A 70302-nucleotide genomic window follows, 5' to 3' on the forward strand; every position below is an offset into this window, starting at 1 on the left:
TGCAGCTTCCAGGCTCAGAGCTTTGGTCTGGAACCAGAACATCTGACTGGCCTCTCTTCTGGCAGACCTGATACTCTATAGTAAATAGTGGGGTGGGCGACTTTCCCCTTCCCTCCATCTCCCTCTCCTCCCTTTTGTGGCACTTGCCTGTCATCTTAGCACCTTGAGAACGTGAATGCTCCTCAGCCCTGGAAGGAAGGGCAGTGTTTTGAGTCACGGGAGTCTGCCCCGAGTCACGCAGCAGAGCTCGATGGTAGAGCAGGAGGGTTGAAACAGCCTCCCACATCCCAGCTTCGTGTGTCGAGCTTCCTGTTTCACTTGTGCCTCAGTATGTCCTTGGAGGCACCTTCCTATCCCTCCCAGCCAGAAGCTTTGCAAGGAACTGAAATTTGCTGACAGCCTCGTTAGCTGCCACGCGGGCCGCAGGCTCGGGCTGCCCTGGTTCCTGCTGTGCCGCCTCGGGAGGCGAGGACGGGAAGGAAAGGGCAGTAAAACTACATTTCTTGTCACCAAGACGTCGGTGTTGTGCAAGGAACTGAACCGCTTGGCGTGGCGTGTTCCATGTCGCTTGGCTGCTCTGTGGCGGGGATCCCGCTTGGAAGCTGTGGGAGCTGTGGAGCCCTCACTGGGTTGGCCCTGAGCGTCCCTGCTTCTCAATCCGTCCTGCTTCCCTTTGAGAGGGATGTGCTATTGGCCTGTTGTCTTCCCTCCTGGTGGGAGATGACCCTGAGGGATGCCCTGGGCCCGGGGGTTTCCTCTGGATCAGCTGCTGCTCCGGCTCCTCAAACAAAAGCTGCCTGTGCTTCCATTTCCAGGTTCTCACCAGGACGAGGTGGTTTCTGCCTGGGGGGCTGGAGGAGTCGCCAAGGCGACCAACTCGTGGCCAGGGGCCTGGAGGGCTGRGAACCAAGAGAGCCAGGGAAACTGGGGCGGCAGCTGAGCTGCTGTAGGGGAGAAAGGTGTGATTGCAGGAGGTGATGTATATATGGGACCACCTGGGATGAATCTGCCACATCGGTTTCTCTCTGGGCCGGAGCCACAGGAACCTCTCTCCTTCTTGCTGCTACAGAAACAAGCTTGGGGCTGATCCTGTTACCCCTCTTTGAAATACCAAGGTATTCCCAGATACTGTGTAAAGCTTGGGCTAGGTTCTTTCCTTCTTGCAGCAGCAGGAGAGGAAGGAGCACGGGGACAGAGACAAAATCTTCGGCAAAGCCGGAGGGAGCGAGGAAGAACAGATTGGACAGACGCAGRTCTCCAGCCTTGCTTGTCTGCTTTGCTTTGCAGTGGTGCGATGGAAGAGCTAGAGCCCAAGGGGTCAGCACTGGTGGTTGGTGTTGAGGAACAGGGGCTGTGTTGAAGGCATCGAGGTGATGGGTCTGTGGTCCCRGCAGCAGGAGGAACCTCCTGGGCTGTTTGCAAGTGCCCACTCCTCAGGCCAGTGCTGATGCCATTGGGGGAGGCTCTGTGTTGTGTTTAACAGAGCAGGGTAATTGGGCATGAGCGTCTTAGAGGTGGAAAGGTCAAATCCATTTTTTTTTTGTGGAAACATCTGGGGCATCTCTCTGTTCAGTGCGAGACAGTCCTCAAAGATAATGCCGAGCAATTCCAGAGAAGCTKCCTTTCTCACAGCCTGCTTTAATTCATCCCTTCCCGTGCTACAGTGTCCTCCTCGCTCTTTCCTTCGCTCTTGGAGGCTGTTCACTTGCTGCCAGCCAAGGGCATCTCCTGAACCAGCACAACAAGCAGGCGCTCGCGTTGCGTTGAGCTGTAACGATGCTGCTCCTTCTGTTTCCAAGCTGGTTCTCCCTGCCCACCACCACTGTCCTCTGCTAAATATCGTTACCCAGCTGCTCTCTCCTGGCATGAAAGGTGACTCTGGAGAAAGATTTACTGCTTTGCCCGGGGAAATCCGATTTTGTGCAGCACTTGCAGCCAAGCAGCCCACGTAGGCCAGACAGTCTTGGCGATCACTACGACTTAGCTAGGTTATCCTGAACCTATTTATAGGTCCCTTCCTGTTCCCAGCTCCACCCACCGTGGAATTTCACAACACAGCATAWGCAGGATTCCTGGACGCCGTTGCTCCTGGGGTGTATGTGCATGGAGCGGGCTGCTCAGCCTCCTTGGGGCGGACCTGGTGGAGGAGGAAGGGCCGATACCCTGGCCACACGTTGGAGGCCAACAGTATCTCAGGCCAGTCTCTCGACTGTCGTCATGACCTAAAGCTGGTGCTTCTTCCCTCAGAGGAGGAAGCCAAGTGCTCCGCTTCTCCAGCTTYGGGAGCAGCCTCAAACCAGCCTGTGGGGTGGTGGTATTCGGTGGCAAAGGCCTACAGGGCAAGGGGGCAGGTCGGGGAAGGGTTGTTCACTTAGCTGAACTTGTTGCCTTCCCTAACTCTGCCCACAGTGAAGCATACGTGGCTTCTCCCTGTCTCACCTCTTGTTTTCTTCTAGAAGATTCCACATCTTGAGATGAGAGTCGAAGGTTGTTCTCTTGACAGGCCTCCTGGCTCCATCCGTTGTGGCTACGGGTTTGGGGAAGCTACGTGGGGAAGTCGAAGCGGAAAGTCTTAAGAGGAGTGAGACAGCTGATATCTCCAGTTAGACTTACGCTGATAATCCTTGCAAATACCCTTCCCCTCACATTCCCTTTTTTTCTTTTAGCTAGGAAAATCAAAATTGTTACCAGCTAACCGATGGCAAATGAGAGGGGGAAATGCCAGGGACCCAGTTGGGCTGGAGTTTGATGGTGGATGGGAAGCAAAGTGTGAACATGTCTCGTCCCTGGTGTGGCTGGTGCACAGCAGCCAGGCAGGCCAATTACAAGGAGAAAATTTAGATGGGAAAATACATTCTTGGGCTTTTTTATATCCTGACTTAGCAGGTTATAGAGAAGAGACCAGGAAGGAGTTGWTAATGTTCTCCACTAAAATGATCTAATGCTTACGTGTTCAGGTATTAAGCTCCTAGCAGAGCTTCACCTTCTCCCTGAGCTCCAGGGTCTGGTTTCTCCTCCAGCTTTTCTTGATCCCTTAGAACAATCCTTGGATTGCAAAACTGCAATTTTAATAGTCTTTTTTGTTCAGTCTTCTTACGGTACCAAGTAGCTTCTTCATAAAGGTCTTTCTACAGTTCATTTCTCTCTCTAAATCCTGGTGGATAACTGAATAATCTCAGCTGTGCTTTTTTTTTTTTTTTTTTNTTTTTTTTTTTTTTTTTTTTTTTTTTGGTCTTCCTCATTTCTTCTTTTTTTCTCTGATAAACGTTCCGTTGATGCATTCCTCCTGACGCTCGTCCTGATTGCCATCCTTTTTTGCCTTAAGGAGCTGTATATTTAAACTATATTATATTTAAACACAGAGATGTTTCTGTGGTTGAATTTTGAGATTGCTCAAAGAGGGAGGGGAAAAAAAGTGAAAGATGGTAAAGACGGGGAGAAAAGGAAGAATGAATGCGGCCCCGACTCTGCTAAGGGGCCRGGACCCTGAGAAGCTGCCAAAACTTGGTGAAAGGAAGTATTTCCTTGCACTGTGCAACACAGCCACAGAAAACATACATGTACAAACGCCCAGCCTCTGTTTTCAGCTTTTGTCTGGTGTTAAGAGGGAACAGGAAAAGGTATTTTATGTTGCATACACAACCCCCAAGCTTCCTCACCTCAGCCAGACCGCCAGGCTGGGGGATTGCAAAGCTGGTGTGCCAGCTCAAGCCTGCAGCTTTCTGAAYCATCTTCTGTGCTTGTGATGCCCAAGGGCTGCTGGTTTGGGTTCTGGGTGAGGTGTTTTGTCCGCTTCTCTGCAACTGTACGTGGGGTCCAGGGCTCTCTGTCGAGTGCTGGTGCACTTTCCTGTGCTAGTCATGCACCTTCTGTCCCTCCTGAGCCCAGGACTCGTGGTGCTTAACTGGCGAGAGCCTTTCCCCCCCCATATCACTGTCTTTAATCGGTAAAGCTTAAGTAAAACAGAGTTTTGCCATTCCAGTAAGTGCTGTGATGGGAATCCTGGTCAGAGCATGCATTAGTAGGCTTCTAAAACCAGAGGATTGTTGCTTAAATTATACCTTATATTTCTCTTTTTCTTTTTTTTTTTTTTCTTTCTCTTTATTTTTCGACTTCTGATCAGAAGCGGCCTTCCTTTCTCCTGTGCGTTGGGATCTTTACAGCAGCCCATGCTGCAGCGCCTCGCCCGTTCCACCCGAACTGCCTGCACCGCTGGCGTGGACCTAACCTAGGATAAACCTCCGCGTGGCCTGGGTAGGGGGGAGCCATGGGGAGCTCAGCCTCGTCGCTGGCTGCGGAGACCGAGTCGGACCATGGCTTCACTAGCCCACCCTACCCAGGGCACCCCACTGTGGGCTGGTATAGGAGTAGTCACAGTGGCCCSGTTTGGGAAAGTGCCCTTATAACACGGCAGCATCAGCATTTACACCACCGGGTGCGCAGGTAAGGAGGAGGGGAAGGAGCCTGCTTGCCTCCCGAGCTTGAATCCAGGGCAGTGTGTTTGGGAGACGAACTGCTTTGCATCCCGTTGGTGCTGTGTCCTTTCCTGCAGAGGCTGACGACTAATTCCTGGGAAATCCAGAGCTGAATTTCGCCTGGCTGGAGCGAGACCGCGTCCTTATCATAGGGCTGCTGATGTCTCCTGCAAAGCAGACTTACCAGCTCCTCCTCACTCACCCAAATTGTGAAGCTGGCTCCTTGGCAATGGGATCCTGKTTCCTTTAAAGTGTTTGCTGTGCTTTTAATGCTTGTGGCTCCTCTTCTTTTTGACTTCACTSCTGATGGCTATGGAAACATCAAATATGCAGAACTATCTCTCCAGGTTGGGTAGGGATAAGGAGCAAGCTCAGATGAGCTCAGAAGAGCAAGAGAGATTGTTTTCATGCAAAAGCAGTGCAATTCGTTGAATGAAGATGCAGAGGAGCACAACACAGCGGGACAGAATTGCTCTGCCCACYCTCAGGGTCTGTCCCTCTGCAGTGAAAGCAGCACCTAAGGCCGTGGCTCTCAGCGTTGGGCTCTGCCCTTTCCCTACCAGCCACCAGCATCTCTCATCTTGTTAGGGGGCTGCTGCCCTGCCTTCAATCTTGGACAGGCTGAGAGATGTCCCGAAAGCACCTAATGGTCCTTTGCCTGGAGGCTTGGCTGCAGAGGCTGCCGTGTTTCACGCTGGTAATACTTGAGGCTTTGTCTAAGTGCCTGCTTTGTGTAGGTTCCCACCTGGCTGGATTTTTGTACCTGCTTGAGTCTGCTTGTAGCCCCTAGCTTTGTAGGAGTCACTGCTTGCTTTTGAGTGTCYCTGAGCTGTCGTGGCTTTCCTCTGAAGGTGTCGGCTGTGATGCTCGTGCTCTATCTGTTGTGTAGTTCTTGTTTTCTTGCCTTGCTGTTGCTCCGAGTCCCACTCTGTTTTGTGGCATCTGGCTTAAGATTCAAGGAGACTACAAGGAAAACATCGTGCTTTTCTCCTTTACAATCCTGTCTTAGTTTCCTTGCTGAASTGGTGATGCTGTGAAACCAATTAGCTGTTGTTTTTGTCCTCAGTCATGGGATGAGTTTCTAGCAATGCCTAACTGAGCTTTCGAAGACTATTTGGTGTTGATCTCAAATGCTGTTTCTCTGTATCCCAGCCCCCGTGGCTGGCCTGGCATTCCTGTCTGTGGGTCTGTGTTGTTAAGGTTTGTCTGGTCAAATTCAGAGGGATCCTGACACAGAGCTGGATCCTTCCTGCAGGATGATTCCTTCTGGCCTGCTGCTTTTCCTCTGTTGCTTTGGAGATCTGGGGGAAGGTGTGTGAAAACTCGCAGCTGAAGCTCCTAAGCACAAGACGGCGTGCGAGGTTAGAGTGCAAAACTCACAGCTGACCAAGCAGGCTGTACCTCTGTAGCCTGGTGCTTGTGAGCTGGATGTGCTGTTCTGGTGGCACATGACTTGAAGTCTGTAGCCTGGAGAAGCTTGAGAAACTCTGAGATCTTGACCCGTGGTTATAAAATTCCTAAATGAGTGGTCTCCGTGGTGCAGCAGGATGTTAGGGCAAGAACAGGAACTGCTGGTCTCTGTGCAGATAAAGCCAGTGTCCTCTTAGAAGAGGTGTGTGTTTTGATAAGTATGCCTTTCCCTGATAACAGGAGAAGAGAGCTCCTCTTAAGTGCCTCGTGGTTCCCTGAGACAGGAAAAGAGCTGGCTGTGTTTCACCAAGGAGGAGTCATGTGGGAAGAAGGCATTTTAGGCAGCAATTATGGAACTGAGTTCAAAAGACCTGGTGAAACAGGCAGCCTGTTGAGTGTCAAAGTATCCACAGTGTGAAGAAGCAACAGCCGATTGGTGTCCAGAGAGGAAGAGAAAACCTTTAAAAATAAGTAAATAAATGGAGCAAGTCAGAGTAGATGGCTCTGCCTCTGAACATCGTCATCCCAGGAGTCCTCTAGGGCAGGAAGGAAGTGGAGTACTGGGGAGTCAATTGAAGGCTGGTCAGGAGATCTGGGATAGGCTTAGCTTTTCCTGCTGATTTCCTGTCCCTGCCCATAATCATCTTTGAGCTGATAATGCTTTGGCTGCTGCAGACAAATGCAGGGGCAAACTTGCTCTGCTCTGCCTAATGCCTCGCGGATGAACACAGACCTTCTTTGACAGGAAGATAAGGACGCAAGAGCTTCACGAATGACTTAGGTCAGTATGGGATAGGTGAATGGCAGGAGATTTCCTTCATGGTAGGATGGGAAGAAGGGAAGAAATCAGTGCTGTCGGGGTTTCTGGATTTTAGAGGCTGGGAGGAAACAGGTTCAGTGCCTTAAGAGAAGGATCCTGTTGCCTGGGTGAGGCTGGCAATCTGGTATAGCGCTTTTGATGGAGATAACAGATGGGGACAGGAGGAAGAAGAGGAAAGGCCTCAGTTGTAGTAACTTGAGACTTTTGATACCCAGGTTTGGGTCCCTGTTCTTCCCTGGGCCAGACTGCACAGTCTCCTTCTTTGCATCACAGTCCCATCTCTTTGCCACAAGCATGAATCTGCCTTTCACTGTGTGCTGGGAGAACGTAGCTAAATGAAGGCTAAAGTCACTGCATCAATGCATGTTACTGAAGGGAAGCTTATTGCTTAAGTCCTTGCTTAGGGCAAAGATTTTACTTTAAAATATGGCTTTGGTAAGTATGTGYGCATTCCAGACAAATTCTGGCTTAGTTGGAAGTCCCCATGGACTGTTCTGGCTTGAGACCATGTACCTCAACATGTAGAGGTGTTGAACGTGGGYTATCTTTGGGTAAGAGCATTCAGTGGAGCCAGTAGATGCAGAACTGCAGAGCTTACTGACTAGTCGCTTCATACCAAAACTTTCATGAAGACAAGAGCACCAAGGCATTGTGCAACGAGGTCTAGTGCTGGTGGGAGAACATACCCCTGTCCCTGCTACTGCAGCCAAGCCACTTGGGAGCCAGGTGTTGGTGACAGCTTCTCTGGCTGATGCTGGAGGTGGAGATGGCAGCTCTCAGGTGTGTATCCTTCTATACCTGTCAAGGTGTTGAGAGGGAGTGGGGGCACCTCTTAGCACCAGGCTGGTAGGCTGGAAGTGTTTGTGGGTTGCACAATACTTTAGTCACCATGTGGAAAGGCTCCTAGCAGTGAGAATTGTTTGCATTTGCTCCSTTCAGTAGACACACTTGGGGAAAAGTGTTATGGGATGTGCATGGGTGAATATGATTGTATCTGACCACTGTTCGGTTTGGAGGGAAGTTCTCTGAGTACCTTCCTCTCAGGGAGTCTGCATTTCTTGGGATACTAGAAACCCTCAGCTTTGTGCAAAGGCCTTGATTTTTTTCCATAAAAAAAACTCTTCAAAATGGATTATCCCTTGTGGTAGGGAAGGAGCAGCCAGGGTTTGTGTTTTGCTATGTTTGCTTTTATGCTAAAAATATGTGAATTTCTCTGCTTAGAGAGGGAAGCGAGAGGGCTTTCTTTTCTTGTTGGCCGTTGGTGGGACAGCCCTTGCTGCACTTGTCCCGGGAGCTGGGGCTCCGCTGCCTTCCAGAAGCACTGCCGAGTTCTGGAGAGAAAGCTGAAATGTGGCACGCAGGGGACTGTGAACCTCATAGCTTAAATAGCTGTAGAGAAATAAGTCCAGCTGCTGGGTTACCGTCATGCAGTCAACTGTCTTGGCCCTTTTGAGCTTTCTTGAGGCTTGTGGGGATGTCGACAAGGGGCTGCTGAAATGCTGATGAAGGACAAGAAGCCGTATGGAGAAGGCCGCAGTTGTCTGCTGGTCCTTCCCGCTCTTCTGAGAGAGGTATAGGCAGAAATGGCACCTCAAGGATGCGKCAACTGTTGGGCAAACCGAGGCCCAGAGAAGTGAGATGTCTGGGGCAGGAGGAAGAAGCTAGAGTAGAGCATGAGATTGCTCTGCAGAGTTGCCCCCGCTTCGTTTTTCTGTGATTAGATCACAGGTAAAAGCCTCGGCCTCAGGGGATCGATTGCTTCYGTGGTCTCTGGAAGACACTTGCGTTGGCAGAGCTGGGTTTGGCTTGTGGGTTGGGGCAGGTATTTCCTAGGATTTAATTAGCCACCTGGCTGGTTTGGGGCCTGCTCTAAGACTTGATCTTGCACCTTGCAGGGCTTAAACCTGCCTTGCAGGGCTTAAACACCTTACCTGTGTTCACCTTCCCAAGACAGTAGTATTTCAATTCATCAGTTATTTCAGTTTTTATTCCCTTTCTCCTATTTATCCCTTGAACTCCTCTCTTCTCTTTCTCAGATTCTTAGGAACAGCTCAAAACATAGTAATACTTTGAGAAGGCAGGTAGGGGCTTTCAGGGTCTATTCTCAAAAGCTGTGGAATTGCTCCCGTGCAGAGCTATCCAGATCCCCCTCTTTGTGCACAAGTATGCTGCATATCCTTGCGGTGACTTGTGGGAAGGCTAGAAATAACCAAAATTTGTTCTGGCTTTCTGGCTGTGGAGGAGGATTAAGGGAAAAAAAAGACTAGTCCGTGAAGTGACAGGGAAGGTGGCATCTGCTGTGAGGTTCAGGATGTGCTGGAGCAAAGCCCATGTTCTCCAGGTGCTGCAGGGAGATGAATGTGTCCTCATGCAGGTTGTACACCCCATGGAGGAACTTGCTGTCCAAGCCCAGATGGGRTTTGGTAGAGCGATGATAGTCCCGGATACCTGCTCGGTAAGAGCGCTGGATTTGTGCCAGCTCGCTGGCCAGCTCTCGYGGAAGCCCGTGGCCGTTGGGGTGAYGTTGTGCCCAGGGCAGGCGCAGTGCAGCGTGGCACACACCGCTCACTCAGCAGCCCAAGGGTCCCAGTCCTGCCTATCCATTCTCCATACTAACGACTTCCTCAGTCCGCTCGCTCACAGAGCTTCTTAGATGTTTAAAATGAGGCYATTTATGGCTGTGGAGCAGTGAAGGGTTTGGAGGATGCCACCAAGCAGTGCAGACAACTTCTCAGTATCTGCCTGAATGGAAAGTGTCCCCTGCAGTACCAGGGCAAATTACCCTTTCTCCTTCTGCTCTTCAGGCTCCTGTCCCTGCCTTGCTCTGGGCTGTCAGCACTTCTGCTAACCCTCCGAATCTCAACTTCTCTGATGCTTTGGCCAGGCTGTTACTTAAGATCCTGGGCTAAACCATCTCTTGATTTTCCCTGACTCTGAGCAGCCTTGTGAAGGCAGCGGATGTGCAGTACTTGGCCTCCAGGGACAAAGGGTCCTTCCCAATCTTCATTTCCCCACGGTAAGTGCAGAATGACAAGGCTCTCCTGCCTGCTTAACCCCACCAAAGGGGAGCAGAAGCCAGGGCAGGGAGTCATAGCTTGTGTGCTGAGGTCTTACCCAGCAGAGCTGGCTGCAGTTTGAACAGAAACATCTGAAGTCCCTGCCTGCAGCGTTGTCTTCACACTGCTGGAGAGCACAGCAGGCTTGTCCCTTGTCCAGTGCCACTATTGCAGCAGGAGAGCAGTGCCTTTCAGGAGGGCCCTGACCCTAGCTATTCTAGAGCAGCTGAGCATRCCCCTTGAAGGGATGTAGATCATAGAATCATAGAATGCTTAAGGTTGAAAGGGACCTCAGAGGTCATCTAGTCCAACCCCCAAATATACAGATACAAATCCTTCCCCAAGGGCAGGCACAAGGTCATTCTGCTTTGACCTGGTGCTCTCGGAATGGTRCATCTGGCCTTGGCTATGCCTGGTTCCATGGTCATGTCCTCTTCATCTCCCCTCCTCTTTTTTAAGAGTGACAGAACAGGCTGCCCGGAGAGTCCCCTTCTTTGAGGGATGGGAATAGATGATCTCTAGAGGTCCCTTCCAACCTCAACCATTCTGTGATTTGGGGAAAGGACTCTGGAGATGCAATCTGGCTGCAAACGGAGCAGACTCTTGCACTCTGTTCTGTAGCAAGATGTGGTAGGAGGGACTGGTAGAGCACTTTGGTTTTGCATTTGGAGCAGCATGTGTTTTACTCCCRTAGTTGTGTTAAAGAGCTTGAGTGGAACCCACAGACCTGTCCACCCAGCTCTGTGCAGGGTCTGTYCTGGAGGGAGATGGACTGCATCAACCTCATGCTTGTGTAACTGTGGGTTAGTGAGAGGGGGTAAGGAGAACAACCTTAAGGTTCCTGGCAGCGAGTCAAGGAGGAAGCTTCTCCCTCCTCTGAGGAGCTCTGCCTCAGTGCCCAGCCATTTTGGGGGTTAGTTCTAGAGCTCCTTGCTCTCTTCCAAATGTGTCAGGAGCTGATTGCTGAAAAAGGCAACATGCCAGATTTCCCGGACCAGTAATTCAATCCCGTTTGTTCCTGGTAGTTCTGACTAACATGACTTGGAATTGGAGAGAAGCACACAGAGAGTTATGGTCTCCCTTCTCTTTTCCTAACCCCCTCAAGTTGCAGGTTCTTGTCCTGAGCTTGCCATGGACCTGAAAGGTTGCGTTGATGCCATCTCCGCTGGAAGCTGCTTCTCATGAGCAGAGGAGTTGGAGGGAGGGATTTCCCGGTCGTTGTTGCCTCTGATGGAACAATCCTCTGGGTGCAGGGCTGCTGTGAAGAAGGACTGTCATTCTAGGGACATGAGAAGAAATCCTAGCGCAAAGATGCCTTGTAGTTTAATGCAGTTTAAATCTGACAGGCTTTTGTGCGCCTTAAGAAATTCCACACCTCTTTGTTCTTGACCTAGCCAGGTAGCTGTGCCTCATCCAGCCCCTGCCACGTTGTGTGCAGATTCTCAACAAGCTGCCCCGGGCTTTTGTTCGGCTTGGGTGATGTTCCATGCATCTAGCCTGCCTTCCCACTCGGACTCGTACTGCAGAGCATGGATAACAGCTGGCCAGCTGTGCCAGCCAGCCCATCCAATGGAGCATCCCCGATAGCAAAGATCACTGGATCCCAGCGAGGGGCTARTGCTGAAGGTGCCCGTGAGCAAGTGCAAAGAGCCTGTCTGAAGAGAAGGACACTGCTCCTAGGCTACAGATGGTTTGGGAAGCTACAGCAGGCCATTAAAACCACGGGGAAACTTGAAGCGACCTGTGAATGCAGCCTGCGGACCGCCGGGATGGCCCCAGGGCAGTCAGCTGGAGAGTCAGGGGAGCACGTGATGCAGGGACAACGGTTTCGGCTGCAGGCACTTAAAGGCTGCCAAACCCTCAGCCTGATGGGAGCTACAGGGACATCATTTGCCCTTGCCAAGAGCAGCGCGGAGCTCTGCGCTGTCTTCTGGTGCGTGGGTTCAAGCCCTGCTGCTCCTGGCATGCAGCCCTCAGAGTAATAATGTCTGCTGGGGCTTGTAGTTTAAGTAAGGCAGTTTAAGCCATTGAAACATTCGAAATGACATTTGCAACCTGGCAGATTCCCTAAAGCGAAAGGTGGTGTGGGGAGCCTGGCTCTTGGCACCTTTAGGCATGGAAAGGATAAGTGTGTGYGTCCCACACACGTAAATATATTTTAAATGTTCCTCTGGTTCCTTGTAGCAGGAGAAGGTACGTTTCRTTCTGAACCCTTGGCTTGTGTGTGTCCCGTGCAACACGGGGCCTGCCTCTCAGACCTGTGCTGCCAGCTCCAGTTGGTAGTAAGTCCTGTTTAACCTCCCCTGCAGAAAGACTGAGCTTTCTGCCCCATCTGACAGCTTCTGTGCCCGCCCGTGGAGCGGGTTGGGTTTGGAAACACTAACAYCTCCGAAATATGAAAAAGATTTTGCAGGAGCTGCAAGATTGCAGCCCATGTTGCAGAACTGACTGGTCATTAACCTGCTGTTCTCTTGTCTAGCAGCCTCTGTGGCCCAGAGAGCCTGCAGCAACGCATACGTTGGGCTCCTCATTGCATCGTGTGCGCCCTCCTGAACCTCCTGTAAAGCTTGGCACGACAACCTGTTTTCCAAGGGTTGTGTTTTCCTAAAACATTTCCCGGTTTTGGGGTGAGCTGGTGTGGGAACTGCAGCCCCTGGCTTGCTCCGTGCCTGTGTGAGTGGCTCTTACTGAGATTGCTGCCTGTGGTGCATTGGTTGCAGAACCAACCCATCATGGGCAGCACTGAGGCTCCTGCAGACAGAGCAGGCACCCTCACTCTTCCTCTCCCTCACTTTCCTCCTCCTCCATCCACAACTATAGGTTGATGATGCTGTCATTCAGGTTGACCTTGGGACTTGACCTTGGGTTGACTGAAGAGGGAGAGAACTGGTTGTGAGAGGACACCTGATGTTTCTTGAAGAGCCTTAGCTTTAAAGGAGGATGGGAGCTATGGTCTGTGGCAGTRAGTGCTGCCTTCTCCTGGAAGCGAAGGGAGGCAGAGCTGCATGTTGGTGAAACCCCAACATGGACTTTACCCCAGTGTGGACTTTGCTGGATTATTTTCATAGCAAGATGCTTCTCTGACAGGTGGAAATGTGAAGATTAATTGCACATGCCTAAACCAGAAGCATCCTCTAGATACTAGCTATCAAAACACTAACCAGAGTGCCTCATTTTTATGAGGCAGCAAGCAGTGCTCTGCTCTGAATGATCAACTCCAAAGGCCTCTGGGGTACAGTATGACTTGTAGGGGTTCCCCTCCCAATTACAGTGTCACTAATGACTGGAGAAACTCCTGCCATCAGTGTAAGGAAGTGAAGATACAGAGCAGGCGGTGCAAGCGAGAGCATTTGCAGGAGTAAGCTCAGCCTGCTTTATCCCACTGGGCTTCTGGAGAATTGTGGTCACTGTTCCTGTCCAAGGTTCAGGAACRTAAGAAGGAGAAATAAATGACACTCCCAGATCAGCTACGCATGCAGACCAGTTCTTTTCAGGTTTAAGGGTGGATGTGAGCCTGTGTCTGTGATCACGTCTTCTCCCATGTCACGTGCACGTGGAGCTGGACTGTTGCTGGCTGGAATGCCACAAGAAGGTATTGCAGTAGCAGGACTTGAAAGTTCACTAATGCCGTACAGTCAGCATTGAATTGACCTTTTTGGCCTCTCGTTACGCGACTCTGTGATGATTACTGTAATAAGGTGTGAGATTGAGGTCCTGGAGCTTGGCTTAGGGGTGCTTGGATAATGAAAGGTTGAAGTCTGTTTGGATGTAATGCTGAGTTTCTTCCGTAGGTCCAGCGATCTGTTAGAGAGCAGCTATCCCAGAGCAGAGTGTGTGTCTGTGACGTGGAAAGGAAGCTCTTGTTGAGGTTCACTAGGATATTTTGATTTTGAAGGGTGTGTGTGAAGCAACCAGTCTTGCAGAGCAGAAGCAGGATGTCTTGGGAACTGCAGGGCACCCTACCCTTTCTTTGCTTCCTTCTCAGAGAGGTTGAGTTGGTGGGCATCTCGGCTTGCACGTGCAAGGGAGTTGAGCCCGGCTTGCTGTAGCCCTTGAGCAAATGCAGAGGCACGTTGGTTTGTTTGGCTCTCTCCGTTTCTGATGAAAAGTGAGACTGCTAGTCCCAGTGTCTCTTTGAAAAGTTATTCAAGTCCTTTTTTTTCTGTAGATGCACTCTGCAAAGCTAGCAGTCTGCTGCAGGTAGAGGAGGTGATTTATCTCACCTCTGACTTCAGCAGACAGGGATGGAAGTTGTGTTTAACGAACACCTGTACTGAAAAGAAGTCAGGAGTGTTGTCGGTTGCTGTTGGGGTGTCTCTCATCTTCCAGAGCCTTGGCATCTGCAGCATGGAAGCCCTAGGAGCACTCACTACCCCAGCATGTGCATATCAGGCATAGTACTGTGTGCCACATCTATTGATCTGGCTCCTCAGTCCATCCCGTGAGGACGGACACATCTCTATTAGAGGTATTCTTTGTGCACTTCCCCTATGAAGTGAACGTAGGTGTTGCCATCACAAGAACTGAAGGCTGGAGCCTAGCAGCTGGAAATGCAGTAAGATTTAATSAATGCAGATGTGAGTGAAGGGACCAGACAGCTTTGGAGCTATGTTGTTGCTCCTCACCCATTTCCCTCCTCCCTTTCTTTCCTTTTCTTCTACTTCCTCTGATATTTATTTTAATGGTGCTACAAATTGCAGCCTAAATTTCAGCCTGGCAGCAATTCAGGTGGGCAGCCACCAGTAAATCTCTTCTCCCAGCCTCCACAACCAGGAGGGAAGTTGCACTGGAAGTCAGGGCTGCAGGTGAGTCCTGAGTGTGCATTTCTTCTGCCCGCTTCCAGTCCTGCGCGCTTTTCCTGACCCTTTCCAGGTTTCCATAGCTTCATGAACCTGACTAAATAACCTGGCTCCACATCTGTCTACAGGAACAGGAAGCTTTTTCCSCTCTCTAGCTTCCAGCCCCATGACCTGCCACTCTGGAAAGTGGGAAACCAAATGCCATTGAAGTTTGTGACATCTAACGTTGTTCCCCATTCTTAAAGATAAGTCATCTTTATCTAGGCAAATGGATGTGTTCCTGCCAAGATACCCTACGCACACTGGTGCTTTTGTTTCTGAATACAGACAGTATATATCCTCTGCAGGCTGGGAGGAAGGGCAGTAAATAACCCTCTGCCAGCCAGGTGAAGGGCAAGATGATTGCCACTTGGTTCATCCTAGGGATCTACRTAGACTCGCATCAGGAGCAGTTAGTCCTGGCAAACTCTTTTCCCAGCTGCTAATATTGTCCCCTTGCGTGTGCCTTCCATTTTGGGCCCTTGTTTATAGCCCCCTCCCCACCTTGCTCCAGCTTGAGCCTGCATTAAGGCCAGGCTTTATGAGAACAGAGTAAAAGTATCAACACTGCCTTCATCTTGGCCTTCTCTTTGCTGTTCTTGAGGTGTCAGTGGTGTTTGCCACGCTGAGTTCTTAGCACAGGACTAACACTGAAGAACACAGGGATGGGCCTCTCTACAGTCAGCAAGCTCTTGATGTTTTCTTAGTGAGACAACCTGGGTGCAGAGGAGAGAGCAGTTTAGATGAGTTCATCTCAGCTTCTTGCTCCTCTGCTTACCTTTTTCACCTCCACATTCACCTTTTCACCTTGACACTTCACCTTTATCTGGTGTCACCTTGACACCAGATAAATCTTTCTTGTAAAGGGTTAACCGTGGGAGTGAGCCCCATCTTTGCTTTCTCTCCTTCACAATTGTATGGATTCTTAGCACTGGAGGGTTCCTTCTTTCTCCGGTTCCCTCCTTGGATTTTCTTTCAAAGAGCAGCCTGCACTGTTTCTCCAGGACCTGCTCCTACCTAAGGAGAGGCAACCAAGACTTGTTATCTGAAGGACTGCCTGGCTCCTTCAGTGGTGTTGCCACTACCTTTGCTGCAGCTGGAACAGTGTCCCCACTTGGGGTCCTCTCTCTCCAAAGGGAAGTACTGCCCAGCCAGATTGTCACATTGCAGGGTATCTTCTCCCCTCTGGGCTAACCCGGCTCATGCACAGAGGCTGCTCTGTGTCTCGCATGGAATGAAATTCTCTTCTGATTGAAGAGGGAGCTCGCACAACTTGTTTCAGCATAAATTGCACCAAGAGCCACTTGCAGCCACTTCAGCTCATGGTTGATTCCTGTTTAACTCGATCCCTGGCTCTGAGCGTGTCCTGGAGATGGGGCCTTCATTTTGTTCGGAGGGTAGCTCTTGTTTTCGAAAGGAAGCAGGAGCCCTCGTGATCCTCAGCTGTTGATATGAATCTTGCTAGTGCTGAAAGATGAAGTGTGACACACAGTCGAAGAGCTAGAAACTCACTCACAGCCCCTTGGCCTGATGCCTTCAGACAAATGCTCTTTCCCACTTCCCTGTGGCCAGGTGCTAAAGGGTGCTTAGAGGTCATGCTAGCTCAGTGTAGCCCAGGCTCAGATGTGTGTTTAATTGTCTTAAGATTTTCCTCACGTACACGGACAAACCATTTAATTGCTGTAATAAAGCATATKTCCCTGCTGTTTATATGAAATGAAGTGAGTTGGAAAGGCCTCACGGGAGCATCGAGAACTTCAGCATCTGTGGAAAGTTTATGTAGAAGAGTCCTTAAAAAAAGCATGAGTGAAACAAGAGGAGTGTCTGGATGTCTCTCATCCGGCTCTTGGCAGTGTTCAGATGTGTCTCCAGATGCTCTCTGTTCTTGGATGCAGCAGGGACACTCAGAATCACCTGAGGAGAACGTGTGAGGGCCACAGTGCCAAAAGTGGCCTGCCCGGTGCTCCTAGGTGTGGATATGGCACGGGCAACTTTGGCCGCAGGTCCTCGTGCCCTTCACCTCTGGGCTCGAAGGAGTTTGCACTCCCTGTAGCAGCTCTCTGAGATGCATCATTCTGGTTTGTGTGAGTGATTTCAAGTCACAAACTTTCTCCAGCTCAGTTGTTCGTGAATTTTGATGGACAATTTTATTTTATGTGGAAATTTCTGTGATACCGGTTCGACCAAACATATAATATATATACGTACACACACACACATGTATATATAAAGGTAGATGAAACAAATTTTACCAGGTTTCCTAAAGAAGAGATCTCATTCTCTAAGTGCATTCTTGTTTCAAGTGTTGAAGAAGCTGAAGCTACAAGAATAGACATTTGTTTTTCTGCAATTCAAACTTTTATGGTGCTGAATACCTGTCTGTTCTGTTGGCTTTGGCATTTGTAAGGTCACTGAGATGTATTGCAAAGGTTGAATCAAGGTCTTGTAAATTGGTTTAGTGGTCATTTTTATTTTTCTTCTTTACAAGCTTTTTTTCCCTTTTTTTTTAACAGAAAAAGTAGAATTCCAAAATTCTTGCGTATGTTGTCTTTCTAAGCATACTTTCTAAAGCCACCTTCCAAATGTTTTAGCAGAGCCAGAGAAACTGTAGAGATATTTTTGTCCTTTCTACACCCCAATTACACAGATTTAATTAAGCTGAGATAAATTTCTGTAAAATTAATGAACCTCTCTTGTGTATTAGCTCTTGAATGGATTCAGATATCCACGTACATGATTTTTTGGCTTAACTCAGTGAGGGAATTTACTTGTGTAAAGCAAAATATGGACAGAGACCATTCGTTTCATCACCACCTCAAGCAGAATCAGTACATTAAGACCTTATCAAACCTATTAAACACATGCCTGGTAAGGCTTTGGTCTAACTTAATGATGCACAAATTTTCCTCAAAATGTAATACTTRGGTGCAGACAGAGCTTAATATTGTTGATTCTTAATCTGCCTGGACTTGCAGAAATGAAATAGAAATTAGATACAGAAAACCTGCAGTTGTGGAGCATGGGAATGATGTCAGTACTATAGGTATGTTAAGTTGCCTTCTTTGAAAGCAAGTGCAACTGGAGAAAATTCCCAGGCATACATGCCAGGAGGGAAAAAGGATTATTAATGATAACACTCGGGAATTGATCTTAAATAGAGAGAACCTTGTAGCTGGAGAAGACCTGAGGCTTCTGATCCTGCTGGCAGTTATTCCCAGGATTAGGACTAAGGCTCTTGACGATGACTTCCGAGGTGCTTTCCTTCACTTGTATTCTTGGCTTATTGCAACAAGTGTTCCATGGTAGTTTGGTTAGTGCCAGTGTGCTGTACTTCCTACATCTTGCATCCTCCATCCCTCTGGAGTCATCTCATTTCTTGCTGCTTTTCAGTGATTTCTGTACTTGTTCCACGGAGCGAGGAACCGAGCCTGCAATGATGTTCAGCAATTCACTTGCGCTAGCAAGTGTTCAGAAAGGGGAAACGCAGCTGGGACTGCCAAGTTTTGAACAGGTCGTGCGGCCATCTCATCTGAACCTTGGGCCGTGATACTCCTGGGTAGATGTGGGAGATATGATACTTCGGGGTGAGATGGTTAATCCCTCATCAAAGGATTGGGAGCCCAGAGCTTGCAGAAGCTTGCAAGGATGAAGGATAGTACTCAGGCTTTGCCAGGCTCCTTGAAGTGATCTGCCTGTCTCTCTTCCTTTCCTATCCCCGAGGGATTCTTCTGGTTTCCCTGTCAGAAATTTGGGTAAGCTCTTCATGTGTAAGAGCCTTTGAAAATGGTTCTGCCTCAGCATGTCCATAGCTGCACAGCTCAGTGCTAGTCAGACTGGTTTCCTTTGGAAAGGTAGTGTCTAGGGATACTGAAGCAATTAAGGTGTGCTAAAGGCTGATGGTCATGTCTGGTTTTCCTTACAAGTCAACCCCTAAAGATTCAGAATTCTATTTTGATAATTTCTCATGAAGAATGATGGAAGTCTTTTGTCTGCAGYGGATTAGTTGAGGATGAGGTTGCGCGTGGATGTCTGCAGCCTTAGAGGGAAGCTGGTGTGAGGCACGTGCCTTTCAGATGTGCCTGGCTGTGTGTTCTGCATCAGGCCGGGAGCCATGGGGACAGTGTTTCAGGTTCTCCAGGCCAAATTCATCCAGGAATATCAGCTGTAAAGAACACTTTCCAAGTGATGGAAAGTGTCTCTTTCCTTCATTCATCAAAGTCRGGCTTTGCTGTGTATTAGAGGAACTTGGAGGCTGCTCCTGTCCCTCCTGTGCTCCTGTCCTCCCTGTTTCCCACTCCGCTCTTGACAGCTTCCTTGGGGCATGTCCCACATCCCAGGGGCACCAAAGGGTGAAGGAATGTCTTTTCTTTTCCACTTACATCCTTTTTAACCAGTATTACTTGCAGTGAATTTGCTGGAGAGCCTTTTCTCACCTCTCCTGCGGCAAAGTGTTCCCTCTGACCCTAAGCCTCTCTTAAAAAAAAAAATTAAAAAGAGTAAGTGCAAAACAGCCAAGCCTTGCCTTCTGCAASGTGAGAAGCAAGGTAAATCATGGCAGAAAGAGCTGCAGTTCGAGATCAAATTCTGTGATTTTGCTGCCAGAATATCCTGCTGAATAAACTCTCTATATTTGGTGTCTGTGGTTTTTGTTTGTTTGTTTTGTTTTCCATCAAACTTCTCCTTAGCAAACTACAGGTTTTTCCCCTGGCTCTTCTCAATCTAGCCTGTGGCCTCTTCTGCCTCTGGCCAGCAGAGYGCATCTCAGCGGGCTGGGTACTTTGTGAGCTACTTCCAGTGGGGAAAGAGCAGAAGGGAAATAGAAACTGTGCAGGAACCTTCATCAAATTTGGTGCAAAGAGACCAAGAAATTCCTAGGAATTGGAGTATGCCATCAGCTTGGAAAACTGTTAACGTTTACGAACCTCATCCTACCCCCTGGGAAGAGTTGTGTGGTGTTGATGGATGTTTAATGTCCCCGTTCACCCTCAAGTGCACGGCCCTGCCTCTTCTCCTGCTGCAGAATAACAAATACAGTCCTATTTCAACTCATCACTAACCAGTGGAAAATAGTTTTTTTCTTTTTTTTTTTTTTTTTTTTTAGACATAAAGGTAGTTGTCCTCATCTGTTTCTTTCTCTGCTTTTGGAGCTGGACTCCTGGGAGTTAACTAGCAATTTGTCCTRGACTGCCTCTAAGTAGTGAGTGTGGGTATAAGTATATAATAAAGCTGTGGAACACTGCAAAAATAATATTTGGGCACCAAAAAGCCTTTGTTTCATCAACTACATCAACAAAGGGAGTAATTTTTGTAATTGTAACTTTTTGTGTTTCCTTCCACCAGGAAGAGAACCGTAGCAGCCCATACCGAGGCCCCATCTCTGGTTCCCCTTGAAAAATCCACCTGAGATGAGATTGAGGTTACATGAAAATATAGTGTGGTTTGGGGAGCTTTCAGTCTGCTTGCTCGGTTGGTTAGTTGGCTTGTTTTTCCTCATGTGGCTTTGGTATGATGGTTAAGTTCCAGTTTCACAGTGAGGCCTATGGTCCTGGCCTATAAACCGAGTCAGAGGGGAGATACTTTTGCCCTGGCAACTGCTTGCAGTGGGAATGATTGGAAGCACATGAAATGAGGAAGTTGGATAGTTTTTTCCCCTAAAAGTTTCAAAAGTCAAATCTGTGTGGTTACCAAAAGGCTGAACTGCTATTTTTTTTCTAAATCTGGCAAGTTTCTGCTGGGATGAAGAGATGTTTTGCAGCAACTTTTCAACTCAGGATCCTTTATTTAGCACTGTTTCAGGCTTAAATGCAGGGGGGAGTTAAGTTTCCACTCCCAGCTCCCTGAGGGAGCTCAGGTCCATGTAGCACAAGAAACGTCCCATGTGTTGTGCAAGGGGAGCAGAAATGAAAACTGGCAGGGTGTGGGCTTGAGACTCTAACTTGAACTCCTAAAGGTGTGTCCGTTCTGGAGCTTCGACGAAAAGTTCAGTTGACCAAGAGAAGCTTGGGGAGCCGGGCTTGTTCARWMTGGAGAAGAGAAAGCTTTGGGGGAAAGTATCAGCGGTCTTACCAAGATACAGCCAAGCTCTTCACAGCTGTACAGGGTGGCAGGACAAAAAACTGAAAAAAAGAAATGGTCATAAGATGAAACAGGAGCATCTACCTGGATATAAGGAGAAATATTTTTGTCAAGAGGTCAGTAATGTAGTAGGGTAGGTTGCCCAGAGAGCTTGTGGAGGCTTTGTCCTCAGACGTTTTCAACACCAGACCATATGAAGCCTGGACAACCTGGTCTGATCTCTAGCTTTCTCAGCTCAAAGCAGGAGGTTGGACTAAAGGTCTCCTGAAGTCCCTTCTAACCTGAATTATCCTCTGATCTTACACTCTCCTCCCTCCTGATAAGACTCTGACAAAGAGAAGCTTTTGGTTTAGAAGCCTTTCTTGGGATTCTCTGCTCTTGACCTTGCTGGAGTGGGGTGCTTCTTGTGCTTCTTTTTCTCGCAGTTAGAGAYGAAGTTAAATAAGCACAGGGTTTGGTGTGTGTGACTGGGGCTGTGTTGCAGAGTAGCTCCAGTATAAGGCTTAAAGAAAGTGTGGATGACTTTACGGAATGTTTTCCATGCTGGCTCGTTCCCCTTCTCCAATAGAAGAGCTAGTGATAGAATCATGCAGATGGTCAAGAGGAGCCTCCTTGTGTTTTATTTTTGCCCCTCCAAGTTGGAGTGRTTGTCACTTGTATTTAAGCTACTTGCTTTATTTTCTTGGCTCACTTTGGAAGAGCGAGAGAAAGATTTTGAATAAATATTTCCATCTGCCACATCTGTAAGTCCCCAGCATAGATCTGGTTCACTCCTCAAGACCCTGAGGTTAACTCTGCTTTGGAGTGGGAAGTGGGTCCTATTTTTCTCTCCTAATGCTCCTGTAGAAATTCATAAAAAATTGGAAAGASCCTGAGCATAGTGTTTCTGTGTTGCTCTCCCAATACATCCGCTGGGAAAACTTGYCCATTCCAGCCTGCTGGACCTTGCTTGGCTTGGCCAGAGTGAGCCAGCTCCACGTGCACCATCTTCTTGCCCGTGCTTTGTGGCGTGCGAGGCTGGAGCTCCATTATCCCAGTACCACCTGCTCTTCCCACAGTGGAGCTGCCAGAGCGATGCCACGTGGTTCCTCACCTCCCATACCCCTCTCTTGGGTAGGCACAGGCATCTTCTGGTCTGGCTGCATGAGGATGTGTGCTTGGTTCACTTGTGAGACCCCTCAGCAGGCCTCCTGCAGCCCACAGCACTCCGTGCTGTGCAGAGGAGCAGTTATACTGAAAATGGCAGAGTGGGGAGGAGGGGGAGTTGGATTTTTTTTTTAATTGTTGGGATTTTTGTCTAGTTTTATTTTCCTTTTATAAGATTCTAGTGTTTTTTTGTCGAGGAGAATTTCGCTACAGTGCTACAAGGAATTCAGGGTTTGTGTCTTGCTGACCAAAACAATTGATTTTTATTTATTTACTTAATTATTGCTGGAGAGAACTGAAGCAGTATATTTTGATTGTTGTAACTCTAGCTATTCTGGAGCAGTTTTGCAGACCCACCCTGGTGCTGTTGCTCTGTTTGACTGGTGTGACCTGAGCTCCAATAATCCTGCATGCCGGTGCGGTCTGCCCAGTAGAGCTCTTGCACATCTCACCCTGGGTCCCAGATCACCACAGGCTATTTGCTGTGGCAATCCAAGGTGCCAAGGCCAGTCCTTGCCCTAGAGTTGAACTAGCTGGACTAGTAAAGCGGGAGTTGGCACAAGAACCAGATTTCTGCGTGCAGGAATGCATGCACCGTAGGCTTTGGGCACTTCACAGGCTCACCCCTGCCCAACTCCTTCCTGGTTTTGTGCCATGCTTTSGTGAGGCATCCAAATAGGCTTTGGGTACCAGGTCACACCCAAAGAGGATGTAGCCCCCAGCTTGTTTGATGTTTAATAGCTGTGGGAGAGCCAGGGTCCTGTTACAGTATGACAGGCAAGCTCAGCAGGGATTCCTAAATACAGTAGAGCCCCAAGAGGGGGGACATCACTCTCCTGAGGTGCATTTGGAAGATGACTAGTTGATGCATTCTTATTCCCTTCAATGGCTTTCCTTTTCCCCTATGTTTTTTTCCTAACAAATCCATGCTATTTTAGAGAACTTTCTGCCCATCAGTGGGAAGGAAGCATGAGTAATCTTTCTGTGGTCGGTTCTCCCTACCCTCTGCCCCTGGCCTTCCAGTGACRCCCATGCGCTCAGAAATGGTTTCCATAGGGGAACAGCCCCCCACACCCATCAGTCAGCTCCAGGAGGACTCTGGAGGCTGTCTYGCAGTCTTGTCCCACCACGCTGTCCCAACTTTCCGGCCAGCATCCTAAACAAGGTGGGCTCTGTAGAGCCTGCTTTGACAGGCGGCTGATCTTTGGTCCTCTATTAAATCTGTATGGAAATAGTCCCTCATGAGATGTGGTCAGCATACTGAAAGCTATGTGCTTATCTCAGGCCCACCTGAACCTTAGATATTCTTTTTTAACAATTGAAATTATGCTGTAGTGGCSGCTAAGGTATATGAAGGCCTGCAAATGTGTGGTGGTGACTCTTGTCTGTTGATATACACCCAGCCTTGGATGTGTAGAGACATTCCATTGGAAAGCCCTTCCATGTGAAGCCAGGATTGCCTGCCTTGTGAGAGATGGACACTTCTACAGCTGCTGCCTTTTCCTTGTTGGGTGCATCAACTGGAGCCTCTAGCAGGTCCCTGCTCCCAGTTAGCCTGGTTGTGCAGCTTCACAGGGCAGCAAGGGACTTAGGACAGGATTCCCCTTTGCTGCATCATAACACTCCCTGAAACGTGCCTCTCTCTCAAGAAAAATCCCTTTTGTGGGTACGCGACTGCCAAGTCAGCGTGGAGTGGCCRTTTTTGAGAGGAATTCCTCTCATGCGTAAGTAGGTCGGGGAAATGGCAGGCAATGTTTATCTCAGTTTTCTTGAGCTAGAGGGTGTGCGTGTTATCATACGCCAGATGGTCCTGGTGAATAGATGGTGGAGACAACGGTGTTTTCTCTGAAGTGCTCCTTGTCTGCTAGGAAAGCAGGCAAACAGACTTCCTGGGGGAARTAACAGATCCTGGGGAGGCTGCGGATGGATTTCTCCTTCAGCCGGTGCCTGTGACTGTAGTGGGAAGGAGGGTGCCACTAAGGCCTGTTRTGTGCATTTACATGTCGGACTGTGGAAGGAAAGGCCAAGGGCCAGTGTTCGTGGCTACCCTTATAGCTTCATGCGCCCTCAGTGGTCTTCAGATGTTCTAAAAGTCTGATGATCCAGCCAGGGACTTGAATTCTCATCCGCTGGTCCTGGGGTCAGTAGAAGCATCTGTCACCTGAGCCATGCATTGGTCCAGTAGAAGCTGACTGCAGTATGATTCGATGCACCTCATCAAGGCTGGAAAATGAGCAGATTGTGGAGGACATCTCAGGATGCTTCCTGCCCTGTCTATGTTTGTCCATCCCGGTAGCTTTCCCTGGAAAGCTCACTGTCTGTTACTATATGGCTGCAGGGCTGCCTGGTGCTATGGCATGGGGCAAGAGCTGCCCTGGGGAAAGGTAGACACAGAAGATTCCTGCATGAGGTGGCCCTACTGATGGCCCTGCCACTGCAAGGGGAACAGACAGGCCCATGAAGAAGCAGCGAAAGGAGGAGATGGCCAAAGACAAGCTTTCTGGATGAGACCTTTTTTTTTTTTTTCCCCAAAAGCTGTCAGTACAGAAAGTCAAGTAGATGGAAACTCCAGCAGCAGGCAGAATGGTGTCTCTGGGACAGAGAGTACTGGGAGCAAACTCTTAGGCTATGGAAAGAAGTAATCTTCTTGGGAGGGAAACAGCATGGCTTTGAAGAGATTGTAGCTCCCCAAGGCTTGTATCTGAGCTTGGAGTAAGAGTACGAGTGTAAAGAGCGTAGAACACCGCAGCTTCACTGCTTCCACCTCCCTCTTTGCGATGTGGGGAGCTGAAGTCTTCATCACCTGTCTGGTCAAGTGAAACTGTGCAGCCTTGCCCGAGCTCCTTGCGGGTAACCCGTCTGGCACATCTTGGTGGTGATGTTCCACTTTCCCTCACGTGGTTTTTGTTTTTTTCCTTTCTCTCCACTCACTTGGGAAGGCCCAAAGTGATTTATCTTCACGGACTCGCCATGACATGGCCAGAAGCCTTTTGCCTACTGAGTAGACCCTGGACTCAAGCAAGATTTGTGTAGCAGGAAGTCCAGCAGTTGGATGGTCTCCAGATCTGCAGTGAGCAATGTGGCTTGTGTTGGTAGCGGTTGGTTTTGGGGGCCGGTGCTCTCTACCCCACTGTATGGTGGTCMGTAGCGTGGGACTGAGTGCAGGACAGACATGGACAAAGCAGRTTAGTGACAGCTTTTGCCTGTTGTTTGCTGATGTCTGTGGCTTATGAACTGCCTCCAGGAAGGTAAATGATTRTGACCATGTCCTTCCCGGCCCTGTGCTCTTCTGAGGCTGCAGTCAGGCAGGTAGTTCCTTCCCTTGGGATGAGGAATGCCTTCCCTTTCAGATTCTTGTGGGCCACGTTGTGGTCCCATAGCAGGGGAAAGCTGTAGAGCTTCAGGCAGAAAAATCAATGTTTATACTTCACTTAGTTGTGAAAGTGTCCTGAGATGACTCCAGTAAATAAATACCTTGTAAAGTTCAAAACATAAAAGAATAGTAGATCAACTGGAAAGCATTTGGAAGGTCTGTCTTGAAATAAAATATATTTCCTGGATTTAAGGTTGATTTGAAGAAATGCTTCATTTGAGAAGGTACTTGAAGGTTGTAGCTGATCTCTGASTAATGGGGATGGGTCTTAGGATTACTATGAGGCTGCTCGGAAAGRCAGTCAAATTGCTGGTAGCACATTTCTGGAAGAGCCTCTCAGGTGTCTCGCCGAGTGGTGGGTTGCTTTCCTCCAGCTCTGTGTTGTTGCCACCTCCTCTGTTAGGTCCGAACGCTGCTGCTGCAATGCAGTCTGCTCAGAGCTGCCTTGGGAAGCTGCTGTGCAGGTGCTGCTGCTCAGGGCTCTGGGGACCAGCCAGGACCACGTTCCCTCAGAGGGCTGCGCAAGCATCTCATGGCTTTCTCTACTTGCTGTTCAGGGCAAAAAAAAAACTTTTTTTTTTTTTGTCTTTCCAGCCTGTTTTGTGGGTGAACCAGATTCTCAAGGGCATACTGGAGAGAGAGCAAATAGTGAGACCCCTGGGGTGGCCCATGAGTTTGAGCCTACTGAATCCTTCGTTTGAGCTAGCCTGAATCTGCAAAGWGGTGCTGTTCCTAGGAAGAGCTGAGGGACATGAGGTGGACTCTTAGGCTTCTCCTTCAGATCCAGGCCGCCACAGAGCCCCAGGCACGCAGAGCATGGACGAAAGGACTGGAAGAGGAACAGCTTGGCTGTAGAGAAACACAACTCCCTGCAGCTTTTGTCTGCAGGAGCTTCTGCTGACCTGCAGTTTGCTTTCAAGGCTGAGGCTTTAGACTTGGCGGCGTTCTCTGGGAGCAGGGGTGCACAGGGACAGGCCATGGAGCTCTCATGCTGTACCTTTACCTGTTGGCAAATTCTGTTGCCCTTGTGTGAGAAGGAAGCAGGAAGCTCTGCTTCTGCCCCACCTGTACTCACAGTTCCTGGAAATGACCTCAAAGGGAGGACAAAGGGCAGCTGCAGGCTGCAGTACCCTCTGCAGCTTGTTGGCATGAAAGCCTTCCTGGAAGCACGAGCTGGGCCGCAGCAGTCAGGGAGAGCTGCTCCCGGTAAGCGCAGAGGTTTCCACAGCCCTCTGGTATGTGGCAACTGCAGGGCCTCAGCTGCTGAAAACTGAAGCTGCTTAGAAATCCTCCGCCTTGGAATGGGGCAGCTCTGGCCCATTAGGGTTTCCAGGTCGGGTCCCCAGCATTTCCAGGCACCAGTGGAGGTTGAAACCGATGCCGGGGCTCAGCAGYGTTTCCTCGTCGCAGTGAGGTGGGTGCCACGCAGCTGACGCTGACACRGAGGAGCCCACAGAGGCTCCTGGCTGGAGCCTCTGCCAGAAGCCAGAAGCTACTGCTGATCTCAGGCTCTGTCTGTGGACTGTTTTGGCACCTGACCTGCTAACTTGCCCTAGGCCTACCTCAGTGCTACCACTAGTATTGAGCTAGTCCTGGCCCAGAAGCTTGCGACCATGTAAGAGCATCACTGCAGGGCACCACTGTTACTCAGTGCAGTCTGGAAGCAGAGTGGAGAGCCTGGTTTCCTGCCCCTTGGAGAACTTGCGTGTCTCCTGGCATGGGTGAGGTGTGCCAAAAAGGGAGGAGAGAAACAAAAACATAAAGGAAAACAAAGTTGGGCTGGAATGGCACCAGTGGAGTAAAGGATTGATACTGGGAACAGAAAGAGACACACATATKAAACCTGCAAGATGTTAAAGCAGTTGGAGGCTCAACAGAGGGAGTCRTCAGTGACTTTTCAGATAAAAAAATGACTGTTTTTGTCAGGTGCTTCTGTATTATGTGGCTTGGATAGAAGCCAGAACATTGCCTGGCACTTGAAGCTGTAAATTTTCAGTGTTGGAGAAACAAGCCTCTAGAAAACCATGACAGGATTGCCCTTTTCCTGGAAGCAAGGTCCTACCAGGCTCAGATCGGCATGGTATCTCCGTGTACGCAGGGACTCTGCCTTCATGCTCTCTTTTCCTTTCTTCCAGCCATTCCCACTCTCCTGGCTCCATGGCTACTGTGCGTGAATGGTCCTGCACCCGCTGCACCTTCTTGAACCCTGTTGGCCAACGGCAGTGCTCCATATGTGAAGCCCCCCGCCAAAAGCCTGACCTCAACCACATTCTGCGGCTCAGTGTGGAGGAACAGAAATGGGCCTGTGCCCGCTGCACTTTCAGGAACTTTTTGGGCAAGGAAACCTGTGAGGTGTGTGGCTTCAGCCCAGAACCAGGACCCAGCAGCTCCCCTTTGCCTGTCATTAATGGCATCTTGCCTAAGCCCACGGTGCTGGTGGAGCCCAAGAGCACATCGAAGGAGGAGGCTGCCAAGACAGACAGTGGCAGTGAAGACTCTGGGGGAAAGAATCCAGATGAGGCAGATGTGGAGGACGGCTGGGCTTGCCAGCGCTGCACGCTGCACAACACGCCAGTGGCCAACTCCTGTTCTGCTTGTGGCGGGCCACGCAAGCTCTCCCTGCCTAAGATCCCACCAGAGGCGCTGGTCGTCCCTGAAGTCATCACTCCTGCTGGATTTCAAATAGCCCCAGCTACTCCTCAGTCTTTAGTCTCTGTAGAGATCACAGATGGTGATGCCGTAGCCACCCAGGGCCCAGTGGCTATGGAACAAGAGGCCCAGAAGATGCCAGCCTTCAGCCCCTTCTCCCCAGGGCTCCAAAACAACCCCGTGCCCCGAAGCCGTCGGGAGGTGCCCCCACAGCTGCAGATGCCAGGGCCCGAAGCCTCCCAGCCTGTGGCTCCAACTGCAGCTGGGCAGAAGGGCTCTCCACAGGGTCAAGCGAGAGCTCCGCCACCTGCCCGCTTCCAGGAGCTGCTGTCCAACAAGCGTCTGGGCATGCTGGAGGAGGAGATGGAGGTGGGTCCATCCCATTGGAAGTGCGGCACCTGCTCCCTGCTTAACACTGCTGGGACCAGCACCTGTGAGGTCTGCAATGCCCAGAAAGGCAGTGACACCATCAACTTGGTGGGAGACTCGGTGAGATTCACCCCATGCAGCCCCTCCAGCCCTGACTTCACGACCTGGTCTTGTTCCAAATGCACCCTCAAGAACCCCACGCTGGCCCAGAAATGCAAAGTTTGTGGCTCCTCCAAGCTGCATGGCTTCCAGGAGCACGGGGCACAGGGGGAGCCAGCCCCTAAGTGTTCTGACTGTGGGGCTTGCGACAAGGGCGCCTGTTCCTCTTGTGGTGGCAAGGCCCCATCTGCCCGTAAGGTTGCTCGCCTCTTCCCTTCCCAGCTGCCCATGGCCCAAGACAGACCAAGCCAGTGGGCTTGTCCTGCTTGCACCTTGCTCAATGAGCTCAAGGCCAAGCACTGTGTGGCCTGCCACACTCCCCAGCATTACGTGGCCCAGCACAAGGGCACCAAGCCCCTCAAGAGACGCGAGAGCATGCATGTGGAGAAGAGGCGGCAGACAGACGAAGGAGAGGCCAAAGCCCTGTGGGAAAACATTGTGACCTTCTGTCGGGAGGTGAGTGCTTGCCAGTCTTGTCTTGCTCCTAATCTCACTTGGAAGGAGCCCTTTGCACATCTGCTGCGTGGATCTAGGCTGTCACTATCACACACGCAGGATCATGGAATGGTTGAGGCTGGAAGGTCAGATACTATTTTACATGAGCTTCTCTCTGTTTAAGCCTTAGAATCACAGAATCACAGAATGGTTGAGGTTGGAAGAGACCTCTAGAGATCGTCTAGTCCAACCCTCCTGTTCCAACAGAGCACAGGGCGGCATCCAGGCGAGTTTGGAAGATCTCCAGAGAAGGAGACTCCCACAGCCTCCCCGAGCAGCCTGTTCAGGGCTCTATACTCTCACAGTAAAGAAGTTCTTGCTCATATGGAGATGGAACTTCCTGYATTTTAATTTATACCCATTACCCCTTGTTCTCTTGCTGACCACCACCGAGATTAGGCTTGCAGATAAAATCTTCCCCTGCAACAGGTTGCTGCTGGCTGTTAATGCTGAAGCATGATGATAAGTTAAATTGGCATGTTAAATCTGCAGGGTGAAGAGGACCTTCCAAAGCGATCCTTCTAGCTTATGCCCTGTCCTAGAGTGAGGAGCACTAACTCGGAAGCATACTGAGTTTTAAAGTGGTCACAGTTCAGTGGGACTGTCAGTGTCCTGTCCCACCTGAGCTCCCAAATCTATAATGGACTTAGGCTCCTGCTGAGCCCAGTGTCCTGTGCAAGCCAGAGGCRGGAGAAGGAGCTGTATTCAGATAACTGTTGTGGTGGTGCTTGGTATGGGTGGCTGTCTAAGGTCACAAGGTCCTGCTCAGTGCAGTCCTAGCTCAGGACAGGGACAGGTTGGATCCTGATCGTGGTCTAAGGCAGACAGAAGGCTCTCCTCCATCTCTGCCTTTTGGAAGAGAACCACAGCTCCAAAGACACAAAACTTAGGATGTCATAAGTCCCTGACTCAAGAACTGTTGGCTTGTTCTGAGTCTCTCCAGTGCTGCACGGGGGATTCCTGGGGAACTCGCATCTTTTTCCACCAAAAGGTGGAAAACTTTGCGAGGCCAAGATGGGGGTTTGCAAATATAGCAGAAGCAATTTGTTCATCATCTTCACCCAGAAAGCCATTAGGACTCTGGAGCTTGTCCTTTTTGCTCTGTGTCAGTGTTCAAATAGTGGCATTAATTAGAAAAACCTTTCTGCAAAATAGAAACTAAAAGGGCTAATTGAAGAGCCACAGAGAAAACATTTGCATCAGTGAGTTAGGATTATAAGTAAAGAAGAAGGCAAGTACTAATTCGGTCGCATTAAAGCTAATTGAAATCATAGGACATTTCTGATAAAAAAAAAAGATTTCATGTAATTAATGGCAACTAAACAAACAAAAAAAAAAGCCCAGTTCTTATTTCATTYTGTGTTAAACTTTCTGAATAAGTAGCCCTTCTCCCCTTGGTGAAGGTTTGTCTGTGGGAACACCTGCAGGACTATCTCCCCTTTCCCATTCAATTCAGTCCCATTTTATGCAATGTGCAGTAACTGTTGCGGGTGGACTCCGAATATCTTTACTCCAGAATCACTTGCCTACTTGTAGTCAGACTGATTCCATTTGCGGAAGGTGCCTTTGATGTCCTCTACCTGTTCACCTTGGAAGAGTCWCGGAGACCTGCAGTGCAAGGAGCAGGAGTGTGCTGTGCCTGGATGCAGCAGAGCCTGGGGCTGCCCTGTGCAGCTCAGCCCATATCACAGGGCTCTGATCCGTGAGGATTTTGTTGCCAAATGCTTTTCCACAGGCTTCCTGCTTTGCCACTTAGAGAGGCAGCCAAGGTCCCCTACAGTCCAGCTTTTAGCACCAGTGCAAAGTGCAAGCTGGTTCCTGCCAGGAGAGTTTGCCGCAAAAAAAAGAAAATAATCATCTGTGTTGCAAGCAGGAGCCTGGCACCTGGAGAGGTGAACCAGATCGCGATGCCATGGCCAAATGTTGGACCTGCTGCCCAAAATTAATCTAGGCATGATCTGCCTTGGCCTGCAATGTTTTCTACAGAGGCCCAGCCTCATGCTGGCCTCAAATCATGCTCCCTGTCATGGCATCAGAACAGGCTGCCTTGGCCAAACACAAGCATTAGGAGGCTCTGGTCTTCTTTCTGGGATAGAATGGGCAGGCTTTCCATGCTGGCCTCTTCCCAGGAGGAGCTGGGAGTGTGCCATACGCACTCATGCTCTCCTTGCCTTTTGCTCTTGCAGAACAAAGTCAATTTTGTAGATGATAGTTTCCACCCTGGGCCCAAGTCTGTGGGATTCCCGGAAGGCGACAGTGTCCAGCAGAGGGTGAAACAGTGGCTGCGACCCCATGAAATCAACTGTAGCATCTTCAAAGACCGGTCGGTGAAATGGTCAGTGTTTCGGACACCCAGGCCCTCGGACATCCTCCAAGGACTTCTGGGAAACTGCTGGTAAGAAGAAGAGAGCTGAAGTGACACCCTCTTGCACTTTCCCCTTCCCCACCCACCACCCAGTTCCAAGCTGGACCAAGCCCAACCAGTGTCCACTTAYACATCAATCTGTATATCCCATCCTGTATCCCACCCCTTACCAAAGCAGTGTGGATTCCAGGCCCCTATACTGCCCAGCTGGACAGGCCCAGCTCTTGTGTCCTGCTCTCCCATGCCTTGCTCACCGTGTCTCCCATCTCCCCAGGTTTCTGAGTGCCCTGGCAGTGCTGGCGGAGCGGCCGGAGCTGGTGGAGAGGGTGATGATCACGCGGACACTGTGTCCCGAGGGCGCCTACCAGGTGCGCCTGTGCAAGGATGGCACGTGGACCACTGTGCTGGTGGATGACATGTTGCCTTGTGATGAGTGTGGATACCTCCTCTTCTCTCAGGTCAGCACCCCAGCCCGGGGGAAAAGGGGTGCAAGGAAGGGGTGGGCAGGGCCTCAGGGGCATGGGGCTGTCTCTCCTCCAGCTGTCCCAAGAGAGGACTGACAGAGGACTGGTAGCTTGTGACCCTGAGCTCTGCTGGATGTTCAGAGTGAGTGAGCTCTTAGATACCGTGATGTGAATCTGTTGAGGCCTCTCTCATCTTTTCTTGGACTGCAAGAGAGTTCCTTTTCAGTCATCTTTTCCCCTGCCCATCTCCCCATATTGCAGGTCTGCAGAGGAAGTCTTTATTCTTCACAGCAAAAGGAAAGGATTTTACCTGAGTATTTTTGCAGAGAGTGACTGAGCAAAAGCTGTTTCGTTCCTCTACAGGGATATCTGGCATCTTGGCTTTGCCAGGAAGGGCCCTCGAAGAGGGAGTTGGTTGTGCTAAAAGTCAGTCTATTTTGAGCCAGTGCCTGGTTGCTCTGAGCACCCTCAGGGGGCATCTGCTGGGATTTAAAAAGCTCCCTCAGCCATTTGGGACATCGCTGTTCACTGTGCTCTGCCTGCCAGGCACTTGCTCAGAAGACCACAAACATGATTACTGAATATCAGACACCTGAGCTGACAAACTGAAGTGCCACAGTCAGGAGAAGAGACGGGGACCTGGGAACTTTGGAGTTCTCTGTGGGTTTCACTGTGTTCTGCAAATCCAAATTATCTCTTTTAAATTAAATTAAATCCAACAGCCTCAAGAGCTACATCATGATTGAGCTGCAGATGAGTTTATGCAGTGAGGACAGGACTACGGGGAGATGAGGACCTTGGGATAACTCAAGTCCTAGGAAAACTGTAGTATCGATACTGCTTGCAGAGCCCCTGACCTGCATGGGCTTAGTAGTCTTTGCGGTCCACTGCATGGAGGTGGCCCMGTGCTGGGGCAGTTGTGTCAAGGCTTGCAGGCCTCTCTGGGCATGTGGTGTCACAGTCTGTTCAGCATAGCTGGCAGCATCACCACCTGTGTCCCACAGTCCCAGTAGTCCCTGTGCAGACCGCTCTGGGTCTAGACAGGAGCTTCGTGCTGTTCAAACACACATATACCATTGCCAAGGCTGGATACCTACACAGGTCCTCTACAAAGTRGATGATTCCCCGTGGGACACAGGAAAGCTGAGTGTGTCAAAACGATTGCCAGGGCTCCTCAAAGTGGGTCCTATTAAACAGAAATATTGGGGAGGGGAAGAGAAAGGAGTCCGTGCCTACATTCTGTCTCATGATAGACAAAGGCCTAATCAGATKAAGTTCTTTATTTTCAGCATAGGAAAAGAAACCCTCTTGAGTTTTCTGTTTATCCTTCTCCACCCATTCTTCCTCTCTTAAAATTTCAAGTCTACATGTCTTTAAGATTGAAGATTTTCACATGGACTGGACTTGCTTTGCTTTTGATTCCAGGTGCATCTGAGTCTTGAAGGACTTTTGTTGCCGAGTTCTTAGGTGTTTGAGCTGAATGTGGGGGGTAAAAAGGAAAACCAAAGAGTTCTAAAAATAAAGCCAAAGCAGGATGTTATCACAGCTCTCTAGCTGAGTCTCAGGTGGAAATAAACTACATGGATTTTGTTCTTTTTGAGGGACTCAAATACAGACTAGAGAAAAGCACTGCTGAGCTTCCTTTATCTATCACAAAGACTTCTTCATTGCCCTCCTTTCTTCTCCCAACTCCTGACGGTCGCCTATGAGTCACACCAAGTTGCAAGTGTACCAGTGGATTTCCCTTGCTGCTCGGCAAGCACTGCGTTTTGAAACATCTCCATCTGGACCCCGTTTATTGGGGATACAGAAGCCAACAAACGTTTTGTGGCCCCTGTGCTGGTGCACTTGCAACCCTCACTCCTCATGTCAGGTAGGGGCTGGGATGAAAGATTTGGACATGCCCAGGACAGTTTAGGAGGTTAGGGACCCGTAACAGTGGCTGGGCACTCTGGTTGTAGGCTTTGTAACCCTCTGGGTGAATTAATGCAGCCTATACATTTCTTTATAGCGCCTCTTAACCGTACCAATAGCCTGGCCCCAGAGCAAAGTGACTCCAGAGAGATTTCCTGCTGCAAAAAYGCATCTTCCAATTACGTCTTGCCATCATCCCCGTGCTGGGAGTGGGGAAGTTTGTCAGTGCGCCGCTGAGGTTCTTTTCTTGTCCCTGAAACTACCTCTTCATTGTGCATGAAATGTAACTGTTTTCACTGCAAACTGTGCTCCAGGCAGCCTCCTGCTCCGAAGGTGTGATAGTTTTTATTTGCAGYGGTGTGTTAGTAAAAGCCAACTGTCCACATGTGCCCACTAGCCTTTTTAACATTTTTGTTAATATTAAGTGTTAAACATTTCTGAATCCAGATTGATGCGGAAAGAAGGGGCCATTATTTTATCACGTTTAAAAAACACCCCAACACTGGTCAGATAGTGAATGGAGTTTCCCTTGGCCATATGTGAGCAAGCTCCTGGCAGCTCAGCCTTACTGCTTCCATCACTCCATCTCCTTTCATAATGTGAGGGCTGGCAGAGAGCAGATGAGCAGGGCTTTGCCTTTTCTGCATGTGGTCCATTTGCTTTTCCATCACATGTCCAGGGGGTGGCTTTTAACGTGTTTCTGTCTCTTTCTGCAGGCCCAGAGAAAGCAGTTGTGGGTAGCCCTCATTGAGAAGGCCCTGGCCAAGCTTCATGGTTCGTACTTTGCCCTCCAGGCGGGGCGTGCTATTGAAGGCCTGGCTACACTAACTGGTGCCCCCTGCGAGAGCCTGATGCTGCAGGTCAGCTCCACTAACCCTCGCGAGGAGCCCATTGACACTGACCTCATCTGGGCCAAAATGCTGAGTTCTAAGGAGGCTGGGTAAGACAAGGCAGGAGGACATCATGGTAGTTGTCAGGACTTAGATATTCAAAGGAGGGGGAGAGGGTGACCACTCTCCCTTGTAAAGACTGAGAGGAGAGGGTCTAGTGTGTTGACCCAGGATGCAGTCCACAACACTTGGCATCTGAAGTGTTGACAGAACCCTCCTCTAAGCTCTAAGAAATGATTTCTCCTTTGTTTAATTTTAAAATGAAATTAAAATCCTCGTGGATTTCCCTGTGCATGTTTGCTGCTGTCTTACAGAGTTTTTGAAATGGCTGGCGTTAAATCTACTTGTTTTGCTTTGAATTTCGCTTCCATATTCCCTGTATTAATAAGGGCTTTACCGTGCACATGTTCCCCACCTTTAAATGCATCTTTGACTGTACCTGGGCATAATTAGTCCAGTCAGTAGGAGACAAAGCAAAAGCAAGTCCTCTAGCTCATCACTGGCAGACCTAACCGAGAGGAAGCGTCGGAGGGAAGTTAGGCTCCTAAGCTCCGCACAGTGAAGATCAGAGTGATTTTTATTGTGACAGCTAAAGGCAGGGTAGCTCCTGTCACCCTGTGGTACTCGGCCACGTCTGTGGTTCTGCCACACTGGAGGCTGTGCCCTCACTCCCACAGCTGGGACCTGTTCCCTGAGAAATGGAGGCAGGCTCAGCTTTGGCCATTTGGCCAAGCAGGAGCAGGCGAGGGATCTGACAGAAGATGAGGGCAGCTCTGTTTTGTCCAGCTGGTGATGGAAGACAATCAAGTGCTCTGATCTGAGGGCACCGCTTGGAGAAGCCCTCCGTGGCGTCTGGACTTGAGCATGCATCTGAGTGATGGAGTTGAATGAAGCTTTCTGCCTAAGCAGAACTCTAGCTGCTGATGTCAAGGCTCTGCTCTGGAGAGGCTTGCAGTGGGGTTGCAGAGAGGGCATATGGAAGATCCTGACAGGAGAAGGTCTGTCCCATGTCTCAAACTGTGGGGACCAGGTTCCCCCAGTGCCAGGCCCTGCAGAATACTAAGTATTTTGCTGTCCCCTTGTGCAGGTTCCTCATGGGTGCATCCTGTGGCGGGGGAAACATGAAGGTGGATGATGTGGCCTATGAGAGTATGGGTCTCCGTCCACGGCATGCCTACTCTATCCTGGATGTGCGGGATGTCCAAGGCTTCAGGTGAGTTAGGGGGTGGAGCCTGGCATACTATAGCAAATGTTCCTAGCAGTTTAGCCTGTGAGCAGAAAGCCTGAAGTCTGAGAAAGGAGAATGCAGGGGGTTAGCCTGCAGGACAAGACCTTGGAGACTCTCGTTCTGTCCTGTCCTCGCAATCAGCAAGGCCTACTTCTCCTTATGGTGTCGCATAGATACTGCTGTCATATAAGCTGGCTTTGTGTGGCACTGGGCCCATGTCCTAGGCTGCCCTACACTAGACAACCCTCTCTCATCTTTGAGTCGTCCCATGGGTGGCAGGACACAAGAGGATTGAGCCAAGCTCTTTCAGTATAAATTAATGAGGGCATCCTTCTCATCTTTGTGGGGTGAGGGAGATGCAAATGGGTATTGTCCCGACTACCTGAATGCCTGTATGAAGGCCCACTTTTAGCCATGTTACCCGAGGGCTTGTGCTGCTCACTGAGCATTTGCTCACCRGCCACTTCCCCACAGTGTTTGTCTGGAGGCCATTGTGGGCTGGGAATGGTGAGGTGAGATGCCGCAGATCCAAAGAGAAGAGCAGGACATGGGTTATGTTGTGGAAGAGGGATGGAAATTAGGCTTGGGACACTCTGGGGACTCTGAAATCAGAGACAGGCTGGAGGGAGTAGAAGGTTGTGTGATGGCCTACTTGGAGGAGGCCAAGCTAAGTGTTTTTGAGATGGGTGAACATCTCAGAGGCAATCACCCTGGTATCCTGCCTTGCTCTGACACCGTTGTTCCTCTTCCCCCAGGTTGCTACGACTCCGAAACCCTTGGGGCCGCTTCTCCTGGAACGGCAGCTGGTCCGATGAGTGGCCTCACTGGCCAGCCCCCTTGCGTCATGACCTGATGCCCCATGGCAGCAGCGAGGGGGTCTTCTGGATGGAGTACAGTGATTTCATTAAGTACGGTACTGCCCAGGAGGCAAAGACCCCCAGGCCTCCTCCCTGGGGGCAGGTGCTGGGCTTGGGTGYGGGAGCAGGGCAGCATGACATGGGGCTGAAGGGCTGGGCGAGGGCTGTGTGATGAAACTGCTGGAGGGCTATTTTGTGCTGGTTCATGCAAACTCCTTCACTCAGAGCACACAGGATGGAGAAATTGTTGCAAGGGAGGACTCTGGCCTCCATAGCCTCACACACTGACTGCACCCACCCATTCAGCAGCCGCCGGGCACTGCCTTTCACAGCGCAGCCAGACCGGCTGGCGCCAGCACCAGAGATCAGCCCCCAGACCCCTGGGCCATGGTCTCCGCAGGGCCACGTACGGTGTGAGGCACTGGGGTGGCTGCTGTGCTCCTGGCGGGTTTCCGGGAGGCCGAAGCCCGGCCGCTCCAAGGCTTCCCGGTGCGGATGGGCTGTGCCACCTAGTGGGTGCAGCAGCGGCTGCAGCTTCCAGCAGTGCCCGTTTCCTTGCGGCTGTGGGGAAGCTGGGCCCGGCTGCAGCCCTCTAGAGAGACCAGTTGGGAAGGTCCTGCTCCTCCTCCCGCCAGCCCTTCAGCTCCCCTCCCTTATCAGCGCGCCCTCGCCCCATGTGGCAGCGGGCACTGCCTTTGCAGAGGTCACATCTCGGTGGTGTGGAGACACGCTTTGTGGTCTGAGCCYAGAGTGTCTGGGCTAGGAAAGAAAACATGGGGCATGAGGGCAAGATGGGGTGCTGTGGGCTAGACCTCTCCAGAGGAGCAYGTGGAGCTTCTGATGCCCCTGCCTCTTTCCAGCTGAGTGAGGCACAGTTGGTCAGGGTGTGAGGACCTCACAGCAGAGGACCTCRCAGGACCTGCTGAGCCCACGTTTCCCATAGGTATTTTGACTCCGTGGACATCTGCAAGCTGCATTCAGACTGGCACGAGGTGCGTGTCCAGGGCATGTTCCCCAACAAGGCCAATGGGCCCGTGACAGTGACATCGCTGACAGTTCTGGAGCGTGCTGCCCTGGAATTTGCCCTCTTCCAGGAGGGCAGCAGGTGAGTTGGGCAGCCCMCGAAGGCTGAAAACAGTGAACAAGAACCCAGGAGAAACTCCTGTTCACTAGCTCCACCTGCCATCCTGCGGGATTGCCAAGCTTAGAGATTGGCCCCCATTGACATTTCTTCACTAATTCTCATGGCCCACTCATATTTCAGGGCTAGGGCCATCACAGCTGAAACTCTCACCCTTAACAGGCGCTTATTCATGGGTCAGGATATTCAAGGGGGTCTATCCCGGCCCAGTGGGAAGACTGTCCCTCTAGATTGGCCGTCCTGCCCGGCGTGGGTCATGTCTGTGTGCTGTGCCAGGAGGTGCTCTGCTGAGGTGTGACTCTCCTTCTCTTTTTGCAGGCGATCAGACATGGTGGACAGCCACTTGCTGGATCTGTGCATCATGGTTTTTCGGGCTACTTTCACCAGTGGGAACAAGCTGAGCCTGGGCCGGCTGATGGCTCACAGCAAACGAGCTGTCAAGAAGTTTGTCAACTGCGACGTCATGCTGGAGCCGGGCGAGTATGCTGTCGTGTGCTGTGCCTTCAACCACTGGAATGCTGCCATGGCAGGCCCCACTGCTACCCAGGGTAAGAGGGGTGGAGGCCAGCGGGGCAAAGCTGGAACTGGGCTCCCCTCCCTGCTGATGGTAACCTCTGAAGGAGGCAGAGCTGATGCAGCCCTGCCCCAAACATTGCTATGGGGCCTGTGCTGGGTTAGAGGGTTACAGATGTGTGCTGGGAGAGGTGAGCTCTGGGACAGTCTCACTGAGCACCCCTGTGTGCTGTGTCATCCCCACAGCATCCAGTCCCACCAGCAGCCGGCATGCCATTGATTATTCCAGCTATATCCTGGCCATCTACAGCTCCCGCCTGGTGATGGTGGAGCAGGTGGAGGCACAGCCCACCACGCTGGCAGATGCCATCATCTTGCTGACTGAGAACAAGGGCGAGCGGCACGAGGTGGGTGAGGGTGGCATGTGGCCAGCAATGATGCAGGCCATGGCTGCAGAGGGGAGGGGGCAGCGGTGCCAGCAGAAGCCAGTACCCTGCGCTCTGCTACGTTGTCAGAGTCTCTGGTGCTCGTCAGGAAGAGCCAGCTCTGGAACTGCCTTCCTGCCCCATGGGTGGTCATCTGTTCTTCATTCCAGCCCAGATGGGGGGCACAGGGTGTCGGTGCATGGCGGGCTGGTGGAAGATGCTGATTCAGAGTGTGAGAGGCAGGGTACCCCCTGGGTTTGGATACCTGACTGGGTTGTTTACCTCAGGGTCGTGAGGGGATGACATGCTACTACCTGACACATGGCTGGGCAGGGCTCATTGTGGTGGTGGAGAACCGGCACCCCAAGTCCTACCTGCACGTCCAGTGTGACTGCACTGACAGCTTCAACGTGGTCTCCACGCGTGGCAGCCTCAAAACGCAAGACAGCGTTCCCCCCCTGCACAGGTAAGAGGTGGGAGCCTGGTGCTGGTCCACAAGGGCAACACAGGTACGTGTGCTGTTACCACTGTTGTCGCTCCAAGCGGACAGGCTTGGAGCAAGGCAGAGTGTGGGGTTTATGGGGTGGCATAGGCCAAGGTTCACAGGGTGGGCATCAGGGTGTCAGGAAGGGAGTGGGCAGAGCCCACTGGCATGAGGGATGGGCGCTTGGCCAAGCCAGCAGGACATGGGATTGCTGCGGCAGGGGTTAAGCTGGGAGGCACGGGGGAGTGTGTTGCTTTGCTAAGCCGGACAGCTGACGAGCCCTGAACCTGGCACTTTCTCTGCAGGCAGGTGTTGGTGATCCTCTCCCAGCTGGAGGGCAATGCTGGCTTCTCCATCACCCACCGTCTGGCCCACCGTAAAGCCACCCAGGCCTTCCTCAATGACTGGATGTCCACAAAAGGGACCCACAATCCCCTGCTCACCCCGGAGGTGGCCGGACTCCACGGGCCCCGGCCGCTATGACAAAACGCCTCCTCCAACCCGCTCCTCTCTCCCTTTCTTTTCACTGAGCCTCTGGCCTGGGGTCACCCCCTGAGCTGTCACACTGAGCCGCAGGGCAGAGCTGGAGCGTCACACCAAGCACTTTGCCCTGTGTCTGCAGGGCTGGGGGCGAGTTCTCAGGGGCCAGGACCAGCTCTGCTTGCTGCCCCCTCCCTGTCAGCACCCACCTCCCCTCACCCTGCTAATTCACGCACTTTATAAGGAGCCACTGGGAGGGGGGCGAAGGGACGATGGCACAGCCTGGCCTGCGGCTCTCTCAGGATCCCCCATCCCCTTGGCGCGCCCCTGGGCCTGGCRCGCTCTGCCTTGCCCCAAGCACATGGGGCAGAAGCAGGGGGCTGTGGGGAGAGGAAGGGGCTGGAGGTTGCCACCAGCCCCCTGCCCAGGCACCATGCTCAGGACTCTGCCCCCCTCTCATGGCGCTGGGGTCCTGGCGCTGCAAGAACAAACACACACAGAAAAAAAATGGCAAAAGAATATACCTCTCGAGTCTGTCCATCCATGTGATCCTCTGTCTGCCAGCTGTGCCCTCCCCACTGTCTTTTCCCCCTGTTGTCTGCCGTGAGAAACAAGTGGGAGGCCAGGCAGGGTCCCTTTGCTGAGCGCCACAGGCTGCTGCTTTGGGTGCCTGTGAGGCGGGCGGCGCTGCCGTCGCCCCACGCTTGTGCCACCCTCGCCTGCTCTTCATGGCCGTGGAGCGGCTGCGTTTCCCAGCGCGGCGCCGGCACCCGGCCCAGGCTGCCTCCGCCTGCGCCGCGAGAACCGTGGAGTGGGGCCGAGCAGGAGGAGGTGCTCGCTCCTTCTAAGAATGCCCCATGGATGCTTTCCACAGCGCCTTGGAGCCAAATGACCAGGTGCAGTTCCCTGCCTGTGCGGTGGGGAGCAAGGGTAGCTCCTGCGTCCAGGAGGGGCCAGGTGATTCACTGGTTCGTAGCAACATGGGCCTCCCCCCAACTCATCCCCCAAGTGTTACTATGCAATGGCAGCCCCGGAAAGCAGTGCCTGGAGAGAAGCCATGAGTCCCAAGCYAGGGCTTGGCTCCCCAGCCCCCGGCACTGCCCTGCTGCCACCCCGTCGGGCTGGCCCCGTGCCCTGCAAAGGTAGCGAGGATTGAATWTTAACAGTTTTGCAGTGCCTGGCAGGTGATAGAGGGCAGCCGGTACMGACCCAGGGTTAGAGGAGCCGCTCCCACCGGCTTGCTCCGCTTAGTTGCTCTGCACAGGGGTGGGGGCAGCAGGAAGCCCCATCCCTTAGAGGTAAAGTCCYATGGGACAAGGCAGAGACTTGCAGGGGCCTGTTGGCATCAGTGCAGCCTGCTGGGTGCTCCATGGACGGAGCAGGCAGCAGCGGCAAGGCTGTCATGCCACCAGGCTGCCCCAAAGCTTTTCAGCAGTGTTTTCTGGCATTTCGGCACTCCAGTTGGGATAGAGAGTGGGCGTGTGTTGGTTAAGGTGGGCGGGAGTGAGGAAAGTCTGCTCGTGTTACTACTTTCCTTCCTAGATTGCGAGGACCTGCAGCTCCAGGGGGGAACAGGAGACCCTGAGCCATGTCACTGGCCGGGCTCCTGGTTGTGGTGCCTGTCGGAGCACTGCTGCACTGCCTGCGACAGGGGCCACCCCTGGGGACACAGCAGGCCCTGGGCATGGGCATCTGCTGCGTTTGGCATTTGCCCACCTGCATCTGTCTCTGCCCAGTCCTTGAAGAGCTGAGGAGTGGGCAGGGGCCTGGGGAGAAGGGCTCTGGGCACAGGCTGCCCTGGGACCTTGCGGGCCCTTAGGGCAGGGGCTGCTCAGCCAAGCTGTCTGTATTTTCAGTTGTTGATCTGTTTTCTCTGTTTTCCCTCTTCTCGGCGCCTTCCTCCTTGGGATGATTTGTCCTTCAGTTTTTTTTTTTCTTTCTTTCTCTTTCTGTCTTTGACCTGTGAAAATTTTTAACCCTGTACATACTGTCCAGCTCTTAAGAAACATAGGCTATTTTATCAAATGTAAATGAGACCAGTAATCCCTGTATTATACAAATGATGGTGGTTTTCAAACTCAGGTTCTGATGGACCAAATAAAGTTTTGTTTTTTACTGAAGCGGTCTGGATTTGCCTTGCTTTGGGAGTGCTGAGGTGCAGCACCATATGGGGGTGYTGAGGATGCAGGCCCAGAGGGAGAGGGAGAAGTGTGGCATGGGGCTGTGTGACCTAGGGGCTTAGGAAGAGCTGTTCCCTCAGAGAGCTGGTGTGGCTGGAGATTTTAGCAAGCGGCTGCAGGGAACCAGGGCCTGAGTGCTTGGGGGCCACAGGCAAGATGGTCCTCAAGAGGTCCCCTCACAGTGAGTGCTGCAGGATTCTTCTCACTGATCTGACAGAGCCTCTACCCGCATCTCCCGCCCCTGAAAACAGCACGGGAAGCTCGGGATAAAGTGCTGCACCTATCAGGGCCTGCTGGCAATGGGTCTGGAGGGCCAGGAGCTCCGCAGCCTGGCTGAGCAGCACCTCTGCTGCTCCAGCACTGGAGACTTTGGCTCGGTTCCTCGGGCTGCCGCTGCCTACTGCAGGGTCGCAGTAGTGGCAGCTGATACTTGCCAGGGCCGCACCTCAGCCTGGAAATCCACTGAAGACAAAAAAAAGCGAGAATTTTGAGCTTTAGCTTTCTTCAGTTTTATCCTGTTCAGAAAATAAATAGTAATAATAAAAAGAAAGAAATTTGCCAAACGCAGCAGCAGTCAGGCCCGCACCAAGTGCAGCCCRCAGCAGCCGGGAGAGGGCAGTGCGTGCCCGGGAAGGGCTTCCCGCACGGAGGTGCAGCGGGCTCCCCATTCCTTTGGCACACAGAGGAGATGCCGGGACTGTTGTAGGATGGTAACATCCACCACCAACGTGGCCGTGCCACTGTGCTGCTTCCTGTGGACCCCTTCTTCTGCACCCTTGCTCCCTGCGCTCGTCTGCCGGGGAGAGCGGCAAAGTTACGGTGTTAGGGCATCTCTCCCACCTGAAGGATCGGAGGTCAAGGAGCAACAGTAGCAGTTCCAGCACCCCAGACTGCCATAAGAGGTTCCAGCACCCCAGACAATGCTTGCACCCTCCCCAAACTCTACAGCCTGCTCAGCCAGCCTGGCCCTCTGCTCCACGACCCCGTTTCCCTCCTCCAAGCCCCGTTCGGGGGCCTGCGGCAAGGCAGGCCAAGCTGCAACCTGGCGAGGGCGAGCTTTCCAGCTCAGTGGAGGCAGCAGGCTGTGCTCTCCAGCCTGCCAGCCCAGCTCTCGCCTGGGGTGGGCACCTTGAGAGACCAGTAGGGAGAGACAGAAGGAGAGAATTTCTGTCTTTCTTAGAGCAACTTGTAATAGATTTTCTGGGCGAAACATCTTTGCATTCAGGATGCCCTGTCACAAGTCATCAGCCTCAGCCGGAAAGAAACAGATGGAGAGTTAATTTTGGTGGGGAGGGCGGTGAGGGCACTGCCTCCCTCTTTTGCTTGCCTCTCCTCTTGGTCTGTTCGGGAAAAGAAAACTCAAAGGCAGAGGGAGGTTTTAACCCTTGCATCTCTTGCAGCCTCTGCTATCCTGGCCTCTTCATGGCCTCTCATAGGGCAGGGTTGCCCCACATGTTTTGGTCTGTTCCCCACCACCCTGCTCCATCTTGCCCTGGTCTCTGCTGTGTCATCAGAGGGGGACAAGGCCAGGATAGGAGAAAAACGGTGCTGCAGCTAGCTCTAAGTGTGGTCTGCTGCCAACCAAACCGCTTTGGCAGGGGTTACCAGCAGGCACCCACCCTGGTCACAGTCCCACGCTGGCAGATGACGGTGAGCAACTAGTTTGAAGTGTGGGCAACACTGCAGCCCCAGAGCCAGCCCACCTGCATACAGGGAGTCCTGTCCCCAGCCTCCTGTCCTGCCCCCAGATGGAGGCAGCTCCATTTGCTGTCTAATGCCAAAGATGAGCCGAGCCACCTCATGCCAAGCTACGCCTTTGTGGCATCTTTCATTGGAATAGTGGCTGCCACACACAGCCCACACATGGGTCGAGTCCTGCTGTCCCCAGAAGCCCTGTCTTTCATGTACCATTCATGACAAGCCAAGCCCAAATAAATAAGACCTGGGCAAATTCTGCCATGTCTCATTGACATGGCCTAGAAATTCCASGATCACAGCAAGGCATAGGCAATAACAAGAATGAGCTGAAGCCATGAGAGCCATCACCTTGGTGATCTACCAGCCCAAGCAGTCAGGAATTTCAGGCAACAGTTGAGCTGGCACAGAGAGCAAGAGAGGCTGCTGTACAAAGCCAAGGCACAACCATAGACCTTGACAAGGGCAAGCCACAGCCATGAAGGGATGGTTCTTCATGCTGCCCAACCCCAGGGAGTCACCCTGGGAAGGGGATGAGCCTGGTAGGTCAGAGTTGCTTGGGAGCTGTGTGCCCGACAAGGGGGCACCTGAGCTGTTGACATAATTTGGGGGTGACAGGAGGGGATCTGGTGACGGCAGGGCTGCCTGTGTCAGGAAATCCCCTTGCCTAAGGTGGGAGTATCAACTTTACTCTCCTCTTGACCTTCTAGACATGTGCTGAGGGGTACTGTTAGAGGCCAAGTAGATTACCAGGTAGATATAGGTTACCTCCAGGCAGGGATTTTCAGTCCAGCTCAGAGCAATTACTGCTTTGTGCAGTAGGACTTCAGCATGCTGCGGAGTCAAAGTAGCAGGAGGAAATGGGTTGCATCTGCTGGCAGCTGAAAAGTCATCTGGGTTTTGCAGCCCCAGCCCATGGCTTTTGCTCTGAAGAAGCCAAGCAACACRGCCTCACAGGTACAAGACAACATGAAGAGTATGTCTGTGCCAGGGCTGGGGTTGGGAAGGGAACAGGCGTAAGAGACACCCCATTCACCACCACACCTGGGGATACCAATGAGGCAGCTTGGGGAAAGGCCAAAAAGCACAGCTGGTAAAAGAGATCCCACTAGAGCACTGAAGGGARGAAGGGGAATGTGGCTGGAGCAATTCAGCTTGCAGTGTGCATAAGGTAACCAGTATGTTGCCAGGTAATTTTAGGGATGTTTTAGGATGCAGAGTTTTGCAAGGCCACCTGCACCAAAATAGCTGCCTCAGTAATATCATGTAACCCCACTATTACCCTGGTAATGATACCTAAGACATCCTATTTTGGTRAGGATGTGGCAGAACTGAGTTCCACAAGGACAAAATAATTAGGGGAAACTTGTCTATTTGAGAGGGRATTGGGCAGGAAAAGGGAAATACATGGTCAGTGAAAAGATGAGTCCAGAAATAGAAAAAATAGAGAATAAGCTATAGATTTAGATAAAGAACAAGGAGGTAGGGGATAAGATCTTCCAACMCTTGGATGTAGATGCCTGTGATGCTGATTTGCAGACAAGCGCAGTAGACTACTGCTCTACCAGGACAATGTCCGAAAGACCTGGTGTGGGGAGAGAACATAAGGAGTGATGGACACTAGTAGCAGCTGGTAGAGGGAAGGGTGATGAAATYGCAATTCAATAGTAGTTGGGCATGATTTGTAAAGTTTAAGATATAATTAATAGCATTATAATTGTGCACAATAGTGTGCAAAAAGATATAATTGTATTTGATTTAGCAGTTTCGTGGTAGTGGTGATCAATAGCAGCATTAGCTCATCATCATAGAACCACTTAACAAACCCTGTAGATCCTTAAATCAATCAAGTCTTAAGTCTACTGTCTGACGACAGAGAGTAAGACCTGAGAAGTAAGAGCAAGTAGATCAGGAAGGGGTCTGAGGAAGACTGGTGGTGTGCTGATTCTGCATGAGTGGTTGGAGCAGGAAGAGAGGTGGTTCCATCTGCATGAAAATAAAGCAGCAAGAGAAGGAGGGATGCCATGCAGAGAGGTGTCACAGCCCATCTATAAAAACTACCTCCTTAAGAGGACACAGCTTTTTGTGAACTGCTATGAAAAGTCAAGTGATGGGGGCAGACATAGCATGGACACTTCATCTGGAGAGAGAGGAAGATCTAGCAAGGCTTTTGGAGAGCAGTAGGGATATTTTCAGGATTTCAAAATCAAGGGAAGAAAGACAATGGCGCTGAGGAGAGAGCAACCAACTCAAGAAAAGGGTTGTCCAGGGATTGCACCCAGAAAGGCGCAGCCAAGATTTCTGCATGGAGATGATTTTGTGCTGAAGAGCCTGGACAGTCTCCAGCAGCTCCCATGGTTGTCTTGGCCTCTGTACCCACAGCCAAAGAGATGCAGGAGCCTGGCCTCACAATCACATTTTAGCATGAGGAATATCAGTCAAGGTTTTGACTCTGGGAGTCTCTAGCTGGCTGTTGTCACCTGTCTTTACTCCCAGTTCAAAGGCTCTCTTCTCTAAGGAGCATACAGTACCTAGGAGACATCCATCAAGCTGATGGTCTATTGCCAGGGTGATGGCTCTGGTCTATTCCATGTGTACCAAGGCCAGAGGATTTAGGATTTTTTTTTTTTTTTGCCAGGATGTGCTGAGGAGGCCATGCAGATGGTCTGGTAGGAGGTTTTTAACCATCACATCTACATGGTCACTACACACTTTGGATGCAGTTGCCTTTTGGGATGGAGGCACGCAGGAGATACTGGTTTCAAGTGGACAGCCCACCCTCTCCAGACCCACTAGGCCCAGTGGGAGCTCTCAAATGAGCTGGCTGCCCCTGCTGGGCCCCGAGGYGCAAGCGTGGGGCTCCTGATGCTTTCCCATGTGCAGGTGCCAAGCAACCAAGGCAGGGCCTGGCTGATCGTCAGCGCCTGGCACAACTGCTGAGGTGACTCCCACAGCCCGCAGGCCCTGGCAAGCCACAGGGGCCATGGCCGCCGAGGCCGGTAGGGCTCACGCTGCTGAGGCGCGCGCGAGCCGAAGGGATGTGTCAGGAGGCAAGGGCTCCAGCCTTCTCTGTGATTCACTCTGACTATAATGGGAGCTGCTGGTGAATATTTTATAGCTCCCACAGGGCAGATAGAACATATTGTGCATTTTACGCCACAAATCTCCGCCTAGAGACAAGAGGGAGGCTTAAATATGGCCAGCCCCTGTGCAGGGCGGTAGGGGGAGGCCAGGCCAGGCAGGGGCTGCAGAACCGCGGCGGCAGCGGGGACAGCGAGGCAGGTGGAGGAGGCACCCGCACCTCGGCCTGTGCAGCCAGGATGGGGGGCACGGGTCACGAGCCCGGCCAGGGCGTGCAGGTGCGTGTAGGGCCCATGGCTTCTCCTGAGTGCCCTCAAGGTCCCATGCCGGGAGGGTTCCTGGTGTGCACTGACTCATGGTGCCTCCCTCGGCAGCTGAACACTCGCTGGGCCACCGCCACCGTGCCTCGCGGGCCTGCTTGCCCCCAAGCCAGGCCTGGTTGCTCTGTGGCTTTGCGGAGCAGGCAAAGTGCTTTGCCCGGGGCTGCCTGTGGTACGAGGGGGCTGCTCGGCACAAAGCTCGCCCGTCTGAGCTGCCGCCCGCACTGCTGCCTGCCTGCCTCTTCGTCAATAATGCAGCCCCTGCCCTGGAGCACCTGCCTGCGAGGGCGGTTTGGGGGGGTGAGCGGCACCCCGGCTCCGCCAGGCAGGAGGCTGCGCAAACTTCCCACCTCACAAGAGCCTGGCTCTCCTCTCAGGGCTGATCCAGGGATAGAAAGTGATGGAGGCGCCCTCAGAAGCAGCCCACCRCCTCTTTGTCCCTCACAACCACACTTAGCTACCTAATCTGGGCCCATCCTGGCTATGGGGCTCTGCAGCCACCAAGATGTTTTTTTTTTCGGAGGCCTCTTTCACAGTCATATCACCATGACCRCTCTGTTAAGCAGTCTGCTTTGGAGGGGTCCCCTGTGTGCACCCCTTCGCCCTTGGGAGGGTGTGCATGCTGCTAGGGACACATCTCCTGGCTTTTCCTGATGACCTAGAAGACCTCATAGTCTGAGACTACAGAGATGGGGACATGTAGGTCAGGGGCTGAGAGTCAGTAAGACCCTGCCAAGTGCAACCAGACCTTCTGACACTTGCCAGAAATTTCAGGTAGAATCCCATAACTTTCCTTTCTCCCACTGGTGGTAGTCTCCAGGCAGGCAGCAAAAAGCACTGGAACRTGTTGCCCAGAGAGGTTGTGGAGTCTCCTTCTTTGGAGATCTTTAAAACCCGCTTGGATGCAGCCCTGTGCCMCGTGCTCTAGGTGACCCTGAGTGTGCAGGGGGGTTGGACTCGATGACCTCTGAGGTCCCTTCCAACCTTGGGCATTCTGTGATTCTGTGAAAAGTGAAGGATTAAATAGGAAGACTGTGGCAGGGATGCTCAGCCCCTGTCCTGGGCAGTTGGTATGCAGACCCCACAGGGTGGGCTAGCATGGGGATGGGGACAGGACTTGTGATCCTGCTGTCCTGGCATAGGGCCTTGTCTGATGTAGGACCTTGCCTGCTGTAGGTCAGATTGGGACCCTGCAGCAATGTCTTCTTCAATGCTTCGCTGCATTAAGCTGCTTTGGCTGAARAGAAGTGTTTCTACCCACCTAATCTCATTGCACTGGCTCCCAGTGTGGGCCCTACTCCCCTCAAGCAAGCCCAGCTGCTTGGCAGCCTGGGATCCATTAGATATATAGCCAGCAGCTGCCTTGATGGACAGCATCTCAACTGGAGAGAGGGGGAAAGAGGCATCCTAGCGCACAGAAACTGCTGAAGTTCCAGTGGGTTAAGGACACCACTTAAATGTCATCACMTGGTGCTAAGCAGCCCCTCTTCCATCTCCTTTCACCCCATACAAGAAAACCCTCTACTCAGCACAAAGTCAAGATCGTCTCAGTGAGGCCCTTGATCCTGTRGGGCCCATTAGGTCTTCAGAGGGGGAGATCCTCACCGCCTCAGGTCTGAGCTCCCCAGAGCTCTGTTGTGCCAGCCATGAGCACCCTCAACTAGTGCCCCATATCCCAAGAGCAGCTTGGGGACACCCTGACCCAGGAGCCTCTGGCTCCCAGAGTCTGGTGCACACCAAGTACAGGCTGCAGCAAGCTCTSCTGCAAGTGGCCCCAGTGCTGACAAAGCTTTTGCCTGCTGCCATGACCACGCTGCCCCTTGTAYCACACCATGGTGAGCCAGAGCACCAGCAGCCAAAGACGACAATCAGACCTTGCACATCGCAGGCTGTACTACAGGCACTGGGAGCCCCATGGGCAGGAGACCCAACCTCCATCTCATGATGAGAGAATGAAGCACTCCAGTATCCACTTCATGCTTGGGRCAGAAGAAACGACAGGCAGGGTAAGTAAGAAGTGTGCCTTGTGAGCAGGGAGAGCTGATGCTCTGGGATCTGATCTGGGGGGTAAACCCTCACCTGTTCATTCATGATGACAGAGGGTAGAACGGTTCCTCTTAAGRCATTAATATGGACTGGCATTGCTGGGTGCAAATCCCATCCTGTGGCTTCCTTGTGCCTCAGTTTCCCCAGCTGTGAAGCAAGGTTGGTGACCCAGGCTCTTGCCCTGGGCCGGGCAGGACTCTCCCAAGGCTGGTGAAGAGCTTTCAGCACTATAAGGACTCAGGGCAGAGTTTGCCATTCTGTTTAAAAAAAGAAAGACCAAATCCAGCAAAGGAGCAGGACAGTTTCTCTGCTCCTTCTGTGCGGTCCCTCCTTTCAAATGAAACTGGAAAAAGAGATAAAACCCAGGTCCCATGCCTGCCTACACAGGGACAGTTGGCACAGCTGCAGCTGCTGTGGTTGCACAGCCCAGGCTGTCACGGGCTGGGCTATCGAATCTGAAAGCAATTAAAGCCATCATCAGTGCTAGCTCCGGGCTGGCTCGAGGCTGCAGGGAAGCTGCCACAACAGATCATGTGCTCAGTGCTGCTGGCCCGAGGACCCAGGCTCAGCCTGTGTTCACCCTGCTCCCACCTGCCTGTGAGGGCCGGCTGGAACCTTGCAAACCGAGACCTGCATGCCAGTGGGGGATGCCCTGGAAAATGCTGGTGTCACCAGGATCTTCTGGGAGGTTATGAATGCTGTCCAAGAGACAGCGAGAGCCCAAACTTTCCCAGCAGGCCAGAGCTGGTGGCCAATACCTAGTACAGCTGAGCATAGGGAAGGTTAGGGGCATGGCATGGCTCTCATGGTAGCCTTGCTCGTGCTATGGCTGCTAAGTTGCTGAAATTGCTGCAGTAGCTTGTGTGAGGAGGAGGAGGAGTGACTGCAGGACGGGTGGAACTAGGGTGGCCCCCTGGTTCATCTTACCTGAGGAGTGAGTGCTGCAAAGGGCTGAGCAGCCAGTGCTCTCTCTAGGGGCCTGGTAGCATTGCCAGACTGGGATGCAGGCAGGTAGTCCTGGGTTTATCCATATTGTCCCTAGGGTAGCTACTCCCGGCATTGTGAATGGCTGGACGATTCATTTGCAGAGGAAAGAGGATAGTTAGACCATAGCATGATGGACTCCTACTCACCCTTCCCCAAGCCTGGTGAAAGAGAAAGCCCTGGTAGGTCTTATCCTGCAGTGTAGAGTAAAAAGGAACAAGCCTCTGAATAGTTAGGATTATCCCTTATGGACCTGGAGGATGGGAGATACCTACAACAGATGTGGCTGAGGATCTGAAAGCAGGTCTGAGGTGAGTGATAGAGTCTGTCCTCCCTGAAGGGGAAGGTCTTAGGGCAGAGGGCAGAGGGCTGGCACACATCCCCAAGTTTTCAGCATTCTTATATAAATAAAGTCATATCGATTTGATTCCCTAATTCCATTCCTCAGCTTTGAGAGGATGGTAATGAATTAGGGTCCTTCATCCCTAGGCCTAGCAGGTAGAATTTGTGCAACTGAGTGGTTTGTCCCAAAGCTGCCCAGGAAGTCAGAAGCTAAGGRAGAAGCTGTCTCATAAATACACCTCCATTGCATACTGCTGAAGCAGAGGGTGCAAAACCCGCTTGATACAGAGCCTCTGCCCTCCTGCTCAGAGCAGCTTCATCCCGTTCAACCCTTAGCTTTGGCATTATGAGAGCATATTCCTAGAACAAGGTGTCTCTTCCTAGGGGATATGTCCTCTCCCCACATCGGTGAGAAATGGCCAATGTTGTGCAGAGTGATTTCAGGGGGCTTGAGGAAGGCACCAGCTCTGGGCATAGCTCCCTAAGGCAGAGCTGGAGTGGACTGCAGCAGTTGTGGTGGTATCTGAGGCTGCCTTCACTGGAGCCCAGCACCTCAGTAGACGAAGAGCCTCCGCTCAGCATCTCAGTCCTTGGCTAGGACAGCTGTTCCCTGGCAGAGGATAGCAGGCCCTATGGAAGAACCACCAATGTCATGACTACTGACTAGATTTACTCGAATAAAAGCAGGGCTCCTCTATGGTTAGAGCATGAGACCCCAGAGACTTGTTGGTTGATAGGGACAATTTCATCTCTTCAGCCGTACAGATCTCACCGGCCTCCTGCCCGTCTCCACATTAGCTGTAAATTCTTCACATCAGGAGATAACTCTGGTCGTGTGATGTACAGCACCTAGTACAAGACCAGCCCAAGCATGCCTTGGGGTGGCATCAGGCAAATGCTTCTTGAGAGCCTGTGGGGACTCACTCCCAGGCACTAAGCAGTGGCTCCAAGCTGGCCTCGGGTCTATCTCTGAGGCCTCAGCACACCCGAATATTTTGGTGAGAAGTCCCTGCCAAGGAGCCTGTTAATGCCTGATCAAGTTAAGTCCTAGCTCACAGGTCTGACCCAGCACTCTGCAAGCAGTCAGAATCAGGATTCTAGGGCTAAAAATGGCCCTAAAAATCCAGTCTGCACCACTGAGGTCTAGTGAGAAGCATGGTGAGAATGTGGGGTCGTTTTTTCCCCCTCCTTCTGCACTAAACAGTTAAGCAGAAGTTTGCTGGTATGGAAGTTGAACATTGTCTTGAGGCACATTTTCTGTTTTTTCACTTGTGAAATATTTCTGTCAGAATCAGTTAATGTACAAATTAGCAGCGGTGGTCTCTCTTACGTCTTCTGACTCACTAATTTGACAGGGGGTGTTTCAGTGGTGAAGCTAGCTCTTGACAGGCAAATAGGAGGTCAGTAATCGTGTCTTCCCRGGAAAGGACCTGCAGGTTGAGGCCACGGGAGAGGAGGGGGTAGGGAGGCTGCGAATCAGCCAACCTGCTGCTGCGACAATTAGGGAGAGGAGCTGAGCGCTTGTTGAGGCTAGGAAAGTATTAGACAGAGATTTGCAAAGGTGTCTTCTCCTTCCCAATCCATCCTAATGTTCCTTCCAGTAATTTTTTTTTTTTTTTTTTTTTTACTCCAAGGGCTACTGTGTTAGGTAAGGAGATGGGGAGGACATGATGATGGTTTTGGGATTTTGAGTCACTGGAGATACCTATTTGGTTTGTGCTGTTGAAAGCCTGGAATGTCAGAAGGCCACGTGGTCTGCTAAACAGTGACGCTCAGGAGCTCGGGGAAAAGACAGCCCCTACCACTCCCAAGTGATTTTGAAAAGACTAGGCAAGGTGAGGCCTGGCCTGGGATGATGGCGGGRCCTCCTAGGAGGACAGAAGAGTGCTTCAAGGAAATTGGCAACAAGAAGCTGTAGGGCAGGATGGATCCCAGGGGATCTATGTGGTACCTTCAAGGTTGTCTAGTCCTTCCACAAGAACCCCCAAGCCCCTCCAGACAACCTAGACTGCCTGCTGACCACAGCGTGAGGGAGCCAGCATGATGAGGAGACCATGCAGAAGAGATGCAGGTTGTGGTTTGCCTCGGAGAGCAGGCAGGGAGAGGGCCCATTGCTCCTTGGCCCATTTCCTCACCTCTCGAGACAAGTGTTCAAGCTACTCCTGTGCATCTTGGTCTCCATTTATAGGATAAYAGCACTTAGGATAAGCCTTTTTCTCTTCCTGATCTTTGTAGGGAATAACTAGGTGATGCCCATGCCATGCTGCACATCTGAGGTATTATTTTTATGCATGTTACTCTTTCACCAGATTACCAGTGAGGGAAGAATAGGTTCAGTACAGTGCAGGCCCCTTTTATTTCTATATCTGAATAATTAGTTTGCTACTTGATATCAGGGAATGCACCACTGCCTTCAGGGGCCTGGAGACATGTGCTCCATTTTACAGCGATGCACAGTGGGCTGGCTACAGTCAAGGCATACCCAAGAGATTAAGCCCCAGAGTTAAATGATGCTCAGAACCATGTCCTTCAATCTGTCCCCCAGGAAAGAGACTCCCAGAACAGATGGATTTTCTGTCTTCCCCTGGAGGTCAACAGCCTTTGGATCCGTGGAGGGTTGTTTGCTAAAAATCACCAGCATTGGTCASTTGTGAATTTTCACTCTGCAAGCCCAGTTTTCAGGGGCATGTGGTGGTGGGGGGGAGGGTTCTTTCCCACAAGCATAATGGAAGAGCCTGCAGTGCTATTCTATATCTCCTGGCTCAGCTTTACTTCTTATAAGTTCAGAAGACCTCTCTCTTCCATCTTAGCCAATTCTAGCAGAGCGATTCCCAGCGTCACTGATATTGAAATGTTGCCCAAAGGTGAAGGTAGGAGTAAAACGAAGCAGGACTCACTCCTTGTCTTCATAATCCTGACGAAATTTGGGAAGAACAGGTTAGTACCAAGAGGGATCCAGCCTGGACAGTCCTTGGATTAAAGTGGCCAAAGCCTTACATATTGGGACGTCTTTGTTCTTTTTTGATATCAGGTGTCTTTGAGGTGCTGAACCCCAACTTTAGCTGYCTAAACAGGGCTGCTGCTCAGCCTCTGCTCACACTACCCTCCTTTGATGTCAGGACCCCAGTATAGAACGTACTGCACTGGCTTGGATTGGCCCTTGGCAGCAAGAATCAACTGGAGGCCCCACTTCCCGGCTATCCTCAAAGTCCAGTATCCAGCTGGATCAGACAGCCCACCATCAGGATCAACCCGCTGGGGCTGAGTCTGCTGAGCATCACAGAGGAAAATGCAGCTGGACAAGTCCAGGACCTTCTAACTTCGTTAACACCTGCTTCCTACTGAACTAGGCCAAGGTATTTTGTGCCTACTTTGTCCAAACAAGGGAATATTTGGGGAGCTCCAGGCCTCACATCGAGGAGCAGAATCAGGAGGAGGCCATTGCACCATCCTGATTTTTTAAAAATCTCTCGTGCAACCCCAGCAAAGCTGTGGGCTTCACACTGGCCTCAGCTGTGTCTGCAAGTTCAGTTCCACTGATCCACAGCCTGTCACTCATCCACCTACAAGGAGCTGTCTGTTAAATCTAACTTATCCAAAAGCTTTGGGACTAATCAGCTTGTCAAAGTCACCTACACAGTGGTCTAGAAAAAAATAGGTTTACTAAGTGCATGGTTGGATGTTGTTTGGTATCTAACCCTATTGGTGGCCTTTGAGGTCTCATGTTAAACCACTGTGAGATCATGCACCAAGATTTCCTGGCTGAATCACCTTTAAGCGGATAGAAACATAAACTAAATAAGGTGAACACCATCGTGAAAAGGGCAGCTCCAAAGCATGTTCATGCAATTCRATATTCTCCTGTGTTCACCTCTTTCTATTGATGTTTACCGATGACTTTGAGGAGATGGGATGGGRAGACTCTTCTTGCTCATTGATTTTTTTTTTCCAAAGATATAAAATTACTCTGGATGCTGCTGGTGGATTCTGCTTTCTGTGTAACGTGTACACTCTTGTGGCATACAGTATTTGAAGAAATTCAGTTTCAGCAGCGTTACAGCGTTGAACTGCATATATCCTCACACGTTCCTGACATGGTCTCAGCCACGGCCAACTCCACTTAAACCTACCCAAGCCAGGTGTCAAGGTAATTACCCTACCTATTGCTAGCTGGTTTATAGAAATACTGCACTTCATCTAGTGGCTGAAAAATCCCCGGGGAAAATAAACAAAAAAATCAAACAAAAAAACTCACTATGCTTAAAATAAAGTAAGTTCCTTTATACATCTCCTATTTTATAACTTGCTTTTGTCAGGATGTGTAGGCAGGTCAGATGTAGGGTCAGCATGTAAGGAGACAGTAGGTTAACGCATCGTTTTCCTCTCTCAGCTGAATCCAAACATCTCTTGGGACACCACAGATACTGTAAACCAACCATGATGGCACAGTGTAAGAGTAGCAGAGATACCTTGATTGCTACCCTAGGTGTGGGATGAGCAAGGTCARGGATGGCTTTGCTCAGGACTCCAATTGCTTTCAGAGGCCCCAGCAGAGCACAACGCCCTGAAAATGGAGAGCAAATCAACCCTCAAGGGTACATTTKCCCTCAAGGGACTGGCATGAGTGGAAAGCAGATCTGGCAGAGAGCTGATGGTTCTCCAGGAGGTGAGGACACAGAGAACAGGTTCTCCCCAGACCCTGCCCTTCTGCCGGTGCAGGTTGTATGACTCCAGGCAGAGGTCCTCTGGTCATGTGCACATTGACCCTCTTTTAATAGCATTGCTGAAAAGCATCAATCACACTACCAAAACCTAGGGGCTGCGTAGGTTTTTGATGACCCCCTCTCACAGACCTCTATCTCAGGTGCTCTCTGACCTCCTGCCTTGCTTCCCACCCACCACCATGATGCTGCTTCAGCCTTGTGCTGTCCACAAACCTGGCTGAGCTCGTAGGAGGAAAGAGAACTGGAGGAAGCAGGCAAGGGAGCTCTTCTCACCAGGCTCCCCACGAGGCTGCCAGCTGGGTGCTCCTGTGCTGAGGGGCAGCAAGTATCAAGTATCAACCTCACCAATGCCTTGAAGCCCTCRGAGGGAGTTGCTGTATTCAGAAGGAGGTGGGGGGTGAAATGACTCAGGCAGCACAAATCAGCTGTGACAGGCCCAGAAAGGCTGAGCCTAGGGGTGCGGAAAAATACAAGTTAGTTTCCTTTTCCTTACCATATGTTCCCCTTCAGCTGTGGGCGGCACGATAATTATTGCTATCCACCATGCTAGTCTGGCTTGTCACACAGCTTGCCTGCTGCTTGGAGCGAGGAGCTGAACCTCAGGTCTGCAGGCAGTGGCTGGGCACCAGATTTCACATAACCTGCCCCAGTGGGACAAACTCCAACTGAGAAGCAGGAATTTGGATTGCAGGTCCTTGTCATAGGGGCAGGCCCTGGTCCCCCCATTAGGTCCTTCTTGATCTGAAAGGACAATAACTGGGGGGCAGACTTCGGATGACCTTCCCCCAGTGGCACTGCCCAGGGAAGGCAAGTCGTTTTGTCATTCAATGTGTGCCCTCCTCCAGTTCCTTCTGGTCATCTCCCAGTTGCATTAAAGCCTGGTACAAGTACCGCTGCCTTCCTTAGCAGGATGTAGCCTGGGAGGTCCTGTGATAGCAGGTTTTGCTGCTGCCAGGATGCTAGGATACTCCCTTGGGCCAGCTACCACTGGCGCAGAGCAGAAGAGCTTGACAGAGTGCCTTCCTCAGATCAAGGAGGCAGGATTTGCAGGGGAGGGATAGAGGGTGAGTGGACTAGACAAYCTCTAGAAATCCCTTCCAACACCACCTGCTCCCTGATAAGGTAGAATTTCTGCTGTAGGAGAAACACCAGAGTTTAAGGAGTGAACATTATCCCTGGAACACACAAGACTCAAATCAGGACATTGTCCTCCCAGGTGATAGTGGTCAGAGGGCTTGCAGGTGAATGGCTCTGCAGCTGGAGGTTAGGTCAATATGAAGTAGGATGAAACTCTGCTTTGTCCAGTCTGACAGTCCCCTCTAAAGCACATCAGTGACTCTTCACAGCCTCACATCACTTCTCCCCATCATAATGATACTATGACAAGTACACCTGTTGGGGTCTTCTGCGACTGTGTAGTCCAGAAAGGTTGACGCATGACTGGTTCCTATTGCCTTCCAATAGAGATACCATGTTGGGGCAGGGAGGTATTTGTCAGACCATGAACTGCCATCCCTACCYGGGTGAAAGTGGCTCTTCGTTTGCCAGAGTCTGGCATTAACATGAACTTCTTCACTCGCTTCACCTGGCAAGTGAAGGAAGATCCCGCTATCACCACGGTGTCTCCTTGTATCAGAGCTCAGAGCCTCATATAGAGGACTGAGTGCTAATGAGTAGGRCTGAAAGTGAAATTACTTCCCTTTCCCAATCTTCACAAACTAAGTCCATTGCCTTCACAGTAGTCACTAAGTGGAGCTGAATTTGGACCTGTCACCCTGAGCTGGACCCTTCGCCAATTGCATGCAAGTGAGTTTGGCTCTGGGYATTTGCGGTTGGCAGCTTGCACCATGAGATGAACTGGTTCCGTGAATTGCCTGTCACTGTTTAAGAGGAGCTAATGTCTGATGTGCATAGTTGGAGTTCAGACCATAGGAATTAGGTGCAGAGAAAGCATATAGAGATTTCATACATACAAARTTGAGGATAGTGTTACAGGGCTGGCAGTTGAGAAATAAAAAGTTGAACACATTTAATCTACAGATCAATGAGAAAAAATAAGTGTCAGTCTGCTCTCAAGGACTCTCGGGTGCAAGATGGTATATAAGGGTTTTGGAGCAGGTTTAGGTTGCCAATAACAGAAGCTTGTTCCTAACTATGATATTTTTGAAGCAAGCCAATGACTTCTCCATCTGGCTTGGGCTGACCAAGAATTCCCATAGCCATACACGCCACCATCATGGTGTTACTGAACCTGAGGACATCTGGGCCGGCCACCGCACTGAGGTGTCACTCAGTTTCTACTTGTATCCATAGATGTGGTATTTTGCCGGGGAGAAAAGGTGAAGTATTACATACACCAGCTGATGGACTTGCTACCACAGTGCCTGAGTATTTAGGAATAAGGAGAGTGATGATATCCAGAGTTAGCATCATGCCTGCTTAGAAAAGATTTGAAAGATGATAAAGCACATGCTCTGGAACTTGAACTACTTGTTTCTCACCATGGACTAGGGTGAAGTTTGGTATGTGACTACACTTGTCTCTATCCAGACCTTTCTCTGGACCTGCCAGATCTGCTTYCAGCTGCTCTGTAGTAAGTAACTGGGCTGTGACTGCCATCTGGTTTAGCCATCCCTGGGCTTCTACATCCAGGACCACCCTGTCTCCATTCTGCTATGTCCCACTTACTGCAAAAGGAAATGGGGAGAATTTGAAGGATGACACCAGGACTTTGCCTCTGTGAGGATGTATTTCTGTGGAAATTGGACTGCGTTGGTGAGTTTCCAACTCAGAAAGCCCTGTACAGGATTCTGGGTTTTGGCTTTATTCTGCTTTCAGGAAGATTATTTGCAGCTGTACACAGTGTAGCAAGGACTGGCTAATGGCCCAGTCTCTCTCCTATGAAAGATGCCTTGTGCAGAGGTCTAGAAGGAGACACTGAGAGTAGAATAGAAATATGTTATAATTTGGCTTAGCTCATCCTTCCTGGACTGTCACAGATGTGTTTAGGTCTAGCTATGGGCTTTGCTTCTCATCGCCACAGCAGCTAGGTCTCTCCTTAGCTACTGCGGCAGTCTGTATAAAATCTTTGTAGAAATAAGAGCTTTCAACAAGATGCCTTGCCCTCACTCTCAGTCTGTTTTCTCATCTTCTTCCTAGACCTTTGATAAGCTAGGAAATCCCGTCAACAATTTCCTACTGTGGACACGCAGCTTTACATCTCATATTTTTAACAGCACATGCTAGTTAAACCAAATAGCTTCATGCCAGTCCTAAAATCCATTAGTCATGATTCTAGATAGCACATATACTGCRTGTGTTGTTTGAGCATCTGACTCCTGCCTCAGTTTCCTCATGAAATCACTCCCCATGGCCTCAGCAGACATCCTGCAGATGCGTTGGAGCTGTCCCCAAAGGGAATACTCACTTGAGAYGCTGGAAGATGCGACTGCTGAAAAATAATCCAGTTAGGGGTGACTTTCTCAGGTTCCCCTCAGAGGCTGTGACACAGAAGAGAGTGGATCCAGCTCCTAATCTACAACTGGACTATCCTCAATAAACCTCGTCATGAGGAACTCAGCTCACTATGGCAGTTGTCACTCAAATATAAAAGTAAAATTTAGGAGAAATATGTGGTGCTGCAGGCTTAGCAATGACTCGAGGGGTCGTTTGGAAGATTTTCTGCACACCAAATATCATTCTTGCTTTCTCTTTTTTGTCTCAGAATGAATTAAAAATAAATAAATAAATAAATAAATAAATAAATGAAACATATTTTCTTTTTCCTTCTCCCTCTGATTCCTCTCTGCTGCCCAACATCCCTGGGAGATACCAGTGTCTCGCCAGTGACCTGAGCCACAATTGGTTCTGCCCAGCCAGTTGAGTGAATCACTGACTCTTTAAACTGGTTCTGCGGCGAAGGACCTTAATCGAGTCACCGCGCTGGGGCCAGGACGCTGATGCGATGTGACAGCAGCCCCGCACACCTCCCTGAACGCGGCTGCTCGGGGCAACRGCCAGCACGCTTCTCAGATCCCCGAGGGTCACGAGGGAGCCGGTGGCAGCAGGGCTTTCCGGTTGGCTTCCACCTTGCACCCCGGGGTGTGGGGAGAGCTAGGTGTCCTCCCTACCTGGGGAGGGCTGGGAGGAATGCGCGGCATGGGGCCGAGGGAACAGCAAGGGGGCCAGGGAATCCTGCACTGCCGCTGGAGTGATCTCTGACGTCACTAGAAGGCAGCTTCCTATCTATCAATCAMATGGAAAATTGCGTGTTTGGCCCCAAAGCCCTCCTCCCTGCCCATTCCACCACCCCCTCCTCCACTGTCCTATTTTGAAGGGCTCATTTTCTCAACGCTAATGAAAGTGACAGCCGGGCAGGGTTGGTATTTGGTATCATCAGTGAGAATATTAATGGCTGGTGCTCAGAATTAACTCTTTATGGGTCCAGCCAAAGGCCACACTCGGTGTGGTGCTGCCTCTGTGGGCAGTCCTGCAGAGATGCCAGCCACACTGCAGCCTTGCCTTCCCAATCCCCTGTCACATCATGCAGGGTGGGGAGCTACCCCAGTTTCAGGAGTTTTTATTTGCCAGTTTTCAGCCTGGAGGAGACTATTGACCCAACTGCCTCCTGCTTCCAAGGATCCTCTGGGGTAAGCAAAGAGGTGGAGACTGCAAGGCTGGTGACAAATGCTGCTACCTATTGCAGCTGTAGGAGGAAGGGGTCATGATGATGGTGATGGATGAATGCCACCATAAGCCCATTTATGTGGTATTAGCAGGCTTCTTGAGAGACCAGAGATGATCTGTCATAATCAGGCTGGGAGTAGGGAAAAGGAACAAGCTCACCTTCAAACCAGGCAGGATCTGGCCATTTGAGCATGTTCCTCTTCACCACCAGTGTAAAGGTGGCAACTGTTTGGCTGAAACTGTTGATGATTGACTAGGAAGCAGAATGCCCTGCAAGAGCTGGAAAACATCTACTTATGGATGCTGAAAAACAAACATATCTTAAAGTCTCTCCTGTAATTCTGAAGTTTTCTCCCTCCTCTCTCCTTTGCTCCATCATTGCTGTCTCATTTGATACCATGATCACTTAGGACACTTAGATGTCAATTAAATTGGCCTGTGTAAAATCAATCAGCTGTTGCTTTTAAGAGGCTCCTCAAATTATGCATTTTCTAGTTGATTCTATTAGCAATGGGATTCTTGCCAGTGGTAAAGGGGTGCTCTATGATGGCTTCCCCTTCATGCACATCCTGTAGAGGATATTCACATGCATAGTGAGGGCACTTGTGAAATACCCGGTGAGGATTCAATGACTGTAAGCATAAATGGCAGTATCCCCAGCATGTAAAACTACACACTSACCAAATACCCCACCAGGGACAAGGAGGCGTATTACGTCTTGTCAACAATATGTAGCTCTTCCCCAAGCAGTAGCTACTGAAAGTTAAYGCAGTTGAGATAAAGATACTGTTCTAGTAGACTTAACAGGTCCTTATGAACCACTGGTGGAGTCCTACCTGTGTGTCCTGCCTGTGTACCCAACCTATACTTCAAGCAGCCTCCCATCACCAACCCCTCTTCACACTTCCTGGGATTCCCTGTGCAGTCTATAGTGTAAGTCCTATATTAAATCTACCCTGTTTAACCCTTGAGTGTCTCTTTCCACTGGTATCTGACTCTCTCTTGCCCTCACAAGTCATAACTCCTTACATAAATTTTCATAACTCCTTACATAAATTTTCATAACTCCTTAGCGAGAACATACCTTCTTGGGTTGCATCTTAGCAATGAATGACTGTAGTCACAAAGAAGCTAATTCATAACCTAACATGTCAGCCTAGATGGTGACAAGTGTACATGTTATCCTTGTTAATGAAGAAAAGAACGGAGAGTCCTRCTGTGCCAGAGACACTAGGCACTAGTCAGTAGTTTATGGAGTTCCACTGGAGAGCCGGGACTGATGACAAAGGGTCAGGAAAAACAGAGACACATTTTATGTAAATATCTATCCAAATTTGGAGTATGCTATGATTCACTTGCAGGTTGCTTGGTTCTGCCATCACTTGAGTTGGTGTAAAATCAGAGGGACTCATGAATACCAACAGATCAGCAGCAGTGACAGGTCAGGCTTAAAGGAAGAGCATGTGTACCACAGGAAGAACAACTTGTCATTAGTCTTCAGTTAGGCCATGAGGATTTTTGGCAGGGGCTCAGCCTGTTCCGGAGAAGGCTGTTTGTCTCTAAAGACTCCTCTAATTGGATACGTTTAAGGATACCTCCTCAGCTGTCTTTGTCTCCTTGCAGCCAGCAGGACACACATCCCTAAAACGACACTAGCTAATTAAGGCCATGGAAGCCCAAGAACTCTTCTGCGCCTTGTTTGTTATCTAAGAGCCTCAGGCAACACTGAAGCCAGTAGGACCTTGACAAGCAGCAGGGGAAACCTCGTAATGACAAGGCCACCAAACCAGTCAGGGAGAAAGAGGGAGAAGAATATAGAAATCAGCAAYGACAATAACAGCCAGCCACTCCTGTTGTGCTTCGGAGAGCTGGGATCAATGAACCAGAGAGAGCTTCATCCCTACTCTTCACCTTTTACCAAGCACCTCCAGGCTAAGATGGGATGGAGAGAGCAATTGAGAAAGGGAGGGGGCTGGGAACAGAGTCCACTGTGAAGACCAAGAGATGATCTTCTTATGAAGATGTTTTACATTTGAAGCATCAGTTTAGATCTGAACTATCCCACTCACCAATTGCACAACCTGTGTGTCTATTCTAATTCTTTTCTCTTCACCTTTACAACTAAAATCAAGGGCTGAACATATGTGTTTAAGTTGTTAAGCACATATGCAGAGCTGGTCCTGGAGAACATTTCATGCGAGGACAGAATTGTTTTCCCCTATTCTCCACCCTCCAATTTTGCCTTATGAGAAAGATCACCGCCAGCAGTGTCCTTGGGACCATTCCCATCTTCCTCACCCCTTACTGTCTGGTGCCTCGAAGAGTTGTCCCTCATGTGTTCAGTGTAGTAGGATACATAWGTGTTAGCATCACCTGCTCTTAAAAGAGTCCACATTGCAGACAGTCAATTGCCTATCATCATGGAAGAAGGTCATCTGATTACTGTGGATATTGGAGCACAAGTCCTAATGCCAGAAATTGAACCAGTCATGGCTTAGGTCTGGAACAACTGCTCTTACCTCTCCCAGGCCTTCAAAGTCTTTACCCAAACTGACTCTTGCTAACTTTTTCCCTTTAATGTAAAGCCCCAAAATGCGGCTGTCAGGTCAGTCATTAGTACTGGTAATCATCAGTAAAGCAACCAGCTTGTCCTCCTCCCTCCAGTTCATGTCYACAGCCTCTTCCTCAAAGCTATGGTTCTCAATTTGCAGTTAGATCTTCAGCTCCCAAGAGGAAAGAAAAGATCACCTGTGAAGGAGGAGCATGACCCATTTCTGAGAGATGAATTCATTCTGTTTCCGCCAATTAAGACATCTGTGAGTCTGTGAACCACATCCCAAAAGCCCTAGACTAGTCTATCTTCATTGATTCACAAGACATAATGCACCTGCTAGAAGTCTTCATAACATCTCAGCAGATCCCTGCGATTCCTTCTTCTCTGACATCACAATAGCAGRCTAAGAGAGATTGATTTTGTGCCATGTTCCAGTGTGCCAATGTCTGGTAGTGTGATAAAGCACCATGTTTAATGTTTGTCATCATTGTCTGCTACATCTATTGCTGGTGGGAGAGGAATACACTGGGGAATTCTGCCTGTTGTGTTGATTTTTTCTTGAGCAAAGTCATGCACTTGTGTTTGGCACTTGGAGAAGCAGGAGAATTCAGTTTGCCTAAAGAAGTTTACCCAAGAGATATTTCATGGTCAACAGAAGCTGATCCTGCAGATAGATCCAAGATCATAAGAACAGAAATCTGTCTTCTCTACACTACTAGTCCAACCGTCATGTCTCATCCGTGCCTGGTTTGCAGGCATTTTTAACAAGATGGGTGTCTTGGTGGCCTGTTGCTAACACAGGTAGTAACTGGCTGGAACTAGGTACCTGGGTATATTCCGTGAGAATTTAAGACAGCTTTCAGTCCAAAGATGAGAMGGAGGAATGTTACTGTGAATCATACATTGACTGCTGCAGCACAGGCTGAAATTGCATGTATTTGTAGAAAGGTGAATAGTGCATCTTCTCCCTTGTAAAAATAACTGCTGTTTTTCTGATGACTTTTCTTCACTTATAGTCACTGCTTGTCAGATTCGCTTTCCAGTGGAGGCTACTGAAAAGGAGAACAGCAAATCACACAGCTCAGAGTAGAGGTATCTACCAGACTTTAGCAATGACACTATCATTTCCTCTTGCCTTTGCCTAGTGCAAGAAGCATTTGCACCGTGGGTTTTTTTCGGGAACTGTTTCCAGGGATGGTGGCCCAGTTTTGCTGATGTGAATTTCTRTTTGTATCTGCAGGGGGAGTAACATTAAATTTTGCATTAGCCAGTGCAAGGTACTAGAAATACTCATGTCTTRCTCAGGGGAGTGACACTGAAATAAACAAGGCAAGCCAGGGTGGGAGGAGGACAAGCGGAACATTTTGCCACCAGGCTTTCACCAGCATGTATGAGCATTTTAGCCACTAGCTCCTCACGCTTTCAGCAGAGCTCTGACCACTTACCCRTCACCATAATAAACTCCAGCAAGCTCTATAGCCTTGGCAAAAGTCACCATCAATGTGAAACCAAGGAGAACGTGCGCGTTGGCATTCTCTTATCTAACACAATTAAATCCGAAGGTCTCTGTGGTTGGATCAGTCTTTTTGGGAGTGTGGTACAGCACCTAGCGTAATGGAGGCCTGACCTTGGCTGGTCAATTGCTCTGCTCAGTCATCATAAAAAGAATAACTACCAATTACTGAATGTACTTCCAGTCCAGAGAGAGATACAGTGTCAGATGACTGATCTGAGTCGTCAGACCAGACCAATGCTTTTCAGGGGATTACATTTTGTAGAGACCCTTTTGGCCAGGCAGTCAGTCCTTTTTTTATAACAAAAAAAGACAAATATGGCTATTAAAGACGAACYTTCCTTGCTTTTGTATCTTTTTTTAATTTGTTTTCCAAACAATAAGCCAGTGGGGAAATGACATTTGAGCTGCTTGCAGAGAAAGTAGATAAAGATGGGTCATTGCTTCAGCAAGATTGTTCTCTGAATTCTGTTTGCAAAAGCCATGTTCCTCGACATGGTCTTGAGAGAGCTGCATGGAGTCTGTAATAATCCTAAGAACCAAATTGCATTTTGCTTATCTCCTTTTTGCCATGATTCTGTGAGCATGCAAAGCCTGGAGTTCACATTATGTGACAGAACAAAAACCTCCTGTGTGCTACAGTCCAGAAAAACACACAAATAGTAATTTGCATCCTAAAGACCTAGGAGTCTGAGAGTGGGACATGGAACTTCTTACATCTTTTTTGTTAATTAGTCTCAATACAGTCTTTCTAATAGTTGAAAATCCTTGCTCATCTGAGAGCATTTCACTGGACTGCAGGAATCTGTGCAACTGAGGTCCCTGGGTCAAAAAAATACTTGTCTTCATGTTGAACTGTTATTGGCCAATGCAGCAGGATTTCATCCGCAAGAAAGTGAAAATATTCATGATGAAGATGGAGAAAATAGCCAAAAGTATGGAAAAGGCTCACTATCCAAGGTTTATAATGGCAACTGAGGTCCTAAATGTCTTCATGGAGAATACCATGAAGACTGGAGAATACAAAGGCTGCTCATGAGCTTGACTACAAGGTCTCAAGAAGTCATCTTCATCAAGGCTTGGCCAGACACAGTGAGAGCCCACTGCACAACCAGCAGCTAGAACAACAGTAATTCACCCAAATAAACCTATAAACCTAATAAACACACCTATTTTTTTCTGGTGAGCTATTTTCCCCAGACTATTGGAGTTTTTCTGATAGGAAGGTTAAGTGCTTAAGGCCTTAGATCACACAAGTGTGAATGGAAAAAAGATTGTGGAGTAAGAAATTTAGAATGGAAAGGAGCTGACCTATAGCCCCTTTCCCAGATGGAGCAAAGACTTTATTCCTTCACTTAATTACTAAGCCTAATTTGCTAAGGAAGGCAAGTAAGCATAATTTAGCCAGTTGTTTATTTTGTTCTTATGGAGGTTAAAATCCATGGGGCATCATTAGGGGGTCTGAATTCCTTCTTGAGTTAGAACAGGTTGAGTATTAGCCTGCATGAAGACACAGTAAAGACTCCAGTATCTGGTGAAAATATGTGAAGGCCTTCTGGGGGTATTGTCTGACATGTATGTGACCCAGTATTTGTCACTAGACTTCTCTGGGAACCGTATGAGCATCAGGCTGCAAGACCAGACCCCTAGGAGGCAATTCTTCCAATTGCAAGAAAATACTTCAGGGAGGCAGGAGATGACAGCTTTCTTTCCATGGATCTCTCTTGATTAGCAGTTTTTGCTCCTCTCCTCACAAGTTCCAAAAGTAGAGACAGTTGTCTGGGAATAGTTTTAATTGGCATATGAGAGGCAGCGTCTAAATTCAAATATTTTCCCTGGAGAAGGAGATGGGACATTGTTTCTGAAGCAAAGATACAGGATGCTCCACGAGCCTTTGCCACTTCCTTCAGCAACCACTTTYGAGACTGTTCATGCGCAGTGGTTGAAGTTTTACTGTGCAAGGTCCTCCAAGCATTTTCCTTGTGACTTTTGTCAGGCTGCAAGGACACATTGAGTGGACATAGAAGTCACAAAGACTCAGTGGTGTTCTACCAGCTTCCTTCTCTCTCAGGCCCAATTGCAGCAGAGTTAAAATTCATCTTGTGAAGGAGCYCTGGTGAAGCTACTCCGATCTGCATCTTCTGTGTTTATCCATACTCAGCATCAAAGTACGAGTACATCTCTCTAAATCAAGGCAGGGCTCAATGGAGGGTTTTTCTTCAACATCTTTGAAAAAAAMCCAGCTTCACTGCAGTTGTAAAAAGCTGTTCCCAATTGTTGTTTTCTCCACATGCTTGCTGCAGTAGCTGCTGAAACTAGTTCCTCCACATTTTCATAACATTGGCATTTAGCTGAGATCAAGAGAGCAACATCTCAGACTGTCACTGAGACTTGATTTTTTTCCTCTTGTATTACTACTAGGAAGCTAAGACATGTCTTCACCTACATGCTTGTCTTCCTACAGCTGGAAGAAACATCTCTTCTGGAATACTCGTCTCATACGAAGCATGGTTGTYCTAGTGAAAAGCAAAGAGGCAGAAGGATTTTTATCTCGCTGCAATGGGACACCATTGTCCCAAAGACTTCCAAGGTGTCAAGTTTTCCAGAGGAGACACAGACATATGTAGTCCTATGGTTGGAAACAGTATAGGAATATCTATCCAAGGAAGGCCTCTCTCAGCAAAACAGAATAACAGCCCTAATTCCCCCCCTACTTCAATGAAAGGCCAATCTTCCAGTGAGCCAGTTTGGGTTATGACTTTCTCTACAATGTCTCTGTGATTTTTCCAAACTGCATCTGGACCTTTGTAGAGGAAAGCAAACAAAGACCTTCCAAGACAGCCAAAACACACGTATTTCAAGACTATTTGTCCCCATTATATCCTGCCATCTCTGTTCACTTGCATTAGATCACATCTCATAGCTCTACTTCTTTCTCAACTGCCTTCTTGCACCTCTGCAGACAAAGATGTGCCTGGAGGCATGGACAGTGCTTTGCCTCACCTTCCTCCTTGCTCCTGCCTTTGAAGTTACTCATTTTTACCTCTTAACTGCTTCTTTTTATGTGTCCAAATGGGAAAATAACTGAAAGTGTGACATGCTTTGAACAACATACATCTACTCTTAGACCTGGGAGGTAAACTCAGGAGCCCTAACACCCTATCTCCTGTCCGTCTAAACTATATTCCTTCCAGGAGCATAGAAGAGGAATAACAGTTCTTTCCCTCAAATTCTACATGAAAACTGGCTGTGCACTCCCCTCTTTATTTCTAAASTGAGACATACAAGCACTGGATGGAGCCATTGCCCCTTGGCCCTCTTGGGTGGAATGGTCTTGCCTGTCTCTGTGCTCCCTTGCTCTACTCTACTCCRTCCCAATCCCCACGCTGTCACTTACCCAGTGGAACAGGCTCTGCTGTCAGCGCTGGGAGTGCTGACTGGGCCTGACAGGGCTGCTCTTTTTCCCACAATCTGTATTTTGATTGTAAGCRAAGGATCTAGCCCACACAGAGAAAATTATCTGCTGAGCAGCTCGGCGTTGCCTTGCCTCCTCCCCCACTCCTCCACCCTGCCTCCCTCCCCGCTGCCACCCGCGGGAGATTGCTTTCCACGGAACAGCTGTTCCACATCATGTTGAGTGACTCTAGCGGTGCAGACAGACTGCAGCATTCACAGAGCCAGGAGCTGCAGAGCTGGCGGGGCTGAGGCTCAGCCATGCAGGAGTGACGCTGGTGGTCACGCTCAACAAACCAGGAGTTGGTCCCGCAGGTGGAAGGAAGGTTTTGCTCATGGAAAGCAACYGGCGCAGTTTGAGGGCTTCTATTATTCTCCTTGCTGGCAGCCAGAAATCAAGGGGCCCTAAAGAACAACTCACACTGCAAAAAGAATAACGATAGTCCACAGGGCAAGTTTCCGCACAGCATGACAACTCTCTCCCAGCTGCTGCACTGGCTCGTCATGCTGGTCACAGCCCAATTACCGATCGTCATCCCTGCCCTACAAAATTCTGTTACCCTCCTGTTCATCTTTCATCCACAAAGCTGCATCCAAACACACAGTTCTTGTTATTCTTGACTCATCGAGCCTATGGACAGTTCTGGCTTGCAGCATCTTGATACTGAGGACTCAGAGCTTCCAGTGCTTCTAAGTCTGGGGTCCAACTCTTTTTATTTTCACTGGCCTTCCTTGCACTAAGATGCCAGCTTTGCAGAATTGGCAGCAGGTACATCCTGGAAGCAGCAGCACCTCCGCAACTTGCAGTGTGGTGGGACAGGACCCCCAGCTGCTCTGGCTTCCAGAATATTGCAAGAATATTTCTCTTTTCAGCGCAACGGAAGGCAGTGGAGCTCTTGCAGCCTGAGCGGGCTTGTACAAAAGCAAAGATCCAACACACACACCTCTCCCAAGCATATACTCACTTATCCTGGCTTTCCTTCAGCAGGCAGTTTCTCTTGCCCAGTACTTGCAATAGCTCTGCAACCTCATGGGTGAGAAAGGCCAATTCTCTGTACAGCTTATCCATTTTTAAAGAGCACATCTCATAAATACTTTGTAAACCACCTTCTAGCCAATTTGCTTGTTTGATTTTTTTTCCTCTACTGGTTGCTTGGGAGGGATATTCATCCCTTGCATTCCCTTCTGGTTTGCAGGTCTGGGAGCTCTCTTTTACACATGTTCAATTTTGAAGTCACCGTTGCTCTGCCTTCAGTGGATAATCTAAGCTCTGTGTGTTGCAATGGATAAAGGCTACCGAAATAAGGCAATAAGTCTGGGAAACAATCCTGTGGGCACAGCAGGAATTCTGCTTCAATTTAGAAAAGGATTTGTTATAGGGAGTTTAGTCTGGACTCTATGTAGCTCCCTCAGCAACACATCTGCCAGACCAGGGCACACTTGTAGCTGTTCTTAGTGATTCAGACAGAAGCACCTTGGGGCAGGCTGTAGATTTAGCTTGTTGACTTTTCTGGAAGGAAAACGGATCCTGCAGGGACAGAGCAAAATATCCAGGGATTGGTTATGTAAAAATAGACCTACAGAATATGTTGACACAGATGTGCTCTCCCTTATTGCATCCATGGCTGGTGCTGTAATTCATCTCACCTAAGTCCCCACATGCTTCCAGGGTAATTGCCCCTTTTGATATTCTGGTTGGGTGTAGTGAGCTGTGTTGACTCTTTTTTTAAGGTTCACAAGGGGGCTGGAAACACGTTATCCAATAGTATGATATTTGCCCAGACACTCCTCTCAGGACCACAGTGTCTTGGCTTCTGATTTCATAGCATCGGCCTTGGGCCGTGTCAAACATGACAGCAATTTCAAGCCCACAAAATATGCCTGACAGGTGAGCTAATGCCACATATGGTGCTGGGTCTGGCACATGTTACTTAGGGAAGCCTTTTGTCCCATTACTTCATGCCTGGAGAGAGGTCATTCACCCATTGCTATGAAAGATGCCAGGAAGAGCATCTCTGCCTCTCACCCACTGCTCACACAGGAGTCATTACTTTGGGCACACCTTTCTCCAGGCAGCACCATGGAGCTGGTCTCTCCTTGGGAAGGCCTTAGGCCTGCCCTACAATGCTTCAACCACCCAGTACCGTATACTTGCTCAGTGTCATATSTGCAGGAGCAAGACTTTGTGGGGCTCCTGCCCTCCCTCATCAGACTCCTATCATGACTCAACACAGTGCAGCCCTAAAGGGATCTCTTGCCCAGCCCAGAAAAAGGACTGCCCCAAATTAACTTATCCTGGATCTTTTGCTGCTGAATCTTGGCAACACCATTTCTATAACTGGCAACACCATTTCTATAACTACTCCTCCTCACAGGAGTAATTGGTTAGTCGTTATGGTGTTTAACTGCCTTCTGTTAAAGCCCATAGCCCTTCTGAAGACTAGATGCCAGATCTGGTGGATGTTATCAGCTCACCTGAGGGTTATCAGTCCACCTGTATAGATGGAACAGCAGAGACCAACTGGCCCTGGGGTGGATATGGAAGAGGAAAGGCTGAACCCAACCTTGGTGGGGTTCATCTATATTCACCTCCTCTGCATAATAGCATTACTCCCTGCAGTGAGTTGCTCTTGGGTTGCAGAAAAAGGACAAGAACCGTAAACAAGGACAAGAGCTCTTTCCTTCTCTCCCCCTGCGTCTTTAGCTTCCTGCTTACATCGGCAGTGCTTACCCGCACCGTGTCCAAGTACTGATATCACTGCAAGTGTGCAGGCTTCCCCCAGCATCCCTGCCCAGGCTGCTCCGCATTTGTATCAGCTGATTCCCAAATTCMGTTTGAAAGGTTTGTGAGCAGTGGAACAATAGGAGAATTCAAGCCAGACAGAGCTTTCCAGAGTTGATTCCCTGCTCCCTCTTCTGTGTGGGATATGTCCAAAGAAAAGAACTTAGCTAGATCTACTTTATTCTTATCTTTTCTTTTTTTCTCTGAATCGGCACACTGCATAGTACCAGATCACGCACTTTTAGAAAAGCTTGAAACAGAGCAATTCTCATCATTGACCAAGCTTTAAATCATCCCCMAAAATGAGGCAGATTAA

At 50.2% G+C, this 70302-nt stretch overlaps 1 protein-coding gene across 1 annotated transcript; it reads left to right on the top strand.

Annotated features, from left to right (window-relative positions):
* Window positions 1-27350: 27350 nt before the first annotated feature.
* Window positions 27351-40246, top strand: CAPN15 (calpain 15). The gene is made up of 11 exons (XM_026046471.1): window positions 27351-28826; window positions 31052-31260; window positions 31505-31688; window positions 34325-34548; window positions 35586-35711; window positions 36482-36634; window positions 37527-37688; window positions 38043-38272; window positions 38484-38644; window positions 38950-39128; window positions 39452-40246. Exons 1-11 carry the CDS (start codon window positions 27351-27353, stop codon window positions 39627-39629), a joined length of 3282 nt encoding a protein of 1093 aa, XP_025902256.1. The 3' UTR covers window positions 39630-40246.
* The last annotated feature ends 30056 nt before the right edge of the window (window positions 40247-70302 follow it).

This window comes from Nothoprocta perdicaria, unplaced genomic scaffold (assembly GCF_003342845.1).
Source record: "Nothoprocta perdicaria isolate Ctin4 unplaced genomic scaffold, notPer1 scaffold_444, whole genome shotgun sequence".
NCBI lineage: Eukaryota > Metazoa > Chordata > Aves > Tinamiformes > Tinamidae > Nothoprocta > Nothoprocta perdicaria.

Coding starts and splice junctions, on each gene's coding strand:
- CAPN15 (XM_026046471.1), top strand. CDS start 27,351: ATGGCTACTGTGCGTGAATGGTCCTGCACCCGCTGCACCTTCTTGAAC. Junction 31,689..34,324: donor GATACCTCCTCTTCTCTCAG/GTCAGCACCCCA, acceptor CTCTTTCTGCAG/GCCCAGAGAAAGCAGTTGTG. Junction 34,549..35,585: donor CTGAGTTCTAAGGAGGCTGG/GTAAGACAAGGC, acceptor CCCCTTGTGCAG/GTTCCTCATGGGTGCATCCT.